The following is a 71643-nucleotide window of genomic DNA, read 5'->3' as shown; positions in this document are numbered from 1 at the left end:
ATATCGTATATATGTTCATATATTTTGTCAATATATGTAATTGTTCATGCATCATGCATATATGCTATGTGAAATTGTGAGTCAAAGAATTAAAATTAATTAGAAGCAATTAGGTATTTTTAACTCTAAAATTCAAAAGAAAAAAAAAACCAAAATCTGAGCTTTTGTGACATTGCCACAGCACCATCGTGGCAGCCTGAAGCCCAGCTACAGACCTTGGGACGGCGTCTCTGACGCCCTGGACCTTGCGCACAGCCTTCTAGGCTTGCTGCTTCTATCGCAACTCAACAAGGCCTTGGCCTGGGTTGGCTACCATAAGGGCCTGCAACCCCAGTCTAAACCCGACCCAACTCGTATGCCAGAAGCATGCTAGGCCTATCCCTGACACGGTCATGAAACCCCGGCCCGTCTGCAGCAGCCTTCTTGGCTTGTTGGACTAGTTCTTAGTCTCGGCCCACGCTAGTAGCTTTGCTGCTGGACTTAGCCTCAGCCACGGCCCGTAATACCATCAGTTAGCCCATGAGGCTGGGCTTGTCCCTGCAACCCACACTTGAAACCCAGCTGCGGCTGAGGTTTCTTTGCATACCTGCACGCCTTTGGGCTTGCCCTGTGCGTCTGACCCAACCCATAAAATGCCAGCCTTTACGGTTGGGCTTACCCAAATCGGTTCATGACCTATAGCCATGATTTAGGCTACTCCTAACAGCCACCTAAGCCCATTAAACCCTATAGGGCCTTGCCCTACTCACGGCACCCATGCCGACCGTGTTTGGGCTATGGTTTTTCGAATCCAATGCTATTTTTTGGCATTTTAAATAATTTTAACTCGCATGTTATAATTATTTTTGCTTTTACGATTGATCCCGAATGGTCTCAATCTATTGAATTAATTAAAATAACCAGCAGTCCACTAATTTGACAATTAATCCAAAATTATTGGCCGGAAGCTCACTTTTTGGCATTAATGATTCAAGAAATTATTTCGTCTCTTTGAACCGTTGACTATCTTTCATAGTCCCAAAGCACTTACACTTGGGTTCCTGAAGCAATCCACAAGTCCACTACACTTCATTGTATATTGTATTTTGTGTTCTTGCATGTACCCTTATATATCAACTACATGTTCATAAATAAATCGAACCTATAGTTTCAAATTTAGTGCCCTTGAAACCTGAAGTTTTCATTCAAAACTTACCACATGAAACCTGTAGCTTTCATGCATAAATTAAACCAATACATGTCTATAAAACCTGAATGTTCTACGATATATGTCTATGGCTTTCCATATAACTAACCACGTTTTGTTGTACCCTTTGTTTAGGGACATGTCGAACTTAAACAAGCTCGATTTCATTGCCCTGGAAGTCTCCAGAAGAAACTACTTGAAGTGGGTTCAAGACATGAAGCTCCACCTTATTGCAAAAAGTCTTAGAGCTATCATCGAGGAACCACCCAATGATGCATCCGTTGACGAAGCTCAGAAAGCTACTACTATGATCTTCATTCAAAGACACATCCATGATGCACTGCATACCGAGTACCTCGCAGAGGAGGATCCCCGTACCCTCTGGCTCGCCCTGGCGGCTCGCTCTAATCACCAGAAAAACATCTTCTTGCCTGAAGCAAGACACGATTGGTAACACTTACGCTTCCAAGACTTTAAGTCTATGAATGAATGCAATTATGAAGTTTGTAGAATCTGGTCACTGCTTATGTTCTATAACGAGGACTTAACCGAACAGGATCTCTTGGAGAATACCTATTCGACTTTCAATGCCACTAATATTGTCCTGCAACTACAATATAGGGCACAGTAGTTCACCAAATTTTTGGATTTGATATCTATTCTACTTCTCGCTAAAAAGCAAAACCAGCTTTTGATGAAGAATCATCGAGCTCAATCTACTGGCTAGAACGCTGCGTCTGAAGCGCACACGACAACTTCTAGCAACCATAATCGACAGAGATCCCGTTGTGGCCATGGGAAAGGGTGGCAAGCCCCACCACAGGCCCAAGGTCCACTGAATAGAGGCTTATCTAAGGGAGGAAACTTGACCCAGAAACGCCAATGTAATATCTTGAAGAAAAAAAATTTAAGTATATGAAATTGATATTCATATTTATGAATATGTGGGCAAAGTAGGGAAATGAATCACTAAATGGTTAAGAATATTTCAGTGGGGAAATGTGAAATCCTATTCATTAGTTACGACATATTTATATTTACAGCGGATATTTGTTTGATAAGTGAAAAGATGAAAATGCCCTAGTTGGCTCAATGTAATTATATGATGACGTATTTGATTATATTCTTGATATATTTGGATAGAGGACGATCATGCGAGCGCGTAGGCAAAAACCGTTCGTCCATTGGAACGAGAAACGAAAAGTTAAGAACGTTAGAAGTTCTTAAAAAAATAAAAATTTAATATTTTTGAGTTCCCATTAAATTGGGAAGGGACCAATTAGAAAAAATAAAAATAAAAAAAATAAAAAGAAAAAGAGATGAACGGGAAGGAAAAAAAGAAAAGGGAAGAAGGAAGAAGAAGAGAGGCTGGCTAATCGAGGAGAAAGAGAAGAAGGAAGGACCAATGACAAGGAGGATAAAGGAGAGAAATGAGAGGGAAGGAACCCTAAGGGGGGGGTAACAACCCAGCCAAACCGGGTCATCCCTTAACCTAAGGCCCAACCCGGCGAAAGCCATGGTTTTCGACGTCTTTTCAGGTGATTTCTCCAGCGATTAGAAGCCACACACCACTTGGAATTGACCTAACACCCCTTCCTCTTCCAATTTCATCAAAAAAACTAAGTTAAATTGGTTTGATTTCGTGATAAACTCACCCGTAGGTTCGTGGGGTATACGGCTAAATTCCTCCATTTTTTAAGGTAGTACAGCCGACCACTGCCATCAAACTACTCCTCATGGGGTTTGGAACAAAGCCCAAACAACTATAGGGGCGGCGGAGCATCGGAGGTGACGAATTGAAGCCACCAATTTCTAGGGTTTTCAATGAGCTTGAGTGAAATTGGGACCTTTCCTTGCCAAATTGGACTTGGTCACATATATGAAACTTGCTTTACTCATTGAGATATACAATTATGTAAAATTTTATAATTTTTGGAGTTAGTTGAATTTTCAGGTGAGTCGAGACGGCCGACTGCCGTGTGCGGCAACGTGTGGGCTGAGGCACCCCTTAACCACCCTAAGCTAAATTTTGATGCCCTGATTCCATATTTGACATCCAATTAATGAAATTCCATTGTTTGAGTATAATTTCATTAAGGTTCGACACTTGAATATTATAGGGCCCATTTGTGAACTTGCATATTTGCGCCTAACCCATGGCACGAATCACCTTTCTTTCAGGTGGCACTACTTCATTTTCATGGCAGTCAATTCAAAAGTATATGATGGGCACAGAAACATGCTATCGAATTATTCATGCAGGTTTCTTATGTTTTTTTTTTAATATTTACCTCACCGTGATGATATGGAAAACACGGCTGGTTGATTAATACAAGAGTGCTTAATGTTTATGGGAAATGGGAAATGGGAAAGGGGGAACATCAGGAGAATTGTTTATGACTGATACAAGAGTGCTTATTGTTGGATCTGGATTCGCTTGGTAAGTCTCCACAAACTCACAGCCTTACAAAATTATATTTCATTTGCAATTTTTTTGAATTGCATTAACAGTGGGTATCATGCAGGCTCTTCATTATGAATGTAGAAGTTGCTCTAAACTCAACCATTCCAGAGTTGGTTTTTTTTTTGTTTTTTATGAGAAACAATAGAGTGGTATTTCATTGATTTTCACAAACATTACAGAGGTGGCCAATCGAGTACAAAAACTCTAATGATCAAGAATTGAGCTGGAGTAAATTTGCACGATGAAACAAACAACAGTAAACCCCATTTACAACTACCACAAGTATTAGCCTACCCTACAAAATGTCATCAATACAAATCTGTCACAAAAACCCAATAGATGCAACATACCTATATTGGCGACCATATAGGTCATCGTACAAATGCAAGGCCACATAAAGTCATCGCAATAGGCGAGACCACAAAAGTCATCGTTGAAAGACGATACCACAAACTCATCGCTTAAATCGAAGACAACATCCAACTACAGCAAACACGCAACCACAACATTGATAGGGCTAGGCAACAAAATTAAACACTACTTTGATAAAGGGACCACTTATCAGCTCATTTTAGTGAGCAGGACACGGACCAAGACCACAATTTCACTGCACTAGTGAGCTCTGCTGCATCTATGAGTAGATCAGGTTGCACAAGGGTGAAGTTAACTCATATGGATCCAGCGACGCCAACATATTGAACACCCAAGATGGCAGGTTCACCGGATCTGAGCATGTAAGAATGTGCAACCACCAAATCAGTTGAGGAAAACATCATTACCATGGAAATAAGCTGATGGAAGTGAAACCAACCACCAACAACCATGAAACCATTCTTGACCACATATCTAGCCCTAAATTATGAAAGGACCTTGAAATGGGCAAGGCTCGGATATGGGAGAGGCACAAAGCCATGGACGAGCTGCTCACAAAATGGTGGGAAAAAACTACAGAGGAAGGAGATGAGGCCCAATAGAACTAAGAGAGGGTAAGAGGGGACGCGGAAGAGAGGGAAGGGAAGGGAATAACAGACATGGATGTGTTGGTTGAGGGTTAAAAAGGGAGAGAGATGCTAGGAAGGAGGTGGGGAGTGGCTGCCGCCAATCATCAGCACGATCTCATTAAAAGGAATTGGGTGACAGCCTGCATCATCCCTATTTGTTGGCTAAAATGGGAATCCCCTCCTTAAAAGCATGTATTACTATATATCTTTTAAGGTCTTAATGGTCATTTTACAAATAAACAAACTTGTAATTAAAGCTTTCATTAAAAAATGGATAGGAAGATAAGGCAGTGTTGTGAAAACAACACTAATTTTTGGGAAGAGATCCCTTCGAATCTCTCCCACCAAGTCATAGGGATTCACAGATCCGGACCCTTAAAATTTGATTCAACGACTACAATTATTATAACTTTTAGAGGAGCATCTTGTTTTAGCCGTTAGATCAAATTTCAAGAGCCCGGATCTACGGATCCTTAGGATTTGGTGGAAGAGATCCGGAGGGGATCTCTTCTCCTAATTTTTTTACTTGAAAAGACACATGGCGAACTGTGAATGGATGAGATACACCACATCAGCATTGTAGAATTTGAAACAGGTCACCGCCTGACCACTAGGAGGGCAGTTTGGTCATTTGAAATCCAAAAACCCAAGAGAGAGAAAGAGATAAGCTCTCAACAGCACTCGGCAGAAAGAGAAAGAGAGAGGAGAGAGAATCAGAATGGTGACAGAACAAGAGATATCGCAAGAGTTACAAGCCCTAATCCACGACTCCACTTCCAACCCAAACACCACCACCCCGACCTTCAACACCCTAAATGACGTCGTCCGGCAGCTCGAGTCCAGGCTCGGCCTCGACCTCTCCCACAAGACCGACTTCATTCGTGCCCAGATCCACTACCTCTTCCGATCCCACCCACCCACTCCCCAACCTCAACCCCAGCCCCAACCCCAACAAATTCCTCAGCCTCAGCACGCCAAAGACCATTTTGCCCTCCACCAACCCCCTAATTACCACCATCCCGCCCCCTCCGCCTTCCAGACCTTCTCCTCCCAGCCCCCGCCTCCACTCCTGAAGCCAGAGCCCGGCACCAACGCTCCTGCGCCCGTTTCAGGCTCTAACACGCCCAAGGACAGGTTCGTTTCCTTTCTTTTATTTTTGAATAATTTCTGTTTGGTTTCTGAGAAAATTGAGGGATGGGAATAATGCAATATGGCTTGTCATGTTGTATTGTGTTTGGTTAATTCTACTATGTCTCAGCTTGCTTACCGCGAAATTGGTATTCCCCTGGCCAATTTGTGTGTTCGGGGAAATTAGGGTTTAAGGAAATTGGTATTCACATTTAGTTTCCCAACTTTCCTTCATATTTTTGAGCCGTTGTTTGGCTTTCAATAAAATTTGAGCAACAGCGAGAAAATGGATAGTATGCTTTGCAGAAGTCAAAATTTTCCGTTATTTGGGGAATGAAATTTGACCAATGGCAAGAAAATGGATAGTATGCTTTGTAGAAGTTAGAGAATTTCCCTAGCTTTATGTTATTTGGGGAATGGGAAATCGAGAAACTAAAATTTGAGAAGTGCGAAGAGAAAAAGAAGTTCAACTGCTCTCTCGCGCGCTATCCCTTAGCATTCGGGGTATATAGGCGTACTGTAGAATGCTGTTTCCAATTGTATCGGTGTTGGCGGGGTATATGTAAGGTGTATTTGTTTGCAGAAGCTATTTGGAATGTCATGCATCAAGTTTTATTTATTTAATTCTTGGTTTGCAAGCAATTAATAGGGAAAACTGCTTACATGATGTAGTTGTTCTAGTAAGTTGAGTGCGTAATGGTAGTTTGATGTTTGGGCTTATATTTATGTGCGTTTATCATTTATAAGCAGTGCTAAACCTAAAGCTAAGAGAAAAGGTGGCCCGGGAGGTCTAAACAAACTTTGTGGTGTTTCGCCTGAGCTTCAGGCCATTGTTGGCCACCCAACTCTCCCAAGGACTGAGGTTTGTGCTCATCCATTTGTGCTATTCGTAAAAGTTGATTTATTATCTGCCGGGATGGTTTTTATTTTATTTTGTTTTATATTTAATGTTGAGTTCAGATTGTTAAACAACTGTGGGCTTACATAAGGAAGAACAATCTCCAAGATCCCGGTAACAAGAGGAAAATTATTTGCAATGATGAGCTGCGAGTGGTTTTTGAGACAGACTGTACTGACATGTTTAAGATGAACAAGTTGCTTGCTAAACATATTATTACACTCGAACCATCAAGTATGTATTTGGTGTAACAGTTCCCTCTATCTGGGTGTATGGGGCCACGATATTCCTGTGTGTTTTGTGGTATGGGTATAAAATATAATACATGCCTAAGGAGATGTTTTGGTGCTCTCAGAACCAGCAGTTCCCAAGAAGCCCAAGGTGCCTAAGAATGCCGTGGAGTCTGCAACGAAAAGTACAGAACCGAGTCCTTCCCTGATAATATCTGAAGCACTTGCAAATTTTTTTGGTGCTGGTGTAAGGGAGATGATCCAATCAGACGTTATAATGCGTATCTGGGAGTACATAAAGGCCCACCATCTGGAGGTAGGTTGAATCCGACTCCACATTCTCAAAATAAATAAAGAAATAAATAGAAAATTATAAATTTATTTTGATTCAGCGACTCTTAAATTGAAGTTTTCTAGCACAAATGTAAATCGAACTTCAGAAACCAATTATACTAACGTTTAAATACATCTCCAGGATCCTCAAAATCAAATGGCTATACATTGTGATGCAAAGCTTCAAGAAATCTTTGGTTGTGAAACCATCAATGCATTGGAAATACCAGATATTTTGGAACGTCATCACATATTCAGGAGATGATAATAGGTTTGTAGGCTTTGTTTTCATAATCCGTTTTTGTTTTCTTGTTTACAAGTAGGTTCGTGGATATTAAATTTATCACTCTGCTGTTTAGTTGTAATGTTCCTTCTTTATCTCTTAATTGTACTAACCGTTGTAGTTCTCGTTAGATTCATTTTGACCGTTCATCTACATCATTGCTTCCATTCTTCTTTTCTTTTAGTTAGGTATTAAATCTCCGTCCATAAGTTTTGATGGAATGTTGGTCATTTATTGCAGTTGCAGAGCACAGGTGCAATAACTTTGTGCGCTAAACCTTCATGAGAAATTGATGTATTTCCTTGTAATTCGAACGGTTATGTAGCATATTTTTACTTGAGGTCATGTTTGTAGGTAGAGTGATGGTATGAAAATGTACAAAGGTTCATGGCAGGTCTTATTTTGCCGATGGCGCTATGGTTTGTCTGACTAGGCCTGTTAGGTTTAGAATGAGCAGCTTCTGGAGTTTCTAACGCCTGTAAAATAGCACACTAGAAAAAACAGAACCAAATGTAAGCACATGTTCTTTAACTCATTTCAGTTAATGAATGTATTTATTTAGTCGATATCGGAGTTTACCTTTACTGTTTTACCCATTTATTTAGTTGAATTTTATCTTCGTATCTAGCTTAGATAAATTTAGTGTAATATCTTATCGTTCGTTTAAAATATTATTTGAAAGTTCCAATTGTTTATTAATGGTTGGGCGTCCCGTGACTTGGTTCCTACCAACTTGTTCACATGACAAGCCCAGAATTTGACACAAAATTATACACAATCCTCATCTCTCCACTATAAATCTACTCCCAAATACAAGAACAAAATGTGCTCCTTTTGAGTGATAGGAAGAGATCCAATGGCAAGGACAAACAGCGTAGCGTCGTGGCTACCTGTGATTTTGTTGATCGCACTTGGTGGAGCCACGGCAGTCTCCGTATGCAACATTTAATCCGCCCAACTGAGGAGTGCCACCCGGCCGTGATCGCCAAATCACCAAAACCACCAACCAAGAAATGTTGCAGTGTTGTCCGCCAAGCCAACTCACCCTGCCTCTGCAACATCACCCTGTGTTATCCCTGTTTGGTTATTACCTCAATATACACATAATAATATGAACACAGTCCATGAATTTATTCCGCAGCCTCGATGATTCATTCCGCCCTGTAACAAAAGTAACATCGAATCCCTCCCCGTAATGAAAGTAAAATCGAACCCCTCGAATTCACATTTTACGGTGTTAGTAATCATCGTAGCATTGACGGGATCCAATGTGACACCAGAATATGTGAACTTCACAAGTGAAAAGCAGTCCAAGTGTCGCACAATGACAGACACTACCATATGCATCAATATCAAGTTTAAATCCTTTCCTAATAGATGAATAAAAAGATTACTAGCATACATGCTAACCTGGTTCTTGAATGAAATTAACGCTGATATCTCATCCTGTCTGTTTGCACCTAAAATGTACCCAATTTTACTCATTTGGGCTATTTGGGCTAAATATGGTATTTGGAGAATCATTGTGCAAGAAGGCTAACTTGGAAAGATATTTGATTGCAAGTGAGATAGTTTAACATTATAATATTGCTTCTCCCTTTTGTTTTGGTGGTGGAGATGTACCAAGAGCTTTCTTTAATCAAAACAATTGTATGCTTTCAAGTGGATTGGAAGGCACACGGACATTTGGATATCTTATGAAAGAAGCCAACTTGCTTCTTTTAATTATTAGTTTATTGCAAGTGGTGGCGACATGTGGTGAAAACAAGTGGTGGAAATACAAGTTGCTCTTTTTAATATCATTTCACATGCAAGTTATCAGAGAAGTTTCTTTCGAGCAAACTCAATGTTCTCAGCAAAAGGCTCTCTTAGATCTCTATATAAAGAAGTAGAGGCACAAGGATTATGGACACTCAACCAATCAAACAAACAAACATACAAACTCTGCTCTCAAGCCAGATTTGCATCCAAAAGTTATAATCAGCCCAGATTCAGTCTTTTTTAGAAATAGATTCCTTAGAAAAGCTATCTTTTGTCTAGTTTATTAGCTATGCTACTCACTCGGTGGTATCGATCTCATTTCTAGTTTATGTACAACTCATTTCTAGTCATTTAGTTCACAATCAATCTACAATATCAGTCATTTACTTTCCTCTGTCATTTACATTTCCAGCTACCTTGTCATTTACATGCTACATTTCTCCACATAAGTAAGGGCATATGCTGCCACAAGTCCAAACTGAAAATAAAAGACGAAACCAATTTGAGATCGCAGATAAGTGAGCTTAGTATTCTGAATAATACTTAAGCGATATTATATCACCATTGTCGGTCCAACGGTAAACTTACTGCAATTCCGAGAGCAGTGCTTGTAAAGAATAAGTATAGGAAATCTCCAATGACACGAAGTCCAGTCGCGCCCTTAAGCTTACTAACGTCAATCTTTTGAACTGCATTGAACAGAACAACTGATGTTGCATCATTCACCGCTCCTTCCCCAAAGACCAGGCTGTACAGCAAAGGAGTAACATCTTGATGAAGAATCTACATAAAGTGGATATAATATCTCAGAACATCCAATTAGAGGAGCGGCTTGCCCAAATTAAATGAAAAAGAAAATCCAAAACATGACAAACCTGCAGTGTACACACTGTATTAGTTGACGAAAAAATTGTTCCCACAGCTATTTCAAAACAAAAGATTGATGTAAACCAAAAGTTATCAACACGATTATACTGTTACATAGCATAAAGGTGGCAGTTCGTTTGATACAAATAGCCAATGGTTTCATCGAAAAGGTTCTCGGTTCTAACCGAGATAGGCTCGTACATTCAGGCCACCAAATCCCAACTTCGGGAACAGCCACCAGGTGCCTAAGCCAAAAAAGTGACATGCAGACATTTTCAGTTCTACAGAAATCTGTAACAGCTAGCACAATGCAAAATCAAACGATGGAAAAGAAATAAGGAATCGAAATAAAACTAGTATAAAATACGTAAAGAACAACAGATTAAAGTGTTACCAACTGTTATGATGAATACTGAAATGAAAACACATCATGATGGTTAAGAAGTTCTTTTCTTCTTGACCTGAAATCTGCGTTGGTCGTAAAATTAACTAGGTAAGTGAATTCGTCTCCTGAGTTTCTACGAATCCGGCAAGCAAATTAATTAAAACAGGATTATTATAATCGATACGGAAGCTGAATTACCCAGCATTGAATATTATAGGTGGGAGGAGATATATAAAGAACAACTCTTCATTAAATCGCAGGATGTGAGAACTCTTTCCTTTGCTCACAAGCAAGATTATTGTTCCAGTTACGCATCCCTGTTTGAAAAAAATAAGGGAAAAAAGAAACACTTTAGACAATGGAAATGATTAGGCAGGCACCGAACTTATCAATCTTCCAAATGCAAATTAAATATCCCCAATATAATTTTGTCCTTTTTTTTTGGGTAGTAAAAGGACAAAATTACCCTTGAGGCACACCGAAATTTATACGTGCGAGCAATGGACAATCATGCCTCAATCAAGTCAAAAGTGCCCAAATAGGTATTTATTTACAACCTATTTCATCCATCCTTATCATATCTTCTCCATAAGGTAACCCCCAAATCCTTCCTCTTTTATTATAATAATTAGCTAATTAACCACAAATTAAGAACCTAACCCATAAAACCATCCAGGTGGCGGTCCATCTCCTCCCAAGGTGGCCGGCCACATCCCTATATAAGCCCTCTCATTCTCTCCAAAACTCAATTCCAACTCTCTTGCTAAACTCTCTAAATTCTCTAAACACTTTTCCTTCAATATTCTAACTTTGGCATTAGAGGTTCTTCAGCCAAAGTCCCCCCCAACCCAATTCATCATGGGTGTGTGAGGCTCTTGGCCTTAACCTAAGGTGTTATTTGTTTTGTAGGTAGCAATTTTGTCCAAAAGTAAGGAAGAAGAAATTTGCATCTGCAAATTGGTGCTTTCATTGAGGGTTGAGTCCCACACTCGTAGAAAACTCTCGCATCCAAGGTTTTCTATTTTCTTGTCCATTTGTAGATTTTTCATACGTTCTTATTTTTAGAATTGTTTTATTTGCAAAAGTAATTTGGTAAAACGTAAAAGAAAAGTACAATGGCAAGAAATTTGGAAACTTTAACGAATGAAAATTCCAATGTTCAAAAGATGGGACAACGGCAATCCACGAGGCTAAACATGACAATAAGTGGAGCGGCACTACCACCACAAGGCTCCACCATGGCAACCACCGCGGTGGCCACCATGGTAGCCATCCACGGTGAGGTCTATGGCGCCACCACCACAGCCCAAGCTGTGTCATCCAAGCTTGTGGTAGCCCACACGGGCCCAAGCCCAAGGCGAGACGGCTCCAGCCACTTAAACACGACGCGAACCTAACGCATTGCCAAGCCAAGCCCTAGCCTCGCACCCACGTGCACCACACGTTGAGCAGCCTACTCTCACGGCCCAGCCTGCTCATGTGGCCTTCTAAGTAGCCCAAATCGGTCTAAGATTAGTTTAACTGTCCTGGCTCCAAATTTCCTAACCGATGATCTACGGATTTGACATTTCCTAACTTAAATCTCGATCTCAGAGTCGACCACACTTCCGCTGCTCAAGGAGATACATTCATTCCAAGCTCTTCCAACCCAAATTGAGAACAACACTTGTCTTGACAAGTCATAGAGTTGACGACCACCTTCACACAGCAGACGACCTTGGTGAACTAGCTCTTGTAACGCATCGAGATGCAACGTGCCCCAGACGAGGTGTCCCAAAGTAAGACAATGGCAGATGAAGAACCTCTCCAGCAGTGTTCCAGAAAATAGCCACTCAACCAGCCACGAATCGAGCGTTCGAGTAATTTACACTCTAGATTGGGCCCTCGAGATAGCGTATACTCCTGTCTTAGCATGCGGAGGAACGTGCACTCTCGACTAGGCCCACGGACGAGCATATATTCACGGTTGGGATCACACTCTGATATTCAACATCAGCAACCTTCCAGGCGAAGCCCGCAAGGGGCATCCTCCACCTAACATCGGAGTAGGCAGCATGACGGATGAAGAGAAGCAGTCACTCAATCCAGCTCAAGTTCAATCGGCAGCTTATGAGAAATTTGCTCGTCTGCGAAGAATGTACCACATGCACAGCAGCCACGGCATAGACAAGCCGAATACATGGAAAAACAGCCTAGACCAGCAGGTCATGACTAGGGCAACGAAGAGCTCCTCTACCCCCAACAAGGACAAATTCAGGAAAAATGTATAGAGACTCTTGACCAAGCGATTGCGTGATTTCCAACGCAACGAGGTCACCAACGAGGCACTACGACTGGACGTGACTAACATAAGAAGGTTACCCTTCACAGACGAGATCGAACAAGCAAAGCAGCATTCCAAAAAGGACTTCTAGCAGACCACCTGCTGTTCAGAAAATTAATCATCTAACTCTGGCAGACTCTTTCACTTTGACAGACAAGCATGCACTTGGGGACAAGGCTCGCCGATCAAGATGCAAGGACTTGAAAAAGAACCTTACATCACCTCCTTACTATCCAAACCAGAAGTAGCGGAAAACCTATTCGTATGTTTGACGGTATCTGAAGCAGCTATAAGCTCTACCATCATACTAGACGACTTGAGGCCTGACTACTTGTATTCCACAGTTTCAAAGCTCAACTTGATGCTACCAGAAATTTAAAAGCTAACTTTGGCGATAGTTGTTGCAACTCGGAAGCTCAAGTTTTACCTTCAGACGCATGTAGTCATCCTCATGATGCATTATTCCGCCCAATCTAAATGAAAGACGATAAAGGTGTAGACACTAGCAGATGCAAAGTTTTCTGGCGAACGTAACAACTCGGCCCAAAAGGCGCGCCAAGGGCAGACGAACACTAGAAGGACACACTCGGAAGCAAGTTTTGTCCTAGTCGGCCCAAAATATTCTACATAGGAGTAACATGTACCAGCAGTTGAACACCACTTCTTGCTACGTGTCACACTGCCCCAGCCGATCCTTGCTCTATAATTCAACTCTAGAGTGGTCCAATACCAGCAGTTGAGCATCTCCTGCTGTGTGTAACGTGGCCCCAACTCCACGACTCTCTACCACGTCTTCACAACGCAACAGGGTGACCCAACGATGGCTTCACGGCTTCCTACTGCACCTTCACGCCTAACCTAGGCGACGCAATAGAGCAGCCTAACGACACCTCAGAGGTAGCCTAGCACGCCCACTACTACAAAATGGACTTATTGTGTCACTAGGTGATGTCGCTTTAATATAATATAGTGGCGGACAAGACATTTGCGACATTTACTGAACATGACGTCGGGTTTACTGTCACTTGTAAGCGTAATAAACTGTCTATGTCACTTTTAACCGGCGTAAACATTTAATGTCGTTTATAACCAACATACATTTTAATAATTTTTAAATAATTGTGTCGCTTTAAAAAAAATAGTGTCGCTTTTAAGCGACATAAAGTACTGGTGTCGCTTCTATCCGACACTAATTATTGTTTTTAAATATCTTAAAGCTTGCATCGGTTCTAAGCGACATAGATTTTATTTTTTTAATATTTTGAAACCTGGTGTCGGTTGTAAGCGACAGATTGATGGTCTTTATATGCTATCCCCCGTGTTTTCTTCTTCCTCTCTTGCATCTTTCTTAAGGATGAGTTTATGAGGTGGCACGCAACTAGGCCTGGCAAACGGGTCGTGTCTATCATTTTCATGTAACACCTGTTATCTTAACGGGTCTTGTCATGTCTCACCCATTATCTTAACGGGTCCTTAACAGATGACCCGTTATGAACTGTTAAGAAAAATATTTTTTTTTCTTAAATTTGCACATACCACACATTGCCACATAAATATTACTTCAAAACATTAAAACACATTTGTCGTTTAAGTACTACATCTACACTCGAAAATAAGAGCTTAATAAACAAACATCTATACACTACTACTCTATTACAAAATGTTAAATGTGCAAGGATATGAAAAATGAAAGAGTTTTTGTTTTCAAGGTTGTGAAGCGTTTCTCAAAAGTTTAAACCTTGCCAATGGAACTTAAAGTTTGCATGTTATTCATTTTACAAAATCCTCAAATTTCATTAATCATCATGACAAAAGATTTTGTGGTATCCACTTCTGTAAATATTTTAAATTGATGACCAAATTAGTTCATTGTATTCGGATCAAGGAGTGTAGCTGTAAAAAATCATCAAAATTGGAGTTAAATTAACCGTTAAATCGTGATTTTTCGTTTATAACCGTCGAAAAGTTTTGTCTTGTTACTTGATCTCTAAATGTTTGTTTTTTGCAATTTTTGGCGTATGCAATCTCGAAGCATATATAAACAAGTTTGACGGTTTGATCGTTGAAATTAGTTCCGTAGGATGCGTATCCTATCAAAACGATAAATTCACTAACACTTAGAGTTTATTTATTCTTTCATTAAGTATAACATAAGATTTTGTGGTATCCACTAGTGTAAATATTTTAAATTGAAGATCGAATTCATTCATTGTATTTCTATAGGGTCAAGGAGTGTAGTTGTAAAAAATCATCAAAATCGGAGTTAAAATAACCGTTAAATTGTAATTTTTCGTTTATAACCATTGAAAAGTTTTGTCCCATTACTTGATCTTTGAATTTTTTTTTTTTGTGATTTTTGGCGTATGCGATCTCGAAGCATATATAAACAAGTTTGACGGTTGGATCATTGAAATTAGTTTCGTAGAATGTGTATCCCATCAAAACGATAGATTCACTAACAGTTATAGTTGATTTATACTTTCATTAAATATAATATAAGATTTTGTGTTATCCACTAGTGTAAATATTTTAAATTGAAGATCGAATTCATATAGGGTCAAGGAGTGTAGTTATAAAAAAATCATCAAAATTGAAGTTAAAATCACCGTTAAATCGTAATTTTTCGTTTATAACCGTTGAAAAGTTTTGTCCCGTTACTTGATCTCTGAATGTTTGTTTTTTGCGATTTTTGACATATGCGATCTCAAAGCATATATAAACAATTTGACGGTTAGATCGTTGAAATTAGTTTTGTAGAATTCGTATCCCATCAAAACGATAGATTCACTATCACTTAGAGTTTATTTATACTTTCATTAAGTATAACATAAGATTTTGTGGTATCCACTAGTGTAAATATTTTAAATTGAAGATCGAATTCATTCATTGTATTCATATAGGGTCAAGGAGTGTAGTTGTAAAAAATCATCAAAATCGGAGTTAATGAAATTTTCACTAACACTTGATAATGAAAATTTTCATACAAGGGTTGGCATGGAAGAGACTCATTTTCTTGAATCATTACCGTTGCCTACCGAGTTCGTTAATCATGCAAATGCCGACGACGAGCTAACAGATGATAACAAGGAATAAATATATTAATTATTTTATGTATTAATCAGACTATGTTTCAATTCGTGTGTGATGATATCTTATCATAAAATTATATTTATGTTTTTTATTAAGTATTATATATAAATTAAAATTTATTTATTAAAATATTATATGAGATAACATAACTGTTTCTTTTTTAATTTTGGGTTAAACTTTTTATTTTTTTTGACGGGAATTTTCCCACTTGTTTCAATGCCACTTAGAATCACAGTTAAGTTTGTCAGGTTTATGTCAGTTTGAACCGATGCAACATTTTTTTATTTCCACGCAACTTGCAATCACTGTCATATCTATCAAGCTCGAGTCGGTTTGAACCGACGCAAAATTTTCTTATTTCGACGCCACTTTCATCAAGTCTGTCAGGCTCACGTTGATTTTAACCGACTCATTTTTTTCCTATTTCAACTCCACTTGCCTTTCAGTAAGTGTGTCAGACTACTTGACTTAATGTCAATTTTAACCGACGCGAAGTCCAAATATTTCGACGCCAAGTGCGTTTCAGTCAGTGTGTCAAAGAAAAGCAATAATAGAGCTCAATATATTGGGGTAACAATGCAATCCTTATTTCTCATCTCTAAACCCTTTTCAAAAACTTGTGTTTACGTAATTTTTTTTACAAAAATGCTTTTTCTTGAAATGGGCAGTGGCCGGAAGGGCAATATTCCCCAAAAGGTTCATTTCCCCCTTCTGTGTATAGAGCGTCATCTTTCAGCAGCTCAAAAACTTCCCGTGCTACCAGTTTTAGTTCGCCATCTTTCACGAAACCTTCCCATACCAGTTATGAGCCAAGTGTTCCCCCTTATTATAGAGATAGCAGTTCCATCGGTATAGCTCCACCTGCTCCCAGTTCTACCTATGATAATCAGGTATGCAAACTTCTCAGCTGCCACCTCTAAATACTGTTTTGATGGGTTTGTAGCGCTCTTATGGGTTAACAGTTTATATGGTGTTGAACAAGTTTGCCCCATTTGCCTAATAAATCCGAAAGACATTGCCTTTGGTTATGGGCATCAGGTACATTTTTGAACTATAGTTTTAAGATGAGTTGAGACGATCATATTTTCAATACCGAGTTCTTAGTGTTATGTTTTTCGGTGCAAACATGTTGTGAATACGGACAAGATCTTCAGTCATGTCCAATATGCCGAAGTGCAATCTAAACCCGGATAAAACTATATTAACGACGACGTGCTTTCATGCCGGAGTTGGCTGACATTGTGTGTATTTGTTTATTTTTTCAATCACATTCTTTGTAATCCATTGCTTCAGGTGGTCAGGAGGTTACTAGGTTTGGTAAATGGTTGGTCGAATCCAGCGTATGGTGATGATGATCCAGATGTGAGTGAATATTCTGGTGATTTTTTTGGTTGTTTAAGAAGAAAATGAAAAGGAAGGGAAGAGCTGGCCTCAAAAGAAGTGAAGTTCTGGTGATTTTATGGACAACAGCACCATAATTATTTTATTTATGGAGATGTTAGGTAATGTCGATTACGACCGACAGTAGATCGACTATTTTATTTATTTAACTTACGTGATGTCGGTTTGGATCAACAGTAAGTGTGATAATTTTATTGTTTATTTGTTACTTAATGTTTGTTTTGGCTGCCATCATATTAGATTCTCATGTCGCTTATAAACGACATGAGAGCCGATGTCGCTTTTAAGCGACATTGTTGTTCATTTTTATTTTATATTACTTTGCTTCTTAGTGGCGGATTAAGGGGCTAAGCGACGTCATTACCCTTTTGGTGACGGTAGTATTGGTGTCGGTTTCTCTATCCGACATTGCATGATTTAATGTCGGATTTTTACCAAAAATCAGACAGTAATTGGTGTTTCTTGTCAGTTTTACACCACCAGTGATATTCCCTTTTGTAGTAATGGTCCTAGTCGTGCCTACTTCACCCGATGGAGACTTCTAGCATTTGCATGTCAATAGCGCATCCAACTATAATGGTTCGGGATGAAGCGTGGTCCTTGTCACCCTAAATGGTTTGATGCCCAAGCAGTCGATCACTCTAGGCTTCAAAGCATCCAACTAGACGATCCTCGACTAGGGATGGGCAATGGTTATGGCGGGCGGGTAACCGCGGTTACTTACCCATAACCGTTTATGCTCATACCCGCATAACTGTTTACCCATTTAACCATAACCATTTACCCGTTTTGAACCCGTTTATCCTTTTTTTTACCCATTTACCCATTTTTTCACCCTTCTACATGTTTTTTTTTTTTTTTAGCAACTTGAAAATGACAAAAAAAATAAATTTTGTTTTCTGACAATTAAACACCATTATAGGTACATTTTAGCATACATTTCCCTATTTTAATCATTTAGGTTCTCATATAATTCTAATAATTGAAATAATAGTTTACGAATGATATTTTGCTGCTACACCCAAGCAAGTCTTTAATTATAATCCATATGATTACAAAGTAATGCTTCTAAAAACAAACATTTTTCTACACTAATACCGGTACTTTCTGTTAATCACAAGATAGATTATAAGCTTCAAGTCAGCTCTTTGATTTTTCTCCTTATTGGCTTCTTGTGCTTCAAACTTTTTGTATACGAAAAGTTTAGCAACAAATACATAAACGCGTTATAACCGTTAAAAATATTATAAATTTTACATATATTAAATTAAATGGTAAATGGATACCCGTTATAACTGCGTGCAATACCCATAACTAATGGTTACCTGTTATAACCGCGGGTAATACCCATAACCGCCCATTTAAATTTCACGGATAAACGGTTATACCCATAACCATTTGTTCATCTAAACGGTTACCCATAACCATAACCGTAAACTTTAAATGGGCGGGTAATCGCGGTTAACCAAACCCATAGGTATTTTTCCCATCCCTATTCTCGACTGCCTTAAGAAATCCCTCATTGACAAGAAGGGACAATGGCCAGACGAACTCCCCGGATGTATATGGGCATATTGCACCACCAAAAGACAAGTAACCGAACAGTAAGGAGATGGCCACAAGCTTAAATCTGGCAAAGAAGAAGCGCAAGTAGACCATCACCCGCATCGCAGCCCACCAGCAGCAGCTCCTCTCCAACTACAACAAAAGGGCCAAGATACGACAATTCCAACCTAGAAATGTAGTCCTAAGAAAAAACCTTCATCACTGCCCGCAGATAAGGCTCTAAAAAGATGGATCTCATCTGGGAAGGTCAGTAAAAGATCAGCAGAGTAGGCGGCAAGAGTAGCTGCACCTATGCCACCAAGAACGACAATGAGATCGAAAAGTAGTGGAGCTCCTACAATTTGAGGAAGTGCCATATACGACCTCCCGCAACACCAAAGCCTGAAAACTCAAGCAGCTCGACGAACACCACCTAACCAGCCGATGATTATCCAGTTGTTATGCAGTTCCTACCTTACAGTTAAAGTTCTCGTTCGTTTCACTCGTTTTTCAATGAGGAATTTAAAAGTAATCTACAACTTGGCTTGCCTGCATGCTTAGAACAACTGATCACTCATGCACTTCAAAATAAGATCGCACCCTTATTAGAGACTCATCGCAGGAATTGCACCCCCCGAGAGACCAACCATGCTCTCTAGTGTGAGAGGGTAAACCAATTCCCTGACATTTGCTCTCCAGTGTGAGAGGGTAAACTAATTGCTTTCCAGTGGATGAGGGTGCGATAGGGTAAATCAATTCCCCGACACCCACATAGGTTTGCTTTCTAGTGCGAGAGGATAAACTAATTGCTCTCCAGTCTAAGAGGGTAAACCAATTCCTTGACACCCACATGGGTTTGCTCTCCAAAGGGGGAGGATAACCTTACACTCGGGATATCCAGACGTGGATGAGCCAGACTGCCCTAGTATAACTAGGTGCACGATGGCTTGCATCGGGATTCCTAGAAGTTGCCACAATAGTCTTTTTCAAGGCTTAGTTAACGGAAGGATTTTGGGTCTTTTGGCCTAATCCGTGAGAAATCGGGCCTCAAAGACGGAGGAGGCACATTACATAGTACGCCCCATGGACAGCTGCCCTGGAACCCTAAAGCTGCTACCGAGTGCACTAAGGTAGTCTACGATTTCCGGAAGACTGCTTACGGCTTGCCCATCGAGCAGTAAAGCTGTGCTAGACTTATACAACCGCACATTCTTGTGAAAGGTTAAACAAGCTCGCGTGAATATACAAAGCTTTATCCACTGCCGACATGTTACGTAGTCAATAAGCTTCACCACTGCCAAGCACGGAACGATCTACACCAAGTCCTAAAATGTTGTGATACTTGCTACGCAACTTACGGAATTGGAGAAAGCCAAGGTTAACAGCCTAGTGGTCACGTGGACTTGTCTGCTTCTGTAAATAAGGTGTCCGGCTATCGACTTTATGGCTAACAACTTTGCAAAGTTCTACACCAACACCTACGGCTACATAGCAAACTCGGCCTGTCTGCTTATAGAAAAGTAGCACGCCTGCCACTGGTCCATAAAGTCTAAAGGTCAGGGCATGAACAAAAGAAGCGAAGATGGAGAAAAGTGAAGGAAACAAGTTTATTAAATTTTCTAGCAAAATTGATAAACGACTAACAAAGACCGAAAAAGTTTAAGCAAAGCAAAAGCAACAAGGAACACAAAGAAAACCCTAAAGACTACCTAAAAGACTATTCTTCAGCAACTTGGACACTCTACGACTACTCGGTTGCCACACCTTCAGCAGCCGCGACATTCTCAGCAGCAGCACCATCTAGCGTTTCACCCCCGGCTGCTCTAGCCTGGGCACCAATCTCTCCGTCTACTTCACCAATAGAAGCCTCAAAAGTAAAGGTAAGCAAGCCTTCTAGAGAAATAGAGAATAAACGTCCATGTCTTCAAGCAGATCTAATTTCAAAAACGCACAAATCTCAGTAGCCTCCCCAGAAACAGGCTTAATAGATTTCTCACAGTTGACCACTCGAGCAGTCTTATGCTTCCCAGCAAGCGAATCAATCTCAACAGCAAAAGAAGTGGGCCTTAACGCCACTTTAGTAGCAGAGTCCATCTGATCCCTCTTCATAATAGCAAACCTCTTTAAAGGTAAACATGACTTAGCTCCTAACGGACATCTTGGTACAAACTTTGACACTGGGGGCATGACAAACCTTTACGCTAAGCAATCCTATCAGCAATTGCACTAGCCATTCTCGACATGACAGGCGTTATAGGCTTAGATCTAGCAGCCTCATTTTTCTTCCCATTAGAAGAAGTCATGTCAATCATAGGCCTCTAGGCAGCAGGCGGACCGTCATGAGCAGCAGATGAAGTCTTCAGTTTTTTCTCAACCGGCATCTCTTAAGCAGGAGAGGAATGTCTATTATTTCCACCTTTATTCATAGTAGGCTCCACGAAAGCGATCAGGAGAGCCAATGCATCTGCCTTAATCCTTTTTACCTATTCTCTCGGAAGCAGCCCACATTTCTTCAGGCGAAGATAACTAAGCAGACAACGCCATTCACGGTACTCAGCAGGGGAACTCAACTTATACTGGCTTTTCCCTTATTTTTTTCTCTCGAACCAACGAGCGGGAGGCCTGTATACCCAGTATTCTAGCAGCTTATGAGGCCCGCGACCTCCTCATTTCTCTCAATCGCTAGCATGGCCCGTGTCAGGTCCAAGAGCCCAAAGAACATGAGCCATACGGCTCACCTAACATACACCCTATCACCTCAATCCATGGCCCCAGTCGCACAAGCTACCCTTGGCTCTAGCCAAGTCATGCAGCCTAAGTAGTGGTCCTTGCCACAACACCTCATCGGCCCATGCCGAGTTGACTCCTAGCCTTTGCCTATCGATGTGCCACAACACCCTAACGGCTGTCTACACTATCCAAGAAAAAGATGAGAAAAATTAAATTTTTCTTACTTCAGTGCGGCGCGGAAAAGACGAAGTAGGCAACGAAAGACGATCATTTGCAGGGACAAGATGTAGAAGATTTCTAGAGGAGAGGGAACAAATATCCTCTAAACTCTTTCTTTCTTGTAGGCTAAAATAAATCGCTCTCCAAATTTGATTTAATAATCCACTTAAGGTGGACTTAAATAGGTTTTGAGATAAATTTATCTCATTTTCCTAGAAGGATCTAATTTCCAATTAAAGAGGGAATCCACATCAAAATAGGAAACAATCTTATGTTTCCTCAAGCAAAAAGATCTCTACACCTGTTGCCCTTTCCTGCAAGCAACCCAACAGGTGTGGGGGCATTTGTGGAGCCAAAAATAATCAAGAGGCGATACATGGATTTTTGGGTATAAAAGGACAATTACCCTCGAGGTGCACCGGAACTTCTACGCGTCAGTAATGGATAATCATTCCTCAATCAAGTCAAAAGTGCCCAAATATGTATTTATTTACAACTCATTTCATCCATCCTTATCATATCTTCTCCATAAGGTAACCCCTAAATCCTTCCTCTTTTATTATAATAATTAGCTAATTAATTAAATAATTATTCCATTAATTAGCTAATTAACCACAAATCAAGAACCTAACCCACAAAACTATCCTAGTGGCCGGTCCATCTCCTCCCAAGATGGCCTGCCACATCCCTATATAAGCCCTCTCATTCTTTCCAAAACTCAATTCCAATTCTCTTGCTAAACTCTCTAAATTATCCAAATATTTTTCCCTCAAAATTCTAAATTTGGCATCGGAGGTTCTTCGGCCAAAGCTTTTCCTCCAACCAGGAGGCCAATCACAACGCGACACATGTCGGTATCAGATGCCAATCACAGTGCAACACATGTCGATATCAGAGGCCAATCACAACATGACACGTGTCAATGTCAGAACAAAGCTAAAAACTCTTTTCTATAAAAGGGGATCATTCTCCCATAATAATCCCTAATGTCATTTGTACTAAACTATTCACTAGAACTCATTGAAAGAGAGCTTGAATATATGTATTTGTGTAAACCCTTCACAACTAATGAGAACTCCTCTAATCTGTAAACGTAGCCAATCTGGGTGAACCACATACATCTTGTGTTGTTTGCTTCCCTGTCTCTATTCATTTACATACTTATCCACACTAATGAGCAGAGCAATCTAGCGAAGGTCACAAACCTAACACTTTCTGTTGTAACAAAGTCCTCGCCGATTTTGTGCATCAACACAATGTACTATTTAGTGTAAACTTAAAAGGACATAACTGATGATATGGCTAAATAACATAAGGAAAAACAATGAAAATGGAGGTTAATTAGAGTACATAGATTAACCTAATTATTAAGAACCATTGGAAACCAACACACACACACACGCAAATGAAATTGAAGAAGATGGGGTTAATAAAGTATGTAATTACGATGATAATGGCGGCGATGGATTTGTTAACCCATCGATTTTCTTCAAACAAATGGCCGATGACCATGCAAAGGCAGAGAACCGCCACATAGACTAAGACTGGTATCACTTGCGCATGCTCCCGCGCCAAGTTTCTTGCAAACTCATACGCTTCCACCTCAATTTCTCAGCCTTCAACCAAATATTAACCAGCTGTAGTGCTGGATTTTTAGATCGCCAGGTTCGCCCCACTCTAACGACACCGATATTGTCCCCAACTTAACCACCTGCCCAATCCGTTAAGTGTGAGATTTTATCACAAAAGACCTCGATATTAGTTAGAGTACGGTAATCATATTTAAACCCCTTTGGTTTTCTTGCACTTAGCTACTGTGCGACATTAACATGTAGTACATCTGCATTCCATCAGACGACGTCGTGCATATATATAAAAACTGCAGAATAATTACACACAAAGATGCGTGCCTGTGAGATAATTTGATCACTACTGTCTGTAAGAGAGAGAAAGAGAAGGATGAGCCTACGTGGTTGATGAGTGTTCGTAGTCAGGGTTAACACGTGGCTGAAATGCATGCGAGTGATACATGGCAGCAGCTTATTTTGTTGAGAGGTTTTCAAGGTGTCCGGAACACATGTCAGTGTATCATATGCATTATAAATTGAAGAAACACTTAAAACAGACATTTTCTCTATTTGTATAATAATAAATGATATACCGTATCTCGTATTCTGAACTAAAAAAATCTTTCATTCTATTAGTCCAGGGACTAGCATGTATTGGTGAAATTTTACTACCCTGTATGGAGTAGTCATTTTGTGAGTCGAGAGAATCACATGTACCATCATGTCCCTACTGATTAGTGATCATTGTCACTGTAAACTGCAAAGTTGTAGGCTTTTATTTAAGTTCGGAATAATTTTTTGTCTACCTTTCTCAAGATCGAGATGTTGGATCTTCTTGTCTTATCTTTTTGGTTTTTTTCATCTTGCATCGTTGTTTACTTGCTTGATGATCCGAATTGTGGAATCTCTAAGTCATTCTTTTAAGATAAACTTTAGAAAGGAAATCAAATTAAAAATTATTAACCGTTCGTTTTGACATTGTCAAAACTTTAATGTTTATCTAAGAAATATAATTTGTTTATTTATTGAATAATAGTTAGATGACTAAATGATTTCAATTTTAGTTAGGCTTTTACAAGGACTATAATGGTGACGCATAAAATAGTTCGCTCAACTATCTTGCAATATTTTACTGAATGAGATGGAGAGCCAAAGTATAATATAAAAATGATCAACTAAGAAGATTGCTAACATTCTCTATGTTGTAGTATGAAGTAATTGACTATCCAATAATACAAAACCTCACTATATTTATAGCAAACAACATTGGTAAAATCTAGGATTAGTTAGACTATCTTTCAACTTACATGAATATGCATTGGATCATTGATTGAATCAAGGTTTTTAGTTTACCTTGTCCTTGATTCAGTCATATTGGGCTACAACGTGGTTGTTCAATATTGTCTTGTCCTTTTCATGCATCAAGATTCAAGCATGTTGCCTGAGTGTGGCTTCCTAGTTTTGCATTCTTAGGGCACATTTATGCAAAGGTAATTGGAATCAAAATGGACAATTGAATTCTGATTATTGAAGACTTCAGTCTTTACTGAATATTAGAGAATTAAAAAGTTGGCGGGATCCATACGAAGTTTGGAATCCAACTCCAAACTTTAGAGAATTAAACTCCTACATTTGGATGGTATTTCAATTCCAAATTGTTCAAAGAATTAGATGAATTTTTTTCTCCATTATACCCTCACTTATTTATGAAATTCTAACATTGCCCTTCACAAGATTTTAATCCCTTTGGTCTTCCAAGAAAGTGAATTCGATTTGAGGGTCACCAACTAGTCTTTGGTCCAATGCTATTTGTCCCTATTTAATTAGAAAATGTTTGTATTTGACTTACATGAATGATAAAATTTAAAATTTATGATGAGCTTGATACATGATTGTGATGGTGTCACAACTTAAAAGACTAAGTGTCGTTTCGAAGTGTTTTTAAAATACTAAAAGCACTTTTGGTGAAAGTATTTTAGGGTCATGATCTAGATGCACAAATTGAGCTGTTGTTGAATTTAGTCCAGTTTTTTTTTTTTTTTTTTTCAACTTTAATTAATTATTTTTTATATTTTTATATCTTTACTCAAATTTTTAGTTGGAATATTTAAGTATTAAAATCTAAGAAAGTATTTTAGGGTCCTTTGATCTACGAAAATAAATAAACTTTAATAGGGCTGAAGTAAGGCGAATCAAAATACTGATACCTCAGAAGTCTGGTCATGGACTCAATAGCTTCTACTCATAAGCTTAATAAAGGGATCAGTGATGCCACCATTATCCTGTTCCTGAATCAGTGGGCAAAGTTCGGCGGCTTCGCTAAGATTGACTATATTTGCTCTGCAAGATACAGAAACCTAATACAGTGAGGAATCAACAAGTTTCCCATAATCTTGGAGGCTTATAATCTAAGGATTGATGTTCGTTGGAAGTGATCAACTCCTAAGAGGATGTAATATCTACTCTAAATATCTTCTGACATTTTCTCAGTGTAATTCGGACTCTAACATCCTAAAAGTCTCATTCTCAAATAAACATTATAGGATTCATTTATGGTAACGCAATAATAGCATACTTATTCTCTAGCTCATTGTTTCAATCGCATATTACTTACTAAATTGACTATCGAAGAGCCTTTGAGCAGCATCGCCCCTAGTCTTTGGCTAGCTCATGGTTTTTTGTTCTTTTACAAGTTACTCAAATTTGTGCATCTCCACTTCCTATGGAGGTGCGCGAATTTGGTTCGATCACCTATCATTCATGAAAATAGTTCAAATAAATTTCGTTTCCTATACATTTATAAATCCATACTAGTATATATATTGATAGATATAGTAAACGTAGTTAATCTGTGATGGAGGTGGAAGAAAAAATTGAGAGATGAATTAGAAGTAGGAAAAAGGAGAAACAATATTTAAATTTTATATTTAATCCTAAAATTCCGTAAAAGATAAACCTATAAATAAGAATGGCGGATCCATGACACCACTTTTTTTAGACAACTTTTGATAAGCGTTTTGTTGGGGCCCACTCTATAATGTATTTTAACGATCCAAAAGTCTATCTTTTAGACCATTATTCATAGATTATCGTTGCAAAAAATTTGACAAATCCAAAATCATTACGACATTTGTTTTGTAGTGAAGAAAAAATGTACAAATACGGTTTTACAAAGAACGCTGAACTCTTACTCCAACGATCATATAGTTTCAAATTTGAGTGATTTTTGTTAAACATGATTTTTGAGGGAAGTCCTAAAATGTAAAGTGTTTTGGTTCATTGAAGTATATTATGAAATCGGCCCTTAAAAAAAGTGTGTTAAAAGTTGTGTAAAAACAGTGGTGTCATGGATCCAATTCCCATAAATAAGAGATATGAAATTAATGAGTATATATCCAAAGAAAGAGCCTATCTGCCCATTTCTTCTTAGAATTAAATATTTTGAGATTTTTATTATTTTATAAATGCCCAATTTCCCCTTCATGTATGGTTACCTGATGCCATGGAAGGGCTTACCCCCATTTTGGCTCTTATACATGTCGCTACTATGGTAGCAGCATGAGTTTTTCTTGTAGCTTGGCTTCTTCCTCTTTTCTTAGTTATACCTTACATTCTACATCTAGGCCGACTACTTACTTTAGTATAGCTACACCTAAAAAAGTTTATTCCTACCCCCTTTTCTTCCCCTTTCTGTCAATGTTGCCAATTCTCAGAATACTTATAATGTACCCTCGCGCATACAATTGCCCAACAACTTTCTTCCTCCGACTTCTTTAGCCACTTCCGCATCTGTCGTCTTCGGGATCGGGAGAGCTTGCTTCGTGGCGGAGCATTTAGCAATTCCAGCAGCCTGGTGAGGGCTGGCTGTCTGAGGACAGGTTAAGGCTGGGCCTGCTGGGCTTGCTTCTCATGAGATTGGGTGAGGGAATCGGAAAGGGGCTCATAAACCGGGTGGGCGGGCTTTTGGGCACATGAAAAAGAGGAAGTGGATGGAGTGCTTTTTCAATCCAAATTGAAACGATATGATATAGAATGAATCAATAGTTTTATATTTAACTAGAATCAAAACAAAAGATAAATAAGCAGAGAATAGAAACCAAAGTATAAATGAGAGGAACAAAAGATTTTAGGGGAGGTTGTTCGTCTCCGAGTCCTTGACACAAGAAACAAGATCTGAAACCTCCTAGCCGCACCCTTTACTTCGACTTGGGGTTAGCGGCAGCCCGACTCCCACCTTTTTTATAGCCCTCACTCCCTCATTCCCTTCCTTCTCCACCCATTGCATGTTCCCTCTTTCCCCATCTTCCCCTCATCCTTCTCCATCTCTCTCAACATTTTATAGCCCCTCCTTCCCTTTTTCCCTTATCTTCTGCATTTTCCCTCTTCCCCCATCTTTCCCTCCTCCTTCCACTCAAAAGGTTTTTAATTTTATGCATTTTTTTTTTCTCTTTTGGCCTTTGTTTTGGCTTCTTTTAAGCTTTGTTCCTTGAACTTTGTCTCAATTCCCCTGAGCTTATCTCATAATTGGACTTTCATGGCCTTATCTTGCTTTAGTGTATTTTTCGTCGCACATCCGCAACCACCGACCTCTGCTACTCGACCCGTGTGCTTCTCCTCAGGTGTTGGGTGACTGTTAAAGTGCTTTTAGCACTACTTGGTAGGATTATGAAAGCGCTCACTGCGCAGGTGGCTCACTCACTCCCATTTTCCATTGATCCAGTTGTTTCATTGGTTCGTTCTCTTGGTGGTGGTGGTGGCCTTACCATGGAGGCGCAACTAGTGGTTGTTGGTTTTCATTCTAGTCTTAGGGTTTTTTGTTGTTGTTCAGCTGACCACTTTTGAGTCTTTTTATTGTATTTTCTTATTTGATGTTGGGCTTATATTTAGGTTGTGGGCTGTCTTTTGAGCTCTCTTTTTCTTGTATTAGTCTTTTTATTAATGAAAGTAATTTAGTTTGACAAAACCCAAAAAAAAAAAAAAAAAAAAAAAAAAAAAAAAGATGACATTTATCGCTATTTAATAATAAAAAAAAAAGATAATAAGAAAAAACTTAAATAGATAATCAATGAATGGACCTAACCCAAAGAGTGACTAAACCCAATAGTGACTCAAAGAATTTGACTTATATCAAGTTTACTCAAGTACTTTTGGATTCCAAAAACACTTGAAGTGTATTTCTGAATAAGCACTAGTTATGTGGTTCTACAAAATACTTTAAACAAGATTAAGTTTAATTCTCACTAAGAATTAGTTCTAAAAGCACTTTTTATTAAAAACGTTTTCAATGTAAAATCACTTTTAAACACTATGAAATAACTTAAGACAAAAACAAAATTCATTGATTAAGAAAATCTAACAATGAGCAGATCTCAGTATAGGCCGTGTGGACCAGGCACCCAAAAATTGAGAGCCGGCACCCAAAAGAAAGGTCTCAAAGTTAGTGCCATTCTGAAGTGAATGAATGGACAGTTGCTTGTTTGGGCTCGTCTTGGCCTGTTTTGTGTAGTGGATCTCCCTCTCACTTGAAAATTGCCTTTGTTTTTTTATATCTTGACTTTACTGTATATTTTCTTTGACATGTTGCCAAGCATTTCCCATATTTTGTTGTTGCCACAAGTAAGAAACGCTATGCCATCCACCAAAATATGTGAATTTTTTTCTTTTCAGTACAACGATATATTTTATACTAACGAATGAGGGAGTTTGGACTAAACTGCACAATGGGCAACCTAATCTGATATCGAATTCATCATCCACGAGTTTTGAACCTAAAATCTCTTACTTACAAGTGAAGATGCATACCACCAGACCCTAATATTAGGTATCGCAACATATGTGAATTCTAATCATGAGAAAATACAACTTTGATTTTCTTTTTTTTTTAATTTTTTAATTTTTTTTTGGTATTAAAAAAATTAAACAAGTGGAGTTTTGGGATGGCCAGATTGTTATTTATGAGAGCAATGATACTTACCATTTACCATACTCATTTGCATTTATCTGGTTGGCAGCATGCTTAAACATAATAATAGTACTGACTTGTAATAAATCATTCTGCCAAATACTGCATACATTCATTAACTTTGGGGCACAATATTTTCCCATCTGGCTCTACACACAACTGGTAGAAATTATTGAGAGTTTGGTCCACTCATGGCCAAAGGTCACTCACTTGAATTCCTATTTTTGGTTTCAAACAATTTTTCTTCAACAGTCGGGAGTCCTGGAAATAACAATGACGATTGTTTAAAGGGGTTTTTTGAAATGAGTCCGAAGTAACTAAAAATTGGACCTATTTCAAAATGTAGTCTATAAAATTGAACCTATTTCAAATTTTTCCTTGTTTAAAAAATTTGATTAGTTGATAAGCTGAACTACTGAAGACAAATTCGAATAAAAAACTGAGCACTTGAGTGTTAGAATTTGGGTTTTTTCATTGATGAAAAACAACAAAGATGCTGAGACAATTTTGGACCACCATATTGCCAATAATATCAATGTGTGGCTCACTCACTCCCATTTTCCATTGATCCAGTTGTTTCGTTGGTTCGTTCTCTTGGTGGTGGTGGTGGTGGCCTTACCATGGAGGCGCAACTAGTGGTTGTTGGTTTTCATTCCAGTCTTAGGGTTTTTTGTTGTTATTCAGCCGACCACTTTGGAGCCTTTCTATTGTATTTTCTTATTTGATGTTGGGCTTGTATTTAGGTTGTGGGCTGTCTTTTGAGCTCTCTTTTTCTTGTACTAGTCTTTTTATTAATGAAAGTAATTTAGTTTGACAAAAAAAAAAAATGACATTTATCGCTATTTAATAATAGAAAAAAAGATAATAAGAAAAAGCTTAAATGGATAATCAATGAATGGACCTAACCCAAAGAGTGACCCAATAGTGACTCACAGAATTGGACTTATATCAAGTTTACTCAAGTATTTTTGGGTTCCAAAAACACTTGAAGTGTACTTCTGAAGAAGCACTAGTTATGTGGTTCTACAAAATACTTTAAATGCTTTTTCAAGATTAAGTTTAATTCTCACTAAGAATTAGTTCTAAAAGCACTTTTTATTAAATACGTTTTCAATGTAAAATCACTTTCAAACAGTATGAAATAACTGTAAGACGAAAGCAAAATTCATTGATCAAGAAAATCTAACAATGAGCAAATCTCAGTACAGGCCGAGTGGACCAGGCATCCGAAAATTGAGAGCCAGGCCCAAAAGAAAGTCTCAAAGTTAGTGCCATTCTGAAGTGAATGAATTGACAGTTACTTGTTTGGGCTCGTCTTGGCCTGATTTGTGTAGTACATCTCCCTCTCACTTGAAAATTGCCTTTGTTTTTTTTCATCTTGACTTTACTGTATATTTTCTTTGACTTGTTGCCAAGCATTTCCCATATTTTGTTGTTGCCACAAGTGAGAAACGCTATGCCATCCACCAAAATATGTGAATTTTTTTCTTTTCAGTACAACGATATGTTTTATACTAACGAATGAAAGAGTTTAGCCAAACTACACAATGGGCAAACTAATATGATATCGAATTCATCATCCACGAGTTTCGAACCTAAAATCTCTTACTTACAAGTGAAGATGCATACCACCAGACCGTAATATTAGGTATCCCAAAATATGTGAATTCTAATCATGAGAAAATTACAACTTTGATTATTTTATTTTTTTTAATTTTGGTATTAAAAAAATTAAACAAGTGGAGTTTTGGGATGACCAAATTGTTATTTATGAGAGCAATGATGCTTACCATTTACCATACTCATTTGCATTTTATCTGGTTGGCAGCATGCTTAAACATAATAATAGTACTGACTTGTAATAAATCATTCTGTCAAATACTGCATACATTCATTAATTTTGGGGCACAATATTTTCCCATCTGGCTCTACACACAACTGGTAGAAATTATAGAGAGTTTGGTCCACTCATGGCCAAAGTTCACTCACTTGAATTCCTATTTTTGGTTTCAAACAACTTTTTCTTCAACAGTCCGGGACTCCTGGAAATAACAATGACGATTGTTTAAAAAATTTGATTAGTTGATAAGCTGAACTACCGAAGACAAATTTGAATAAAAAACTGAGCACTTGAGTTTTAGAATTTGGGTTTTTTCATTGATGAAAAACAACAAAGATGCTGAGACAATTTTGGACCACCATATTGCCAATAATATCAATGTGTGGGGCAAATCCTGTATAACAACTTATTCATAGAGGAATCTCTGGTCGAAGGAGCACCTCAGCCTTAGCCGGAAATTAGAGAGAAAAACAAAGTTGCTATAACTTTTCTTTATCTCCCAACATGTGTGAATGTGTTATCTAAATGTGACAGTTGATGATATTTTATTTTCATCTAAAAATAATGTGAAAACGAAATACAAATTAATCTACACCGCGAAAAAATGACTAGTACTTTTTCTATGTGAACTTGCAATCCACCACATGCTATGTTCTCCACGCATGGTTCATAAAATTGAATAAAAGATAAAAATACGCCAATTGCACATGAATTGTAAACTTCGTTGGAATTGTCAAATGAAAAAAATTTGAATACAATTTTTTTTTTCTTTGTTTCCAGAATGAAGGACAAAATTTGTTTAATTTGAATTACGAAGATGAAGATTCAAAATTCAATGGATGGGGAGAGCTAACACTCAGGTTTGTGAATTGCTTTTTCACTTCAATTAAAATTTGTTTCCAATGACCAACTTACGACTAGGTTAAGTTATTTTATGGTTAGAAAAATTATGTAACTGATTATAATACTTGCATGTAATTATACAATCATCTTCTTATTATATTAAATATATATATTCATATAAATTATATCATCGTCAAATAAAAAATTGGAAGAACTTTTGGGAACAAAAAATAGCAACGGTCGAGTCAATGTCCATTTGGAATAAATCAACACGCATACATTCACATCACATCCATTGAGTCAATGTTCCTTTCCCTTTATTAGACTCATTCCAACCCAAATTTCTTCCTATGTGCTACAAATTTCTAGTGACCTTCCTAAACAAAAAATAACCAAAAATAAATAAAGATGAAAAATAGGTTTTGGTCCACAACTCTTCTTGTCTTACTATTTGACTTCTGCTTCTAGTAAGGTTTATTATCACATGTTAATCTAAGATGGGTTAGTCAATCTAAGATGGGTTAGTCACTTAGTATTATGGTTTAATGATATTTCTTTTTATTTGTAAGTGAGAGATCTTAGGTTTGATTCTTGCGTAAAGATGAATTTGAACCATATTATTGCTAGCCCATTATGAGACTCAGCCTACTCCCCTACTCCCTTAGTATAGATAATATCGTTTGTTTAAAAAATTTAAGATGGATTAAGTGAGGTTTTGGACAAATAAAATCTTAAATTGTGCAATACTGCAATGCAATAGGAGGATCATAGATGATCATATGAAGAGGACATAGCTAGCTAGAGTTGAAAATCAGAGACCGACAATGTAAAACTAAGAAGAATGTTTTATTAATCGAAAACAGATAAACACTGCTGAGACGAATAATGGACTACATCTTGACACACTTGCTTCTCAAACTAAATTACAAGCTATATTTATAGCGATATAAACCTAAGAAGAATGTTTTATTAATCGGAAACAGATAAACACTGTTGAGACGGCTAATGGACTACATCTTGACACACTTACTTCTCAAACTAAATTACAAGCTATATTTATAGCGATATAAACCTAAGAAGAATGTTTTATTAATCGAAAACAGATAAACACTGTTGAGACGGCTAATGGACTACATCTTGACACACTTACTTCTCAAACTAAATTACAAGCTATATTTATAGCGATATAAATCTAAGAAACCCTAATACGTAAATGGCAAAAATACCCTAATACAAAATCAAGTCAATCAAATCTCTAATTAAATTCCTAAATAAACCTAATAAATTCCAACAGCTAGTTGTCACCTTAGTAATATATAATATTTTGTTTTAGAAGAAAGTTTGAATATGCATGAATTGTCATTGTTTGGAGATTTGGATCATCGATTATCATTGAGAGTTTTGGTTAGTTATGATCATATATAGGGAGGTATTTGGGATTACACCAAAGTGGTGACGGTAGCTGGATGTTTGAACTAGGATAAATTAGGTCAAGACTATGATTTTTAACTGTAACAAAGATATACTAATAGAAAGGTAAATTTTTAGTACGGCAATATAATAGAGATACTTCTATTTTAGTGGACATCAAATCTTATGAAAAATGACATTAAAAGTCCGTTTATATTCTACAATTCATATACTAAATATACTGCACATAGACGAGCTAGAATGCCTCTCTTTCATAATTTAAATTCTTATTGTTTTAAGAAAGCTCTAATTTAATCTGTCGCAGTCAGATGCTTGCTAATATGCAACTGAGAGTAATTACTAATTAAGTAAGTATTCACCTAAACAAAGATTGTTGGAAAGAAGGTATCTCTTTCCACTTTTCATTCAATTTTTTTTTTCTTTTCGGAAACACTTTTCATTCAATTTACAACAAAGGCACATGATCTTTGTAAGGCCTTTTTTTCATTCCTCTCACCAGTCACCACCACTCGAATGGCGAAAGTTCACAAAAATTAAAATTGAAATAAATTATAATTATATCTATACTTGTGAAAGTAACTTATACGAACTTGGTCACGGTTACATAGCGTCTAATTCAATAATTAAAATAAAAAACACTGTATAAGCATGAACCCGTTTCAACAAGGGATTTTGGTGATGCGTCCCACTTTGAAGATGAACCGCGTTGCGCGTTCCGTTCCGCTGACCTCATAGTTTGGCACCAAATGATTGTGCGCCACGTAGGTATTTGCCAGTTTGGTGATTGCCATGTTATGGACCCCAGATCTAGCTGTCTCCAATCAGCTAATCATCAAATTGGCGCACCCAATTCACAGGCTTCGGGTTGCCGGCTCGAGCCAGCCGTCATCCTAACCCTGTTGATTTGTTCATTGACCCGCCGGGGTTGATCTGCTGTGGCCTATTAATGCATATGGACCATGAACTTGTTTTATTGTGAAGTTACTTTAAATGCGATTGAATATCGATTTATACGACATAGGTACATCGTTACTGTAGTTTCTTGTGTTAATAAATAAACAACTTATTTTTTAGCTATATCTATTGAAATTCAATTTTGATCTTACTCTACTTTTGTAACTCAAAAGTCATCACTTTACTTCATGAAACTCAAAATTTATTCCATTTTGACTTGTGAACTCTCTCTTCTCCATGAAACTCAAAAGTAGCCCATGTGGAATATTGTGGGATCCATCATCCAATAAGACTATGACATATGTGCCAATGTATTTGATTATAAATCTCTACCAATGCGTTACATTCAACAATAACAAAAGATTAAGTTTAAAATAAAGAATTTTTTTGAAGGGAAAATACAATATTCATTGATAATAGTAAAAAACATACAAACTAAAGAATGGTGCATAACATGAGCCTCAATAACAACCTTGTCAATATTAAACCGGTCTAAAGAAAAAAGAACATCCCGCACCAATATAAAATTAAATTAAATTTTATCTTCTATAAGAATATTTAAAATAATATCTGAAGGGTTTTCAAGCCAAGCCACCTCAAGAACGGAGATGAGGCTAAACCTTGCAAGATGGTGTGCACTTTATTAGCCTCCCGTTTGCAGAAGCTAACGTTACCCTGAGAAGCATTCTCACAGTAATGAGTATATAACCGACTTATGTGAAAGTATTTGTCACGTTGCCCCGAATAAAGACAAAAATGGCTTGGACACACACAATAGGTTAGCAATTGGAATCAATGAGTCTTGAACAAAGTTAACTTCGACATCTAAGTTTATATAATAATCAGTGTCGGTAAAACATTTTCGATCGTTTAAACACCTTTATAAATCATGTTTTGTGATTAATCTATAGCTGTCATACATATCCATATCAGTTTCTAATTAACAAGTTAATTATTCGTTAAACAACACATAAAACCAATTGGAGATCAACAAGCCATCAGATGTGGATCCTCCCCTATGGAAATACCATTATTCTTAACAAGATAATATTATGAACTTAAGAACATTAGTGGAGTATGCTGCCGTTTGACTCTCAAAACTATGACCCCAATTAAATTTAGCTCTTGATTGAACTTTTTTTGGTAAATTAATTTCCTGAATTATTTGAAATTAATTAATTAACTTCTTATCGACAAATTGGATGAAATTTAATCGACATTATCGGCAAATACTGACACGTGATTAGCACTTGATTACTCTTGAGAGTAAAGTCATGCTAGTATCTGATGACAAAGTAAATGAAATTTTATTGAATATGTGAGGAGTTAATTGGCTTATTTTAAATTGATTTACAAAAAAATAGTTCATGAAGTCAAAATAGTTCATGAACAAATTTTTACCACTGAATCCACAAGCAGCGTGACGAACACCGACAATCCTCTCCGACAACACTGCTGCGAGAAGAAATTAATGAGAAAAAAATACACTTTTTCTTGCACGAGGGAGATCTCATCGATCGCTGCCATTGTTGCGCCATTCGAAAACTCCAAACTGGAGAACCCAAGGCCGCATCTCTTGGCCCCTCTTTCTCCGGATCGGTCATGGCCTCCAACCTACCGCTTTGAATCGACAGGAGCGTCAACGTCGCAAGTCCCACCCCAGACAAAGTCTCTATCGCCAGCAGCGTTGATTTGTCGACTGAAGATAGCAACGACGCCATTTCGAGGCATCATCTTCCTCGATTACTCTGCCTCCCTTAGTCTCGCTTGAAGCACTCATTGTTTTCTGGTTAGATCGATGACTTGCAGTCATCCTACACACACCGTTGCCCTTATCGTCGATGTCGGAGCAAACCCCAACAAGCTAAAATCCACGTGTTGTGGTTTAGTTCGCCATCAATAATGTAGAAATTTGAAGAGTTAGGGATTTTAGCTTGTTGGGTTTTTGATTTTTTGGTACGGCTGAGAAATTGGTGTTGCTTTTGCTTTGTTTGATGGATTAAGAGAAGGAAAGTAAGGATTTTTGTTTTTCTTGCTTCATTATGCATGTCTAAGCTAATAGTTTATAATTGGTGGGTGCTTTTTGGGTTGTTTGGGGGGGGGGGGGGGGGGGGAGGGCGGGGGGTTGGGGGGGAGGTGGAGGTGGGGGGGTAGGTCTTTGGATGGGAGGTGAAGAGAGATGATGAGAGGGAGGTGGTCGGGAGGGAACTGGATTTTTATTTATTTATTATTATTATTTTTAATAGGGTAAATTATTATAATATTTTTAATTTTTACCACGTGGCTCAAATTTGACAGTCACGTGGCACAAATGTGGCTGCCACGTCAACTCTTAACAGATCATTGGATGAAAAATATAACAGATGTATTATGTTGAAATAAAAGAGTACTTAAGGTATGAAAGTGAAATGTTTTGAAGATGTTGTATGAAATTATAATAGACCTCAAACCTGATGTGATAAAATGTAATTTACCAAAACAAAAAAAAGAGCATCCCGCACCAACATAAACTTAAATTAAATTTTATCTTCTACAAGAACATTTAAAATAATATGTGAAGGGTCTTCAAACCAAGCCACCTCAAGAACGGAGGTGAGGCTAAACCTTACAAGACGGTGTGCCACCTTATTAGCCTCCCGTTTGTAGAAGCTAACGTTACCCTGAGAAGCATTGCACAGTAAGCGTCGGACATCATCAAATGATGTGGGCAAATTAAGTGAAATTGGCGCTAGCCTCCTTTTGAGTACTTGCCACCACCATTAAGGCATCTCCTAGTTGCGGCTGGGCATCCCCAAGCTTCTCCGCAAACTTCCCCCTTGTGTCCCTCACCACCACTCCGCAGCCACCCATTTGACGACGCTCATCCCATGCCCCGTCAAAATTAATTTTCAGCCACGCTTGATCTGGTTTACACCACCTCTGAGGCTCTTTCATCTTGTAGCCAAGTTCACTACCATGCCACTTTTTATATTCTGTCTGCCACGACTGCACTCTGAAACGGATATCTCCTTGACTCGAGGCTACACCCCACCATAATAAAGAGTTTCGGTCAGTCCAAATGCCGCACACCGTGTACAACAGCAACTCAAAGCTATCTTTTGACAACGAAAGGGCCATCCTTGCGATCCAGTCCACGAACCCCTCACGCAAATCCCTAACCAATCCACAAGCTCAGTGCACTAGATAACCAAATTGCACTCGTCCTCGTAAAATAAAGAAATTAAGAATGAAATTTTTTTTTTTTGGGTTATTGTGCTTGAGTTGCAGAGAGGGAAAAATATAAAAATAAATTGACTATTTTGGTTTGGTGTATCCAAATCAAACTCACAAAACAAAATTAACAGAATAAAGGTAGCAACGTGAAACAAATTTTGAGTTTTATAGATTAAAATGACAAACTTTTGAGTTTTAAGAGGGCAATGGGATCAAAGTCGAGTGAATGTTAAGTTTCAAAGAGTAAAGTGACACTTTTAAGTACTGGGGGTAAAAGATTAAAAGTGAGTTTCAAAGAAGCGTATTTAAAAATAAGCCTAAATCAAGATATGCAATTAAGTTTTGTTCATATGTTCTTATTTCATTGACACGGAACACCAAGTAACGACCTAATCGTAATATGTAACTTATTCTCAATGTGGTGACTCTCTCGCTTTATTAACACATGATCACCTACGCCCCATCCTCATGTTCTATATCTCGAGAAAAAGTGTGGAGATTTCTGTTTTTGAGGCCAAAATGCTGTTGCTAATGATTTACAAATGAGTTTTGAGTGAGGATATTGACTATTATTCCAATAGAAGAGGCCAAATCAGATTCATTTTGTGTATAGTTTTCCTTTTATCCACCAGTAAAATTAAAGGAAACGCTAGTTAATGATCTGAGAGTATGGACATGGACATGGACGACGATCTGAAGGAAGTTAAAAAAAATTGACAAGAAATATGGCGATGGAGGGAGAAGGGAGGGAGGAAGAGGCAACGTGAGTGAATCCAACTTAAAATTAGGGTATAATTTATTTTCTCACTTTTTAATAAAATATTAATAAAACTTTTTTTAAAATCATTACGGGCACATATTAAGGACACTTTTGTTATTGTTAAAGACATTTTTGTAACCTAAAACTCTCATTAAGTGCGACTAACTTTTTGTTTTTTGTCCTTGTAATATAAAAATGTCATTAAGAATAAAGACGTTATCTGAGTACTCTTCGATGAAAAATGTTTTGGGGGGGACTTTTTATTACTTCTCCCAAATAAAATTTCAATTCCACCAACAAAGGTTAAGTGGAGGGATAGTTAATTACTAGGGTTGTAAATTAGCTCGAAATAGTTCGAACTCGCGCTGGGTTCGGCTCATGAAAGAATCAAGTCAAGCCTAGTTTGGCTCGAATAAGAAACAAACCTGAACATTGGTATGTTCAGCTCGTAAAACACGTGAGCAACTCGAGATTTTTGATGAAACAACTCGAGTTAAAATTGAGCTCGGCTCGATGTTCAAGCTTGACAAATAAGAATAAAATAAATGTCCTAAACTCTAGATTAAAAGTATTTTGTAAGAATGATATTATTATTATTTTTAATTTTTCATTTTGTACATTTTTGGTGGCTCAAGTTAAACTAATTCAATTACTTAAAAAAAAAAAAAAACTTAAAACGATAGTGTAATAGTGTTTCTTTTTTCTTGCAGAATTTGGTAGAAAGAGTAGTAATAGGTAAATCAAAATTTTAAATCAAATAATATGTCACAAATAAGAAATAAGTATGTTAATTCATATTTAATTAATAATCTAATTATTAACAACGTCATCAATTGGTTTATAAAACTTAATTTGTACGTTAATTAATATTATTTTTATTGTATCGCTTGTTTTTCTTATCAGCTAACCAAATTTCAGTTTACAGTGACAACCGTGTAATCGTACTAGCAAGAGCTCACGGCAAAACACGTAGGACCTTCCTCTTCAAATCCTTCTCTCTCCTCCAAACACATCTCCACTAAAAGCAAGGCCAAGTCACGACAAACACCAGTGGTGTGCACTATGCGCCCGGCTCACAAAAGCAGTCTCCGGAGCCCGCTTGCTCAATCTGTCAATCAACACCACGTGGAAGCGCGTATTAATTACTTCACACTTGGACCTTGGTTCTTCATTGATGTTAACATTTTCGTTTAATTAATTAAACCCACTAGACACAAACCAAATATTAATTAATTAATTAATTAATTTTGTTTAACAAATGATGTTATCTTTAGTAATTAATAAAACACTTATTATCAATCAAAATTTTATGAAATTACCATTTTAACCCTTTAATTAAAGCAAAACATAAATAAGAAATGTGATGCAAAAATGTAATTTCACACAACTAAATTTTTTTCAAAATCTCACCTACATATGATGTTAAAATACCTTAAATATTATAAAAAAAAAAAAATAAATAAGAATCAAAAACAAAAACCTTTCACTCCTCCCACGTTCTCTCTCTCCCTCTTCTCATTTTCTAAAAAAATGTGTTCATACACACAAAGTATGTAGGTAAATGCTAGTTTATATTAAGATGAGAGGTTGTGCTTAGTTTAACAATGAACTTGTAATAACATGGTTCAAATTTAGTTTTTACGAGAATTGAAACTACGATACCTTAGAAATACTAATAAACTATTGCACTAAGTGACAATTAATTAATTTAAATTAAAAAGTAAAAAATTAATTAATATATAAATAGAAACACTGAAAAGGTCCAGAGCCCATAGCTCTTTCTCTCTCTGGACTCACTACTCGCTCTCTTAGCTGAGAAAATCTCACACTTCCCGATAAGACCTGAACGGCACCGTCTGGAGACCGCCGGAAGTTGTCGAGCTCAGTAATTTTCCGGCTCGGCCTCTCCGGCAATGTGTAACTCACGCGCTCTGGTTGCACTTGTTCTGCTTCTTCACTCAGTAGTAGCTCTGGTCTCTGCGCAGGGATCTAGTAAATGGAAAACACTTAGCGGTAATCCTCTACAGCTCCGGCCTCTGTTTTGCTCCATGTATTATAAATCTTACTTGAATTTTTTGTTAATTTGTGTTTGGTTGCTGAGAAAATGGAGGAACGGGGATTTATTATGAGACTGAGGAAGTTAAAAATAGAAAGTCGTCGCTTAATTGCGTAGTATCTAGTGACTGTGCATGTTTAGTGGAATTAAGTGTATTGCTTGTTGAGTAGGAGGAGAAAGTTTGCAAATTCATAGACAAAGGAGAAGGAAAGTTTGTGATCTTCCTTTTTTGTACTGCTTTTTTCCCTGATTTCGATATTCCAAGCCGAAAAGCCGCTTAATTTATACAGACTGAAAGTGACACTGAGATTGAATTCGAATTCCGGCCAGGTCTTGGAGAATTGGTTTTTCCAGAGTATATTAATTTCCAGGGATTGTGAAACATGGGTTTCAAAATTCGAACGCTTTTAATCGCGTACGTCCTGAAGCGACGATCTTTTGGAAAGTTTTCATAAATTTCCAGTGATTTCAAATGGAAACATTTGCAAGAGTTTGCTTCTGCTGCCAATTGGGGCTCTAATATTTTTGTAGTACAACTTTTCCCCACTATATGTTCGGTGAGCTAACTGGATTGGTTCGGTTTGCAGGAGATCCGCCTAAGGTTGTAGCACGCGGAGGATTTTCAGGGCTCTTTCCGGGTTATAGTTCTGCGGCCTTCAGTTTGGCGTTGCTCACAAGTTTACAGGATGCAGTCTTATGGTGTGATGTTCAGTTGACGAAGGATGGAGCTGGAATTTGCTTTCCAGATCTCTTGCTGAATAATAATTCCAATATTGACATGGTCTTGCCAAAAAGGGATAAAAGTTACCTAGTTAATGGAGTTCCTACCAAAGGATGGTTTACTGTGGATTTTACTTTGGACGACCTAGCATCTGTTTCTGGTGAGTGCAAATTGTCTGAAACTTTTTCTGCTATATTGTTAATGGTCATGATTTTAACAAGGCTGTGCATATCCAAGTTATTTGAATATAGAGGTAGCAAAAAGGAATTTGCTTTTTTTACCCTCTTTTTATTTATGATTTATATGTTTTTATGTACGGTTGACTGTTGAATTTGAAGATTATGCCTTTTCATGTTCCGTTTTCAAGGGAATTTTTTCTTCTTATTTGCTTACGTGGGTGAATTAATTATGTTGCTGCCTCTACATGGTGAAACATAAAATTGAGTTGGAACAGCACAAAATAATAATGAAAATTTACAGCTAAACCCAACCCCATTTCAAACACCTCAAACTCACAATAAGAGTCCAAAATCACATCAAAAGATCGAAATTCAAATTTTAAAACTTTGCAATCCAAACATGTCATGTTTGATACATCGTACACCTATAACAATATATATTTTACTATGTTGTGTACGCTACATATGTACAATTTCATAAGTAATATTTACAATGTTACAAGTATATCTGAGATAACATGCTAGCTTGACCACCTCATATACTACTTCATGTATTTATGTGCATAGAATGTATATATCGCGATGAAAACAAAAGACAATGTGTATGTTAACTACTATTTTGTATTGTTGACAGAAACATTCATGTTGACTCCTATTATTTCTTACCGATTTCTTGTTACCCATACAGTTACTCAGGGGATATATTCTCGAACTAATAGGTTTGACGGCAATCAGTACCCAATTCTCCTTATCGAAGATGTTGCTACGCAATTCAAACCTCCAGGCTTATGGTTGAATATTCAGGTATAAGATAAACTATACCTTTCTCTTGTCTTTAGAACTGTGCACTCATGTTTTAACCTTTTTCCTTTAGATTTCTATATTTGTTTGAAGCAATGTCTTTTCTCTAATGCTTTTGCAGCATGATATCTTCTTCTCACAACACAACTTGAGTATGAGAAAGTATGTGCTTTCTGTATCTAAACAAGTGGTTATCAATTATATCTCATCACCGGAGGTGGCTTTCCTGAACAGTATCAAAGCACGGGTTAGTCCGAGTGCAACAAAGCTGGTCTTTCGGTTTTTGGGACAAGATGAGACGGAGCCTTCAACCAACCAAACTTATGGTTCTTTATTAAAGAATCTCACATTTATCAAGACATTTGCCTCCGGAATTCTAATTCCTAAAATTTACATATGGCCTTTCACCAAGGATAATTATTTAGAGCCTCACACTCCAGTTGTAACGGATGCTCATAAAGAAGGGCTAACAGTATTTGCGTCAGATTTTGTGAATGACTATCCATTAGCTTACAATTACAGTTATGATCCAGTGTCTGAGTACCTGCAATTTATTGACAATGTTGACTTCAGTGTTGATGGTGTGCTGTCTGACTTTCCAATGACAGCATCTGAGGCCATAGGTAATTTTCTTTTTCCTGTTCATAAGATTTAGTTCTTTTTAGTACGTAGCGCTATATCATTTGAAGGAAAGTTTTAATGCATCGTGGGATGCATATAAATGACCAAACAATCTAGGTACTGAAATCAATATAGCTCCTAATATGAACAAATTTTTTTTTTCTACTATGATCCCTTATAACTGATCTAAGTTGGTTATAAATGTTTCACAAGAGATCACAAGGAAAAACTCGTGGAAAGTTAATTTAAACGTTAATTATTTGTTGCTTATTTCAACTTAAAGAATTAAAGTTGTGCTTGATGATGTTGATTTCTCTTAACTACTGCAGATTGTTTTGCCCATCTTGGAAGTAATGCTTCAAGACAAGGTACATCATTGTTTGTCATGATAAGATTTAAAAAATTGACCCTTTCTTTCTGCTGAGTTGATATACATAAATTCTGACTTTTTATAGTGACATGCGCAAATACCTGAGCATTATTGCTAATCTATTCTTTCATCTATCTCATGATCCAGCCAAGCCATTGGTTATCTCGAAATACGGAGCAAGTGGAGACTTACCAAGTTGTACTGACTTGGCATATGAAAGAGCAATTGCAAATGGGGTAGATGTACTAGATTGTCCTGTACAAATATCCAAGGATGGAATACCATTCTGCGCAAGTTCTATAAATCTTATAGATAGCACGACAGTTGCTCAATCACCTTTTAACAGCCTCACAGCGTTTGTTCCAGAAATTAAGGCTGGCAGTGGAATATATACCTTTAGCCTAGCATGGAAAGACATTGAAGGCCTGACCCGTAAGTAGAGAAATAGAGTAGAGTCTCATTTGCTTGCTGATCACTGTGGCATTGAAATTTACTGTTTTATGTATTTATATGATCTCTTCACAAACCATAGAACCTTTAAGGCTATATGAGATTTCATTTTTAAGACATCCGTTTCATAGATTATGATATAACTCAGACTGGTGATGAACATTCCTTTTTTTTTTTCTTCCTTTTCTAAACAAGTCATTGGTAAAAGTTTCCAACTTTCTAATACACCTGTATTTCTTGAGTGCCACTGAGTTTTAATTTTACACATGACCACTTACCTTGATATCTTAAATTCTTATATGCCATGTAGTGAGACCCTTTTCAAGAATGTTTGTTACCTCATAAGAATTCATAAACAAGAAAACTTTTCGTGAACAATAATTTGACTCTCTGTATTATCTTTTTTTCTTATTTTAACTGTAGCAACAATATCAAATCCCTGGTCAAAGTTCACGTTGTTCCGGAATCCAATGTCCAAAACTGGTGGCAAGTACTTGACATTATCTGATTTCTTGGCCTTGGCAAAGAGGTCAAGTTCTCTTTCTGGTGTCTTGATCGACATAGAGGTGGGTATTTGCTTCATCTTTCACTGCTTGGCCTATGATATGATTTCATGCTTTGGTTGTTGGGAAGTTTCAGTAGTTATATTTCCTATTTGGGACTCCAAATACAGTTTCACCGTGTCATTATCATTCTCACTTCTTCCCCATCCTGCGCTTCTTTCCTTACAACTTTAAACCTGGCGTTGGGGATCTCGTTGATGGGTGGATATGAGAGAGCTAACTAATGGTTGCAAATATGGCTGGATAATATATCCTAGTGGAGTTAAATTGTAAATGACTCATCTACAGTCATTTGTTTTGGACATTGGGCTGGTTCAATGCCCAAGGTTCTGTTTCTCAATGGTCTGAAGTGACTTTTTTGTTCATTGTCACCCCAATTCGAACCTTTGTTATGGCGGTAACATTTTGTTCATTGTCACCCCAATGGTCTGAAGTGACTTTTTTGTTCATTGTCACCCCAATTCGAACCTTTGTTATGGCGGTAACATTTTGTACTGCTTTCTTTCAGTATGCAGCGTATCTTGCAGAGAAGCAGAAATTAAGTATAACTGATGCAGTCATGAATACCTTGAGCAAAGCAGGTTTTGATAGTCAGACAGCTTTAGATGTCAAGATTCAGTCCGCTAATAGTTCTGTTCTGATGAAATTCAAGGAGAAAACCAGTTATGAACTTGTTTACAAAATTGAAGAGGAAATTGGTGATGCCCCTAGTTCAACTATTGAGGACATCAAGAAGTTTGCCGATTCTGTGGTCATCAAGAAGGCCTCTATCTTTCCTGAAGTCGAGGCATTTACCACTGGTGTAACAGATGTTGTATCAAAACTACAAGCCGCTAAGCTTCCAGTTTATGTCGAACTCTTCAGCAACGAGTTTGTGAGTCAAGCATGGGACTTCTTCTCAGATCCAACTGTGGAGATCAATTCATTTGTCTCGGGGGCCAATATTGATGGTGTTATCACAGACTTCCCCAAAACGGCGGCGAGATACAAAAGTAAGTGTGTACTTGTATACAATCCTTTCAGGTCCGACTGATATTAGATACATCAGTGCTTTGGAGATTATTACCGGGAGGCAAGTCCATTTTAGCCGCTAAGATTACCAAATATACGTCAGCGATTAATATTTTGGTGCTTGATTGTTGCAGAGAACCGGTGTTTAGGTAAAAAAGAAATACCTAACTACATGAGTCCTATTCAGCCAGCCAGTCTGATACAAGTTGTTACCTCTGCGTATTTGCCTCCTGCTGAGGCTCCAAATCCACCCCTGAGGGAGAGTGATGTGATTGAGCCACCTTTGCCTTCCGTTAACGCCCAGGCTCCTGCGCCAACTGGTGGATCTTCAGTGGCAGCTTCACCTAAACCTTCCGGGCAGCCTAGGATTGCCGCATGCTTCTTCCTCTCGTATCTGGCTATGGCGATTGCCGCTCTTTTTGTGTTCTGAAACTGTGAGGCAGTTGCTCATATATTGTAAGTTACCCATCTTATTGCTCTTGCTTTGGAGCATTTTGCTGAATGAATATACCGGGGCTAGCTAATCATTATTTTATTTTTAACTTGACTACGGAATAGCCGTGCATTCAGGCTTTTGATGTTGTAGGTAATTAAATTCCTCATTCTTCTCCTCGTAAATTTCTGGATATCTTCATGCTTATTTATGCCGTATTTTTTTTATTTGGTGGGTGTATTTGTACTCATGAATCATCATGTATTCTTTGGGTGTGAAAGAGTTTTTATCGTTCGTTTATAGCAAACCATTAGCCCCTAAATTCATCAAGTGGTTGGGGATAAATTTCAAGCTTGTATTCCACACGACACGTATTGGGTTCGGATAACTTGAGTGCCCTTGAAATGAAAAACCAGAAATTTGGCTTCTCCTAACTTCTTGAACTATTAACCACCAAATTTAAAGTAAAATAAAAACTCATATCCCATCAGTGTTCAAAATAAATCTATCTCCAATCTCCATACACCAAGAAAGGCCGTGGAAAGAAAGATGTATTTTCAGTTTTTTTTTTTTCCCGAAGTTTAGTAATGATGATCTAGCTCGGTTTAGTCTATAACTAGAGTTGTTGCTCGTGCGTTGCTGCGGGAATGTCAGATAGATTGTAAAAACACTGCATTAATGGATGCCCACTGAAGCCACAGAATTTCAAAACCGTCGCAACTGATGGAGCGCATAGACCATGCTAAGCCATTTAAAATCCAACCACGAAACATGATCAATACTAGTGGACAAGATGACCAGCCTCTGTGTCATGATTTAAAATGTAATTTGAGTAACAACTTGATATCCGGTATACATTTCATCTGATAATTGACTAGCACACGATAATGTGACTTAACGAATCCAACCAAAGATTAAACTGCATACAAGGAATCTAAACCATATATACTTTATAGGTCATCTGCAAATGTAAGGCATTACTTACATGAAACTCAAGCTCCACTGATCTGCAACATCGTTATTTAATTTGCAAATCAATGTATAAATTGTAATATGCACTTGAGAACAACCTTACTTAGTCAATGAATGCATATTACCACAAATTGTCTTTCTTTAACCTTTCCTTAACACATCAATAGCGATCTCAATGAAAGGTAGAACTAAGCATTGAAGCATTCAACAACTTGCTTAGCTTGTATGTATTAATAATCAATCAAGGCATCCAAATGATTGCAAGTCATAGGAAAATGTACACATACGCCAAATATTCATTCATGCAACTTAACATATTATTGTCTTCTGAGTCATGGTTTATTTCCAATTTCATCAATTTCATCAACCAAACCACGTATACACGAAAGACAGAAACGCTTGAATAGATTCATACAAGTTAACTTAATGCTCAAAATTTTCTAATCATGAACAATATGATTATAAAAGAATTTATACAGCTATCACAAATAAGTTAATGAGTGTGAAGCCCAATTTTCTTTCACTAATTCTCTCACTTGGGCAAACACCCATTAATATATTCTTCTAGAGAATGTACCAAATAAAATTGCTTCATATTTTAGACATAGTAGAGTAGATACCAAAACCAACATAAAGTTGTCAAACAGAATTTCAATAATAAGTTCAATTACTTTGGAATTTACCATAATTAGTTCATAACTTTAATTTTTACTAAAATTATACAGATCAAACTAGATATACTTATCTTCATATAATACTAGTATATGCCCACACAAAAAATGTGAAAATTTTCACTTTGGTTGTTAAAATTGAAGGAGAGAGGAAGAGATTTTTTTTTTTTAAATTTTAAATTAGAGATGATAAACTTACATGTGAGTGAGGTTTAAAAAAAAAGAGCAAAATTTTGTTTTGTAAAATTACGTTATTGTCCTTAACTTTTTTGTTGTGATAGAAAACAAAAATGTCTTTTCACCCTCTTTTAGTTAACAAAGAGAGTTTCATTAATGTAGTTTTAGATAAAAATATGGAGACGTTTTAGGTCCAAATCGGAAGACGCCGTAACAAGCGGCACAATAAGTCTTAAAGCACTTTTTAACGCAGAAGAAGCCCAAGCTTTTAGTTAGTTAAAAGAGGTGTACGGGGCGATACAACCAGCAGTAATAACAATCAAAGCCGTAGGTGGGTATTCAAATAAAGGGGAGCACCTTGCTATCATGAAAACGCCAGCTGTTACCATAGTCTTCTTAGAATTGATTTATCCGAATCTATAACCACATTCTCTCGTTCTCGACTTTTATACAAAGTGAAATCGGTTATTAAAATTAATGAATTACGCATATCGATGTACTGTGGGTTGCTGGCCCAGCTCAACGCTATGGTCAAATCCAGGTTGCAACCTTGAATCGGAGTTTTCATGCTCATACCAACCAAAATTCACTACGGGTAGGGTGAGAATAAGAAGGGTGGATAGCCTTGTAGATTTGTTCCCATGGTTCAATCCTTCCCAGTAAAACGCGGCGTGTTCGAATTCTGATCGCTTTTACGCGAGAAAGGGGGACACCCTCTAACCAGGGGCTGTTTTTCCGACAGGAGCGCTAAAGCCCTTGACTCCTCCGCAGGTAAGCTTGTTCTTCTTCGATATTTTCTTCTTCGTTTGTGTGGATGACTGATTGATGCTATGTGGATGTAGGTGAAATGAGTTTTTTTTTTTCAGTGATGTCTTTAGCCTTTGAGAAAGGAAGGCAAGGAAGCTAGCCTATGTGGAATGGAAGAAAGAAGTCAAGCCCGTAAAGCAGAAAAGTGGGCGCCGGCCGGTATTTCGACCAGATATCCCCCTAAAAACCGTAAAATCGGGGTGATAGCTCGACTTGGGAAATGGGAGAGAGATCAAACGGATATAGCACGTCCCATTTTTTTTATATGAAATCCACACTTTGACACTGTTGGGAACAGGTTTCGCCTTTCTCATCGGGCCTTGGCTTTAGGAGGTTTTTTGGAATGTTCTTGGTAGGTGGTTCCACTTGTTCAGCGCGGGGGGGGGGGGGGGGAGACCTGTTTGCTCAGAGTTCGGGGCGGAGATTGTTCGTTGACGGCTCGTCGAATGAAAGCGGAGCTAGAGGTCTTTTTACTTTCGTTTGGGCCATGGCGGCCAGTGCTCCTAAGATCATAGAAGCAATGCTGCAGAAAAAGAAGATTTGTTGCAATGTAGCCATAATTACAATTCATGGCAAACAATTAAGAAAATTTGTAGAACATTAGTAGACATAATATGTTGAACATATCAAAACTTGATTTCATTTGATGACCATTAGACGAGTTATTCGTCTGACTTAAATAAAGACACACAATCTACTAGAAAAATTTTGTGCATCTATCATGAATCTATATATTTATACCAAATTTAATTTCATATCACTTCAATTTCGAGGTCCACATGAAGCTCAAGAAGTCCAATTTCATCCTCTAAATAGATATCATAGCTCAAATTGAAAAAACTTACAAGCATAATACTCAAACAATGTGTACCTGAGCAATCCTTGAATAATCTTCATGGGTCCAATATTTTACATCAACAAGTCTCATGAAGAGACACAAAAATACAGCATGATGCAACCGATTTCCATGCCTCAAAACCACAAAGTATTATAGGGCTCTTAATGGAAATACTTGTAACTGAAGACATGGTACCTAATCCCCAATAAACTTCATGAAACTAGATTAATTTACACATGTGCTAAGAAAACTAATAAGTCAATAGTACTAGATTATATGTGACAAGAGTACCTTTATGGAAAATGTCAACACATGTAGGCAGATGAAGCTTACATAATTCTTGTGAGCTAGAACTCATATTATGCCATCGTAATTAAGCTAAAAGAAACAATTTGCACATGTGAGCAAGAAGATTACCCCTTCTATCCTAATTAAGATGCAATGTTGCTTGAAGTAACTTAAAACACATTTCCTGCATCAATTAAGCGGTTGTCGCTTGCTTAGTTGATACAAGACATTGATCAACTCCAGCCTAATTAAAACAATACAAAAGTCACATGGATTAATTAGTTGTAAGTGACTAAATTATGATAACCTGATTCAAGCTTTGAGTCAACAAATGACATTAATTTAATAGTCTTCTTCATGACTCCCTTTGATATTCAATTAATCACCTGAAACCTGACCGCATAAAGAGATTAATTACATATAGAACAAGTTGTATAAGAACTATAATATCACACTTTCACCATCAAGATGTCAATACTTATGAGAGAACATTATGGAGCTAATTGCTTAAAAATTGAAATACTTTCTGTTGCGAAAGAATAATACAATTGCTTTAATTCAAAAGTCAATTTGTGATATCACCTAAATGCTTTCTTAAGTCAAACGGGTTCCTTTTGTACCTTTCCTTCCATAGTACAAGACTAGTAAACATTAGCATTAAAAATCATACATTAGTTTTGTAAATAAAAGAACAAGCAAAATTCTTTTCTTCCAAAGGAAACATTTCCAATACATGCCATATATTAGCCTTGAATGATTACTCCTTCCCTTATGGCACATAGGAGTTGACTGATTAAAGCATTTTAAATTCTTTAGGCATAGAAAAAAACTAAAAAACCACAATACAAGTTTGAAAACTCATTCTTATCAATTAAGTCACATGCTTTGAATGAATTCCATACCTCATGTGCTTCATATGTTCACCACTTCTTTATAAACATATATATAATCAAATGACCAACCATAATTCTCAAATAAAAATAAATAAAATACAAATAAGAATTGTCACATAATTACTGCAAACTTGCCACTAGATGCTTTCTTACACATTCTTGAAATGAAATACCCATACCTGTAATGCTATACACGCTAACAAATGTAGTCGAAATTTATATTGACTTACTTTCATATATAGATACATATAAAACTTAGTATATACATTCCTGCAATGGAACTTTAATATATCTTACCCCAATCATATATATATATATATATATATATAGGCACAATATACCAACAATAGTATTGGGACAGTCTAAAAAGAACCAATTTCGTCTACTGTAGTGAGAAATACGTCAAGCAATATTTGAATTGTTATGCCTCTTTCTTAATTCCAATATTTAGGTTACAGTCAAATTGAGTTTGAATATTCAGTTGCTTATACCAGTTCGAAAACTTTCAATGCCATTGAAACAAGGAAAAAAACAAACTATTCCAGATAATAAGGAGATGTCACGGCATAGGTGAGTTCTGCAAGAAGCAATTAATTGCCTTACGAAGTCATCGCAAAATATTGTCAATAATCAACACCAAAAGGAAAAAAATTCTACCATAAACTGATAATCCAAATCGAAGTGATGAAACACAACGATCTGTTTTGGCAAATGATGGCTTGCTAAGTGGGAAGGCCGCATCAGTTTTCTAGTTGTAAATGGTAAAACATTCCAACCAAAAACATTAATTAGCATGAAAATTGAAATAGAAAATCTGAAATATGCCACGGTTTTCATTCGTAATTATCCAATGAAGTGAGTAATCAAATTTTCTTTATCATCCCTTTATCAGAACTGTTGCTGGCAATCAAATTTGACTAATCAAATTGGCTTTTGAAAAAAATTACATGTACTTGCTTGATCAAAATACCAGCGACCTCCAGACTTCGGTGGTTCAACCAAACCATATTATATGCAATAAAAATGCCTGCATGAAAATGCTATCAACAGAACCATATATATGCAGTTATAATAGGTATGGTTTGGAAAACTGTTGGAATTAGAAGCTTACTCCACGTTTGGATCCCACAGTAAAATATTTATATGATGCCACGATTTGTATATATGCTTCTCCGCATTATTATAGGATTTCATCATATAACTTGGCTTTGATACAAATTGTTAGCCTTATATGGCCGTATAATTAAAACACAAAGGAGTTGGCATTAAAACACAAAGAAGGAGTTGGCTGGCCTGATTCCAACGACAACCATGGAAGTCAAACATGAAAGGATGAAAGGTGCGGTAACACCAAATTAAGTCTTCTACAAACACCTAGCCGGATACAACCACTTTATGGGAAGCATTCTGTTGTGTGTGTCTAGGGCTTGCAGAGTATTTATAGGCAATAGGGTTCCGTCCATAAAGGAATCTCAAATCTCAAATTTTAAGTCGATCCGTTAGGTATCATAATTACATATAATTATGGACTCCATCAATCTTAATTGTATTCTAAGACTCCTAATATAAGATTGACACATAAGATATCAAATCACAACATCTACATTAATCTCCAATACTACATTTCTATTATATGTTGTAGATCATTTAAAGGTTGATTTGTATTTGAAAAAATCCAACATGTCAATGATATTGATTTAAGTTAGCGTTGTTGGAGGAGTGAAATAAACTTATCAGAGGCTGCACCGGAAAAGATCCTAAGTGTCATATATATGAGAAGAAAAGAGAAGAAAAGGGAAAATTTTCTTTGTTCCCTCACTTTCTTTGACTCAGTTTATTCTATCTTTCTCCTAATTATTCAGATGTTGCCATCGCGTAATGCTTTTGTATGAATGATGTCAGTAAACGGAGGTTTTCTAGTTATTTTTCTCATTAGTGACTTGAAAGTTGGTCTTAATCAAGATTTGTGGTACTGATTTATTCACATGACAAATGCAGTCCACCATATATGATTAGGTAATTGAACAGTAAATAGAAAGATCTCAGGATTAGGTATTTTTTTAATGCAAAATAAAATAAGAAATTAATTGTTAGTACCTAAATTATAAGCAAGAGCAATTTTGGTCACATTAGTTAAGCTTGAGTGTGATTTCTGTACATTTTTATTTATCTGTGTATTATGAAGTGAAGATAGAAAAGGAAATATTTTCCATGATATGGTTGTCACATTTCACCTAACCATTTTTCCATAAAATAGTTTTCAAATTTCGAACTATTTTCGCACCTTGGCAAACAATTCACTTTTTGGATGTTTCCATTTGCCAAAGAACGTTACTTTTTTTTTTCTGTGAAATTGGTTGGAAAGAAGTACATGTAAACTTCCTTTTGGCAAGACATATGACGTTCTTTTCAAAGTCATGTTCTTGTCTAATATGGCAACTAAAATTAGAAAAGTTAAGGGAAAAAACATGGGTGATGAACTCAATCGTCGTGAAAAAAACTAACACATGTATTTATTTTATTGGCACGAAACGTTATTATAGCGGTATATCCATACCATGTAAATCTTTATCCTATGTATGGGCTGGTTTAAACGAGTACACATCTTGATAATTAGTATTAAGCATTGCATTAAGCTAGACCCACTGGAGACTATTTTGTAGACTATTTTGTAGAAAACATTTTTACTAAGAGCACATTGTTGTAAACTAACCTAGAAAAGTAAGTGTGTGTGTGTGTGTGTGTGTGTGAGAGAGAGAGAGAGAGAGAGAGAGAGAAGGCTCATGTGTATGAGACTTGTATGTTCACCCATGGCCTTGTATCTTTATTTATACTAATTATAATAAGCTTTCTTGCCTACCAATTAATACAAAACTAATTGGGATTTTACTTTAAGTTTACATATTCACATTCTTAATTGATAATACCGTGTTTACAGGACACTTACAAATTTGATTGATAAGTCAAGTACTTTTTAGAAAAGAACTAGAAGTGCTTTATAAAGAAGTACCTAACTGGTTTTTCTTCATAGTGCTTTTTAAGATTTTTTCTAAACGCTGTCAAAAACAATTTTTGCAGTGAGATGCGTTTTAACCCTTCAGAAACAACTCCAAGGTTTATGGACCACGGCCCTACTGGCTTGTTCAATTTTCTTGTCTCATATCATAATTCAGTTTATTTCATCAGATGTTTTCGTATAACATTGAGTATGAAATATGAGTTATACACACACATATAAGGTCAGAATCAAGAGACATTTTTAGGGTCCACTCCATATGTGTTTGAACGATCTACTTGTTTATCTTTTAGATCATTCCACAATGATCATCCTTATCAAAGTTAATCCGAATTTAAAATCATATGACCGATGTAAGTCATTTTTGTGTTACTTTGTAAAACCATATTCATTCGTTTCTTCATTACAAATGAAATGTCTTAATTGTTTTAGATTTTTTTAATTTTTGACAAGAATGGTAATGATGAATTGAAATATAAACAATTTGGATCCTTGAAAAAAAGTTACGCAAGGAACCAGCGTAAAACATGTGTCCTTGGTCTATACCTATATATATAAGGTTAGGATCCAAAGACATATGTTTTTTATACACATTTTAACAAATGTTTTTGTTGGGCCCAAAATCGTAATGTAATTCAAAGATTCAGTCATCGACCTTTTATCTCTGACCTCAAAGATCATGTCTACCAAAAATTTCAATGTTTCTTTGTAGAACTGTATTCGTCCATTTCCTTCTCTTAATATGGGGTTTGCATCTAGAGATACATATTTTTGACACACATTTTTGTGGGCCTACTCCGTAATGTATTTCAACAATTCGAACATCATCTATCTTTTATGTCATCCCTCAAATATCATGTCTTCTAAAAATCACCCAAATCCAAAATCATGTGACTGTTGGCTTAATTTTAGTGTTTCCTTGTAGAATTGTATCTGTCAATTTTCTTCTACAAATGGATGTCTTCACGGTTTTGAATTTGTGTCTTTTTTTTTTTTTTTTTTTTGTAAAGATAATCTATTAATGATAAATGAAGACTATTAAAAAAAAATTTAAATGATAGTAGCCATAAAAGCATATGTCAAAATGTGTGTTTCCAAATCCTAATCATATCCATGCAATTATATGATCATAATTCATAAAGCAAATAATGCAGCCTCAAGTTCAATGAAAGAAACAGAATCATCTCGTAGGAAGGTTCTTTAATGGAAAGACAAAATATCTGGCCATGGTTTATTTGGGAAGCAACATCAAAGATTGTTCCCAGAAATTGCGTGTCCCCCACAACATATCCAACTATCCAACGCATGCATAAGCATGACCCAGGGACCCCATAAGCCATTAGCCTTTTCGTTCTTTTTCCATCAAACGCTAAAATAGTGGCATTGACGTTTGACCATATCATGAGGCGTGGCACTCGTGTAAAACAGCTATTAAGGTTCCCAAAACCTCAACACTACCCCCACAACGTCACCACAACGTCCTGCAGACGTCATATATATAGAGAGGTGTATCATGTAGTCCCTGGAGCTCAAGCAAAGTTGTGGCCTTAGTGGCAGCCAATCAAAATTCACTTTGACCTTCAAAAATTACACCAACTCTTCTCTCTCTCTCTCTCTCTCTCTCTCTCTCAGATTACTATATATACATCTGCAAATATCTTCATTTTTCTCACATTATTTGGCAGAGAAGCTTTCAAATTTCAAGCCAACCTTTTAAAGACTGATAAAATATGCCTGAGAAAGATATTTCAAGTGTCCTGAAAAAACCTCGTCTTGTGGTGAGGAACTTCTTGGCCAGGCCTCAGCATGAAGGAGTTGGAGCCATTGTTAGAAGGAGCATAGGGAGGTACGTAATATATTGATCACTGAGTTGTAAAGCCAGATCGAACCTTTCTGCCTGTTTTTTAACTAACATAAATGGAATGCTGAGATATTTGAGATGGCTGAGTCAATGGGTGGTTGTGTTTTTTGCAGGTTCGAGCTGAAATACTTTGATCCTTTCCTTGTTTTGGATGAGTTCTCAGGTGGGTTCTCTTTCCTTTATTATGTTTCTTTATTGAATACAGGAATTCATTTCCACTAGTAAGTAGGATGTTTCAGATTCGATTATCATGAATCACGAGTTTGATACTTAATAGGCTTTGCCTAGCCATCCCCAATATCGTTCTGCAAAAGAAAGTTGTTATTATTTTCTAATATTGCTGTTGCAATTGCAGTTACTGCTCCTGCTGGTTTTCCGGATCATCCACACAGAGGATTTGAGACAGTGACCTACATGTTGCAGGTATAGAAACCATTTATAATCATTTTTTATTTGCTGGAGAGCGGTATCATTTACATTTCTAGCTAACCCATTTCTTATAATTTATCCCAGAATTAACTTTATTAAAAAAGTCCCTCTCATCTGAATAAATTTAATCAGTGAAATAACTAGCTATTGTTTTGATAATTAACGGGTGAACTTAATTAATTACCTTATTTAACCGCAATTTCATGTGTTTTGGGGTGATTAGGGAGCTGTGACACATGAAGATTTTGAAGGGCACAAAGGGACAATAGGAGCTGGTGACTTGCAATGGATGACCGCAGGAAGAGGTATCCTTCACTCAGAAATGCCTGCCGCCCAGGGAACCCAAAAGGGTTTACAATTATGGATAAACCTCTCCTCCTCGCAAAAAATGTATGTATCCCTACCTTAATTATCAATTCATTTAGACACATTGACCATGCATTCAAAACTTGTAAATGGGTTGGCTGCGTGACATATACTTGATGTCATCTAAGCGTCATGCATTTTAGGCATCATACTAATTTCATAGCATATAGTCTCGCAACATAAGATGAAGATTATGTTACACACTGAACTTATAAATAATTTTTTAAGTGAATTTACGTAAAAATGAGTTCAAATGCAACATAAACATAGTTTGATAATATAAGTATCGTAAGAGAACATTATACACATAGATATAGGATATTCTCAAGGAGATTGGTCATCATAGGATTATCCTTTTTTAAAAGTGCTTTATAGATACTGTGAAACTATGGGCCTTTTTACTCGTATTCCACGGTACTTAGGAATATTGAATAAGCTTTGACAGATAATAAGAGTTGAGACTTTTATTATGGTTGGTTTTATGTTTGGTCAATAAATGAAGTCTGAATAACATTATTTATTGTTTAATCGAGAAATAATTTGGGTAAATTAACACAGGATTGAGCCAAAGTACCAAGAAATACTGAGCAAAGACATTGCAGAGGCTTCAAAAGATGGGATCACAGTTAGGGTAATAGCTGGAGAAGCCTTGGAAACAAAGTCACCAATTTACACAAGGACCCCAACCATGTACTTGGACTTCACCCTGAAACCAGGAGCGCACTTGCAACAGCCAATACCAACATCCTGGAATGCATTTGTCTACGTGTTGGAGGGGGAGGGTACTTTTGGAAGTCCACAATCTTTGCCTGTGACAGCCCACCACCTTCTTCTTCTTGGAATTTCTGGGGATGGCCTGGAGACATGGAACAAGTCATCCAAAACCCTAAGATTTATCTTAGTTGGTGGTGAGCCTCTGGGGGAGCCTATTACGCAATTTGGACCCTTTGTGATGAACAGTCAAGAAGAGATTGATCAGACCATTGAGGATTTTGAAAATTGTGTCAATGGATTTGAGAAGGCTAGACATTGGAGTTCTGGAGATCCACTTAATTAACCCTGAGTTTTAGTTCCTGTATTATTTGAGAATTTATTTGTTGCTTTAATTAAATCAAATTCTGGGCCACAAAATTGTTCAAGACTGAGGAAATATGAACTTAAGTGCTTCTAGCATTCATCTGGGAAGCTTAACTGATTCACTAGTATTATTGCCCCTTGTATTTGTTAATAAAGGAGGCCTAAAAGCTGTTGTTTACACTTTACATGCAATTGTATTATACAAAATGCTAGACTCATGTTCAGGATTCCATTGTGAATCTAGTGAAATATTTCTTTTTGCATGGTTGTAGCTTCAAACTTATTAATCATACCAATATTGCTTTGATATCCAAGGTGGATTGTACTCTGAAATTGTTGATCAATTAGACCTATTAACTTATGTAATGTTAGTTATAAAATAATTAAAAAAATCATTGTTAGCAGATTGAATCCAATTTTAAATGATTGATCAATGAGCATTGCCCTTGGGAAGTCTGTATACACGAAAATATTCTTTATTGCTCATGAGTTGTTCACTCAGTCCAAATCAAAGAAAGGAAGGATCAGATCAATGGCGGTGAAATTTGATTTGGAAAAAGCTTATGATCCATTAGATTGGAACTATATTAAATCAATTCTTTCTAAATTTGATTTAGTGCTAGATGGATTGATTTGATTATGGAGTGTATTATTTCTGCTTCTTTCTCTTGATTTAACTAATGGTGAGGAAAAATGTTTTTCTACCCTTCAAAGGGTATTAAACAGGGTGATTTCCTCTCACCGTTTATCCTTCATTTTATGCGTGGAGCCTTTTATTAAGCAGCTTAATAACTTGGCTTCAAAAGAACAGGGTGATTTTCCCTCACCTTTTATTAAGCAGCTTAATAATAGCTAAAAATCATGTTGGTATCTTATCTTCTCCCCATGGTTTTTAGAATTTCTAATTTGTTTTTGCCGATGATTGCTTGATTTTCAGTAAAGCCTCTACTAAAGCTGCTAGAAGAATTTTGGGTATTCTAAATCAATTTTTCGCTGCCTCCGGTCAGAAGATGATTAACTTCCACAAATCTCCCCTTTATTTTTAGAGTAATACACTAACAACTTGAGAAATGATATTGTGGCTACTTTATAAATTCAACACAGAACTACTACGAAAATGTTAGGGAAACCAAAATTATTTATTTATTTTTTTTTTTGGAAAGATTCCGTTAACTCCAAGGAACTTTCATTAAGAATTCAGAAAAAGTATGCAAATTGGAAAGTCAATACCCTTTCTTGTGCATGGAAGTTAATTCTTATTAAATTTGATTTGGCTATATGTTGAACCATGTTATGGCGTGTTTTAAATGCCCAAGCAAAGTTGTAATTACAACTAACAAAGAAAATAAAAAGTTTTTGTGGGGTAAAGCGTCCCCTAGTACTTGGAGAGACGTTTGCTTACCTAAATCTATTGGGGGAGGGATGGGGATTAGAAATGTTGGGCATTTTTTAACAATGTTTATTTGGCCAAGCTTGCTTCGAAGACTAATGAAAATAGTTGGTGGGTGTAAGTTGTGAGACACAAATTTGAGAGATGAGCATTTCCTTACAACGAAATTCCGGCAAAACCTTTCTTTGGCCTACAAAGGAATCTTTTTTTTCTTCTCTAGAAATGTACTCTACAAAGGGATGATGTGGGTTGTGGAAAGGGAACTTTAACGAAAACTTCCGGTACTGTTTACTTTAACAAAAAATCACATTTTTACACTAAAAAGTCAATCCTGATACTATTCACTTTACCTTTTATTTTGTCCTTATCGTTAAAACTCAAAGTTTTCAAGTTCTTTTTTTATCAGTTTTCCTAAAAGAGAACTTTAACCGGGTTTTACACTAATGGTCAAAACATTATGTTTTGGACCCATTTTTCCTTCATATCCTAGAAGCACAGATGTTATAAATATCAACTGGAACTTTAAAGTTAATGATGTCTAATGAATAGAAGATGGGACAAACAATTGATTTGTCTCTTGTTTCCACTGATGTTGTAAGTAAAATATGTATTATTACTCTTCCTTTGCAGGATAAGCCTGATGAGTTTGTGTAGGGACCTTCTGCTAAAGGTGTTTTCTAAGTCAAAACTGCTACTTGATTCCAAGTTGAGGAAAGTAGAAATGCTCCCTATTGTATATAAGTAGGCATTGTTTTGTAACTTTTGTTCCTATTCATATTACTTTGTATTGTTTTGCCATAGAATATTGTATCCATATGCATTTTTGGTACATACTATATAGGTTATTTACAATTTTTTTTACACTACGGATTCATTCATTTGACTTTTATTGTTTCAAAGTTCTATGGTTACATTGTCTTTTTCTACCCATTTATTCAATGAAAATTTTCTTTTTCTAGTGTAGCCATTTCTAATTTATATACCATGCAATATGAGATTTTAAATCCCTTAACATGTCAAGTAATAAATGTCAAATATATGATATGCATATTAATAGTAATAATGAGGTGTACAAAGTGAAGGACTTTGATTAAAAATTGAGAACATTAAGGTTTCAATCAAAGCATGTGCATGAATAGGAACCAGATCCCTAGTCTCCCTTTTATTTTTAGTGATTGTGAATTTGTGGTATGGGATTGAATGAAAAATTTAACTGAGTACTATTTTTGTTTTGGATGATCACATGTGTTGTTGAATTTGCACAAGAGATAGAAGTATAAAGAAATAGCATAGCCGCAAGTTTGATGAATGCATCAAGCTAGACTATTTTTACACTGAACAACTTTACATATTTAATCTTTTTGAAGTTTGTATTATATAGTTGAGGGTATTTCAATTAACTCAAAAATATTATAACGTTATTATATATTTGATGGTTAGCTACTTTATTTCAATGAAGTAATTTTGTCGTAATAATTATTTAGTATTGTGGCTAGATAAAGTAAGGCAGGGATTATAAGAAAATATATATGTAACAAATTCACCAATATTTTATGTTTTTAACTACCTAATTAAATTACTAATACATCAGTAACATAACATGTCTTTTTTTGTTTTTTTTAATTATTATTAGTAAGAGTAGGATTACAAACCTTGGTTGCATGGGTAGAAGTTTAATACACAGCAGTTTTATATAAAAGTTTACCAAATACTTTGATAATGTTTTTTGTTTTTCAAAAAATGATAATGTTCTTTTTTGCTAAAAATATTTTTAACAATATAGTTAGCCAAACACAACTATTTTTGCCACTTAATACTAAGGTCTATGATATTTCTCTTCACTTGTAAGTGAGAGATCTTAGCCTCAATTGACATTATACTAGACCATTGTGAGGATAAGTCTGAAGGGAAAATATGAGATTTATGTGGGATTTCTAGTGACTAGCATGCATATACAATTCAAAATTTATATACGAAAGCAACGGAAGCATGTCATACATTTTATCAAAGCTATAGTCATGCAAATCCCCTTCAAGATGCATAGGTTTATATAAGATGCATCAAAAACAATTTATTGAAGAACAAAGTTTAGGAGTAGTTTTGTACCTCTTGATCTAGATCTAAGACCGAGGATTGACCACCTCCAAGCTCTTTGCTCCTTGAACTCCTTGAGCCTAGCCTCCCTCCTTGCCTCCTCCACTTTGTTGAGAATGAGTGCTCCTAGGTCCTCTTCAAGTTTCCAAAGATATGAAAACCTCTAAAGATCCTCACCCACTTTGTAATGAGAAAGATGAAGGAATTAACCAAAGGGTGATAAGATGATTAGCTAGAATTCCCTTTGGTGGCCGGCCCTTTGAAGTTTTTAGAGAGAATAATTCTCATTTCTTTTGTGTATCATGAACCACCTAACACACTCACACACACTTTCATTATATTATGTTCCTTTTATTTCTTAAAGAAACAAATCAACAATTGACTTACTTTCTCTCCCTTCTCATATGGCCGGCCTATTGTGTTTAATTTGGGCTTTGGGCTTTTAATTATTTCAAGTCATCCAATGCTTGAATAAAAGCCCAATGGGTTTTGGCCCAATGGGCCCGATTAAACCCGAACGTTTCTTTAAGCCCAAAACGATCTTTATCGCTTTTATGATTTCTTTAGACTTTCTAAATTAATCAAAACACTTAATTAATCCAATTAATTATTTCCTTCATCCATTAGTTACTCACTACAAGAGTGTATCGGTGAACAATCTTTTAGGTTCTAATTAGCAAGGCAGTGAGGTGATTGGCACCAATCCAATTGATTATCCAATCACTTAGTGATTTAAAACTTACTTTTAATTCACCTTCCTTTTAATGACTACATTTAATCATCTAGAAGAACTCACAAGCCATGAGTGACATCTAATCATATATCATGGCTACCCAAGCTAATGTAGAAGTTATTCGGAGAACCTATTCAGTTGGAATTACAATGTAATTCGATCCTTCTCTAAAACAATACTCTCAATCACATTACTAGGGTATGGATTTATAATGTCAAACCCCTAATGTGATTATTCCTTCTTATACGATTCATTTGAGACGTATAGGAACGCTTTCCTTTATTACGCTCGATACTTCGGCCGAAGATTCTCGAATCATATCTTAGAGTATTCATCCTCTCTTATCGAAGATTAGAGATTCCTTGTTGCGCATTCACTTGCCTTCATGGCTAAGTGGCTTAACCCCAACGATGCCTTGGACACTCTCGAATGGAATGACTTTAACATAATCAAAGATTAAGTACTTAACCACAAGACAACGAGATGCCTCAGGTCAAAGGATTACTTACATTATTCCAACCATTAGAGTTACTTGCTTGACATGTGAGTAGACCTCCATGCAAGTACTCTCGTTCGATTGTGTTCAGTGAACTCATTCCCTTAATGAGCACCTACATGCTTGTCTTAGTGTCGCTACACGAATGGGATGAGACTTTCCATCCTTCCAATTGAAGCGGACATAGTATGTACCAGTCTATGGATTGTCAGTATCCCTCCGACAATCCTTATGACCAGGAACCTTTTTGGACATGATGGTTATGAGAAGAAGGTCTCTGTAACCTAACATCATTAGGTTACTTCTTCCATCGATCCATTGTCCATGGATTCACTATTTAGGACATATTTCGTTCATTGAGATAGTCCCAATTAGTATCTTTGCCTTCCGATGTATAAGAGTCATATATATACATCAATTCATTGTCCTGAAAGGTTTCTTCCAAAGATTGACTTTCAGGGCATATTTCCAACAATCTCCCACTTGCACTAAAGTCAATCACTAGTGTATCTTATACATCCAACAATCTCCTTCTCTTATGCTCGTAGGTTAACTTGGTTATGTATTTAATCGCCTTTTATTTTAAAAGGGATTTACTTATCAAATGTTTCTAAAACATTTTGATGATGTCTCTTTCTTGTGTTCGAATACTTTGATGAGACCTTGATTCCATGGCTTGAGCTATCGCCCCATTACGTCGTAGTATCCTACTAACGACCTTATGGTTTGGATTCAATCATTGGTTCTAAAAGAACCCCTTCCATTCAAAACACCTTTTGAAGCAGTTTCTAAAACAATATATCGATATATATATTTCGTTTGTATACTTTATACAAACTTTGCTCCAACCTTGAGACCATTGTAGTACGATACTAACAATACATTCATATGATTAGTACTTCATCCATTATGAAGTTCCATTTGTTAAAATGGGTTATTTTCACTTTGGTTCGTAACTTAAGTGAATGCACGCTTCCAAAGTCCCACTTTGATGTTCCTTTCTTAAAGGCAATAATACTCTATCAGTTGCTTTGGTTCTGATCCTGGGATATAGTAATATCTTAAAGTGATAACCCATGGTCTTTCACTTTTGGATATCTACTCACAAGTCCATACATGTGTCCCTTTTGTGATTTTATGACACATATGAAAAAGATTTTCTATCATATAAGAAAATTTTATGATTTGAACCATGAGGTGACGAATTTGAATTGTCTTGTTGTTAAACTATATGTTGTGACTCATTTTGAAACTATTCCCTTTTGTTTCATCAACTTGTCCATATGCTTTGTTATTAGCTTGTTCTCGTAAAAGAGAATGATGGACAACTTCCAACATATAACCATTTTATGCTAGGTTGACGAAACCAACATTCAAAGACTATTCTTTAGAATGTTACACAACATAGATTTTTAACGTTTTGAAGAGCTTGAGTCTTTTAACAATTAAAATTTCAAACTCTTAATAATAGTCAAATACTATTATTATTCAGACAACTATAAACCAATCATATTCAAGTTTATATCCATTTTAACACCTCCCACTATTTCTTATGACTTTAATGAGAAATTATTTCATACATTCAAAAATGTATAAACGTGGAATGTACGAGTAGAGGACATTGTGTAGTAGTTTTAAAACCTTTCAAGCTCATCTGTTTCAACCTTCATTAAGTTGATGCCTTGTTATTAAGTGATTAAAATCTTTAAACCTTTTATAGATTTAGACACTTCTTTCTTGGTTTTAATCACTAACACACTTAACATTTTAAAACAATTTTAAGAATGCCCAATTAGTTGTTCAAAACTACTAATTGAATCAAGAGTGACCTTGATTATTGTGTTTTAAGTGATAACCCTAGAAAACGTTTTTCTTATTACTTATATCATTATAATGTGATATAAATCTTGTATCTCAACTAGGATACAACAAGACAATATTCAATTCATAACACTACTTTAAGGAAATAATATATTAGAAGGCATTCATCACATTACATTAATATGATAACACAAACATTCACAATGTTTTAACTTAAAAGGAATTAGCTCTAAACATTTAGAGACTTATTTAAGTACCTTCAAACATTTAGGCATTAATAGTGGTCTTCCATCATATGAAGCCACATAATAAGTTCTTAACATAATAAGAAAGTTTAAAGACAATCTTTAAATGCCTAAACAAACTTCCCAAGTAGTAAGCAAAATCATGGTGACCGAACCCTTCTTCACTCTTTTATTTGCTTGTTCCTCTTCTACTTAGCTCCTCCACCTATATACATTTATACAAGTGATTAGCACTTTATATCAAATATAAATATTTAGAAGATCTAACAATTAGAATTGAAGATGAGAACATAAACCATACCTTGTGGCTTGTCCTTAAGAGTTGCAAGGTAAAACTTGCAATTCCTCCTCCAATGCCCCTCCTTTCCACAGTGGTGGCAAGTCCCCTTGGGCTCCATTTCCTTTTTCTTTTTCTTCACTCCTCCTTTTGGCTTAGGAGTGGGAGACTTTATCTCCTTCCCCTTTCCTTTGCCATACGGCTTAGGATTGGAAGAGGATGGCTTGTTATAGGCTACTGCAACAGTCCCTACAACGTTCTCTTTCATAGTCTTCTCAGCAGTTACTAACATGTTTAGTAACTCAGAGAGAGTACTATCTATTTTATTCATATTGTAGTTCATTACGAACTGTGAGAATGAATCAGAAAGAGAAGCCAATATAAAGTCCTGGGCCAATTCCCCGTCAAGTGGAGTACCTAGGTTCTCCAGTTGTTCAATGAATCCTATCATCTTCAGTGCATGTTGATGCACTGGAGCCCCTTTGACCATCTTGGTCTTCACAAGTTCACAAACAGTGTTAAAGCGACGGTTGCGCGTCCCTTCACCATATAACTCCGTAAGATGGAGTATTATGGAAAATGCACTGTCCATGCCCTCGTGCTGTCTCTGTAGCTCCTCATTCATGGAGGCCAACAGATAGCACTTGGCTTGTGTATCATCCTCAACGTGCTTGTCATACTTAGCACGTTCATCCTCTGTGGCCTCAGGGCCAAGAGGTATGTCAGGAAGAGGCTTATCAAGTACGTAAATAATCTTCTCCAACGTTAGGAGAATCTTGACATTACGATACCATGATGGGAAATTGTGCCCCTCTAGGCAATGTTTGTCGAGTATTTTCGCGAATGTGCTTCCAACCATATCTAAATACATAAACAATAAAATAAATTAGTTTGATTGTTGTTTAAGTCACACGATTCGGGTCTTTAAACCGAATGACACCACCCACCATTTTTGGCAAATTCCATATCCCTCAAGATGGAATCCGGGAGATTTCAAAGAAAGCTCCTAGCAGGTTATAGGAGGCTCACTATTACCAAGCCCACCTCACGATGATACGATGTTGGCTAGCAAAAATAATAATGAGAGGGTACACTTACCCATTTACAACTCTTGTAATTACCCATCTAGTTTGGCCTCTAGAGAATGTTGCCTCACGATGATACGATGTTGGCATTATTGCACTTAGTTAAGTTATTCCCACCATGCTTAGTTCATGTAGGGGTTCAAGAATAACCTCACGATGATACGATGTTGGCTATCCTCGTTGCCTACACTTACCTCATCATATGTTCATGGACTCCTCCTGAGTGTAAGCATGCACTTTGTACTCCCCCATGATAGGGTGAAGCCGGTGTACAAGTCACAAACGATTGGAGCCCACCACGGTGGAAGGCCTACGAAGAAATGTTCAAAAAACATCTCTCGTTTATCAACTTAATATTCGTTTGTTGAGGGATTTTAAGGTCTCATCAATTTTATTTATTTAAACATATTCAAATAAATTGTCCTATTACAACTACTAGTCCAAAGTTAATGAAATTAGTAGCATATGATATCCCCACTATTCGTTTTCATAAAACAAATCAATATCAAAACATTTTTCAAAATATTGGAGATATATATAACTACTAATTGAAATCATTATAGTTTAGTAGCGTATGATACTCCCACTATTTGTTTTGAGAAAAACAAATCAATATCAAAAACGAATTTTTCAAATATTGGAAGTAACTACTACTACTACGGGTTTTGCAATCCTTTGAAATTGGACTTTATAGTTATCTTAGGCTCTTGGATGACCATGGACTTATTGGGTTATTGCAACAACGAGCCAACATTGTTGAATAAGATCTCGGGGAGGTTGTGTCAATTTAATTACGTGCTTTTCAATCCAATTAAAACATTTTCATTGAGCCATTAGAAATGAAAGACAATCATTCATTGCTTATTAGGGCGTTGGACCCATTTAATCTTGAATCTCATGTCAAAACCCTCTTTTAGTTATGTCTCCTTACCAATAGTTAAAGAAACTCTAGTCTAGCACTAGAGGGAATCAACTAACTAAAAGAGATTAAGAAGTAATAAGAATTACAAACCGATTTGTACAAATTCCTACAAATTACATATACTAAGAGGGAGAGATAGATTAATGTCGAAACGTGACAAGGTCCAATTGAAACAGTAATTAAAACACATTCCCAAGGTTCAAACAATTTGATTTTAGCGCCTTATCTCATAGCTCAATTATCGTTTAAGGCATAAGTCCATAGTCACCCATTTACTAATTACTCAATCATATTAAATAATCAAATGGAATGCAACATATAAACAATTAGATTTAGTGCATATGGGCATAATTCAATGATGAGTTTAAACATTAAATAAAATTAAAATCAAACATTTCAATTTTTAAATAGTAGGGGTCTAAATGCAAATATGAAAAAGTTAGGGGTCAAACCATAAATACTAAAAGTAATACCAAACTTTTCATGATTACAAAAGGACCCTCAAGTGGGTAAACCATTGAGGATGGCCGGCCATATTAAGGGGAAGGTGGGTAGGTCTCACCCACCTTGCATTATTTCAACTTAAAGAAGAAAAAATCTTGTTTGCCACTTAGTTTTGTTTTAAGGACTTTAAGAAAAAGAATGATTGAAATATATATCTAGACAATTCTAGGTATTAATTTAAATTTTGGTGTAGGCTATGGATGGTATGTACATCATCCATAACCACAAAACAATGCATGTAAAACCATTTTCACCAAAAACCAAACCATGAACACCAAGAACAAAACCATGAACATATTTTCAAGATTTGTATGTTCTTGGTGATTTTTCAAACCCAAAAAACAAAAGTGACAAGATCACTACTTTCTAGCTTCAAAGTGTGTGTGTGAGGTTCAAAACAAAACACAAACACTAACAAAAAATCCCCATTTAGCCGAACCCCCTTTGAAGAACAAAACCCCAAAATTTTTGTTTCTAAACCCTCTTTTCATTCATGCATCCAAAACATTTTTGCATACATATCTTTCTCAACTATTGATACACCTTTTCAACATTTGAAAAAGACAAAAGATAAACATATTTTGAATGAAAAACAATTTAAACTCAAACTTCATTCATGCATCAAAAACACTTTTCTTGCATATCCTTTTTCAACTTTTGATTTACAATTTTTCAACAATTTGAAAAAAACAAAAGATAAACATATTTTGAATGAAGCAATAATATGACATACATAAAATTAAAACCCATATGCATAAAATCTAAAAGGACACATCATACATAAACCTTTGGCTCTGATACCACTTGAAGGGAAAATATGAGATTTATGTGGGATTTCTAGTGACTAGCATGCATATACAATTCAAAATTTATATACGAAAGCAACGGAAGCATGTCATACATTTTATCAAAGCTATAGTCATGCAAATCCCCTTCAAGATGCATAGGTTTATATAAGATGCATCAAAAACAATTTATTGAAGAACAAAGTTTAGGAGTAGTTTTGTACCTCTTGATCTAGATCTAAGACCGAGGATTGACCACCTCCAAGCTCTTTGCTCCTTGAACTCCTTGAGCCTAGCCTCCCTCCTTGCCTCCTCCACTTTGTTGAGAATGAGTGCTCCTAGGTCCTCTTCAAGTTTCCAAAGATATGAAAACCTCTAAAGATCCTCACCCACTTTGTAATGAGAAAGATGAAGGAATTAACCAAAGGGTGATAAGATGATTAGCTAGAATTCCCTTTGGTGGCCGGCCCTTTGAAGTTTTTAGAGAGAATAATTCTCATTTCTTTTGTGTATCATGAACCACCTAACACACTCACACACACTTTCATTATATTATGTTCCTTTTATTTCTTAAAGAAACAAATCAACAATTGACTTACTTTCTCTCCCTTCTCATATGGCCGGCCTATTGTGTTTAATTTGGGCTTTGGGCTTTTAATTATTTCAAGTCATCCAATGCTTGAATAAAAGCCCAATGGGTTTTGGCCCAATGGGCCCGATTAAACCCGAACGTTTCTTTAAGCCCAAAACGATCTTTATCGCTTTTATGATTTCTTTAGACTTTCTAAATTAATCAAAACACTTAATTAATCCAATTAATTATTTCCTTCATCCATTAGTTACTCACTACAAGAGTGTATCGGTGAACAATCTTTTAGGTTCTAATTAGCAAGGCAGTGAGGTGATTGGCACCAATCCAATTGATTATCCAATCACTTAGTGATTTAAAACTTACTTTTAATTCACCTTCCTTTTAATGACTACATTTAATCATCTAGAAGAACTCACAAGCCATGAGTGACATCTAATCATATATCATGGCTACCCAAGCTAATGTAGAAGTTATTCGGAGAACCTATTCAGTTGGAATTACAATGTAATTCGATCCTTCTCTAAAACAATACTCTCAATCACATTACTAGGGTATGGATTTATAATGTCAAACCCCTAATGTGATTATTCCTTCTTATACGATTCATTTGAGACGTATAGGAACGCTTTCCTTTATTACGCTCGATACTTCGGCCGAAGATTCTCGAATCATATCTTAGAGTATTCATCCTCTCTTATCGAAGATTAGAGATTCCTTGTTGCGCATTCACTTGCCTTCATGGCTAAGTGGCTTAACCCCAACGATGCCTTGGACACTCTCGAATGGAATGACTTTAACATAATCAAAGATTAAGTACTTAACCACAAGACAACGAGATGCCTCAGGTCAAAGGATTACTTACATTATTCCAACCATTAGAGTTACTTGCTTGACATGTGAGTAGACCTCCATGCAAGTACTCTCGTTCGATTGTGTTCAGTGAACTCATTCCCTTAATGAGCACCTACATGCTTGTCTTAGTGTCGCTACACGAATGGGATGAGACTTTCCATCCTTCCAATTGAAGCGGACATAGTATGTACCAGTCTATGGATTGTCAGTATCCCTCCGACAATCCTTATGACCAGGAACCTTTTTGGACATGATGGTTATGAGAAGAAGGTCTCTGTAACCTAACATCATTAGGTTACTTCTTCCATCGATCCATTGTCCATGGATTCACTATTTAGGACATATTTCGTTCATTGAGATAGTCCCAATTAGTATCTTTGCCTTCCGATGTATAAGAGTCATATATATACATCAATTCATTGTCCTGAAAGGTTTCTTCCAAAGATTGACTTTCAGGGCATATTTCCAACAAAGTCAACTTTCTCCTTCGTACTATAAATAATATCATTTGGGGTAAATTACATAAAACTACCTCAACTATTAGGTCAATCACAGTTTCATACCTCATCTTTAAAAAATGTCAATGTCATACCTCATCTTACGAATTTGTTACAATTTCATAACTTCCGTTAGTTTGTCCGTCAATTCTTTCGTTAAATAGTGACGTGGCTTAAAAAAATTAATTAAATATTAAAAACTAAAAATAAATAAAACCTTTTTTTATGCATGGGGGACCCATCCCTTATCCCCCTCACCTTTCTTCCCCGCTTCTATCTTCCCCTACCCCAAACCCAGATCCAACCTGCTCCTGTCTTCCCCCAACCCACCCGGCCCTCCACCCGAGCAAAACGCTCATCGATGCCTAGCTCGCCACTGGGAAGCTCGATCCGGAGGAATCGAATCTCGTTGAAATTCTTCAAGACTTGGGTCGGGGAGTGGTGGGTGATGCCGGATTGACATTCCTTCCTTCCATATAAAGTGAAGAAGTTACCTTGTATTAAGCTCAACAATTGGCGCCATTTTGTCTTCTACTGTCCTGAGCAATGAAAAAAATGGAACCTTCAAAATATCAAAAAAATCATTTCCTTTCTCCCACATTTTCCGAGCAACCAAACAAAGCAAAACCATTCAATTTTTCCCAAAAAAAAAAAAAAAAAAAAAAAAAAAAAACAAAACAAAACCCCAAGTTGTATTCACAAGAGAGTGCCGACCTACCTCAAAGTCTCATTAACTTCGGTCCTAAAACCTCTTATTCTCAACGTGCATCTGACATTTACAGCAGGCTGAAATTCCCAAATCCCCCACAAATCAAAATTTACAAACCCTTAAAATCCCAACAAATTTACGAGTTCGTGGAGAGGGATTCAAACCCCACGAAACTTTCATAGCCGTTGGACCAAAACACTAAACTATTTCTCGGCCTGAGAAAATCAAGATCTAATTTTTAATTTAAACCCGTGATGTTTTGGGGGAAAAGATTTGTGGGTATTGGAGAAGGGGACAAAAAAGGTTGAAACTTGCAATTAGAAATGATAAAAGGGGGTTCCGAAATAGAGACAGCGGTGGAGGAAGAGAAGAGAGGCACCTGGTGGGAATGGGAGTGGCCGGTTACTGCTAGAGCTGCTGTTGCTGCTTTTGTTTCTTCTCTGTGTAGGCTTTCGGGAGGGGGCAGGCGTGGTCTCCTGAATTGAGGTGGAGCCTTGGTGGTGGTCCAAAACCAATAACTTCTTTTAGTTTTAAAATTTTGATGCTCATGGAATAACTTGAATACCTGGGTTTGGGGTGGGATCTGGGTTTGGGTTGGGGGAAGAAAGGTGAGGGGGATAAGGGGTGGGTCCCCTACGCAAAAAAAAGAAAAAAAGATTTTATTTTTTTTAGTTTTTAATATTTAATTAATATTTTTATTTTTTATTTTTTTAAGCTACGTCACAATTTAACAGAAGAATTGACAGACAAATTGATGAAATGTATGAAATTGTAACAAATTCGTAAGATGAGATATGACATTGACATTTTTTAAAGATGAGATATGACATTGACATTTTTTAAAGATGAGATATGAAAATGCGACTGACTCAATAGTTGAGGTAGTTTTATGTAATTTACCTATCATTTGTTAAAAAAAAAAATAAAGGTAAATATTAGTTTACTACCCTCAAGTTTCATGGTTTTCAACATTTGGTACATAAAGTTTTTTTCATCCCAAAGTCATACCTAAAGTGTTAATTTTGGAATAGTCTCATACATCCATTAGTCTGGCTGTTAAATAGCCATTAACTGATGACGTGGTGCCCATGTGGAGAATAAATGGGCACCACGTGTTAATATGGGTCCATGTGAATATTAAAAATAAAAAATTAGAATTTTAAAAATATAAAAAATTGAAAAAAAAAATTATGGGCGTTCATTCACCCCTCCCGACCCCTTCCCTCCTTCTCTCTCCCTTCTCTTCCCTGCACCCAACCTCCTCACACACCAACCCATTCCCCTCCTACATCCACCCATTCCCCTCATTCTCCCTCCCTTCTCTCCTTTGCACTCCACTTCCACTTTCCTAAACAGCGAGTTCCCGGTCACAACCACCACTGACACCGTCGTCGCGAAAACCTACCATCGCCAGCCGACTCGACAGGATCTCGAAATCCTAGCTCTTCTTCAAGCTCTCAATGTACTCCGACAGTGTCACGAAGAACGACGACGTCGTTTCGTCCTTCGTCTTTATCACCCTAGCAGTGGGTGCCCTGCCCTCCTCGTCCATCTCGAGGCGCATCTTTTTCAGCGCTACCAATTGGCTGGTGGCTTTGTCCTTTGCCTTGTAGACCTTGCCTTACG

General features: G+C 36.8%; 4 protein-coding genes and 1 long non-coding RNA gene across 7 annotated transcripts; 3 read left to right on the top strand and 2 right to left on the bottom strand.

Moving 5' to 3' along the window:
• Nucleotides 1-5303: 5303 nt before the first annotated feature.
• LOC103940113 lies at nt 5304-8089 on the top strand. Its single transcript, XM_048573318.1, has 6 exons — nt 5304-5785; nt 6530-6641; nt 6740-6911; nt 7033-7223; nt 7383-7511; nt 7764-8089. The coding sequence occupies exons 1-5, from the start codon at nt 5370-5372 to the stop codon at nt 7503-7505; spliced, it is 1014 nt and encodes a 337-aa protein (XP_048429275.1). The 5' UTR covers nt 5304-5369; the 3' UTR covers nt 7506-7511; nt 7764-8089.
• On the bottom strand, nt 7856-36163 carry LOC103940111 (sodium/hydrogen exchanger 5-like). Its single transcript, XM_048573306.1, has 11 exons — nt 35996-36163; nt 23291-23446; nt 10740-10853; nt 10613-10640; nt 10337-10396; nt 10160-10206; nt 9847-10067; nt 8857-8893; nt 8737-8813; nt 8414-8588; nt 7856-7999 (listed from the first exon to the last, which is right to left on the bottom strand). Exons 1-11 carry the CDS (start codon nt 36161-36163, stop codon nt 7856-7858), a joined length of 1227 nt encoding a protein of 408 aa, XP_048429263.1.
• A 4012-nt stretch (nt 36164-40175) lies between these two features.
• On the top strand, nt 40176-45847 carry LOC103951440 (glycerophosphodiester phosphodiesterase GDPDL3). Its single transcript, XM_009362803.3, has 9 exons — nt 40176-40428; nt 41059-41352; nt 42060-42175; nt 42294-42795; nt 43123-43161; nt 43311-43595; nt 44037-44179; nt 44685-45168; nt 45322-45847. Exons 1-9 carry the CDS (start codon nt 40329-40331, stop codon nt 45615-45617), a joined length of 2259 nt encoding a protein of 752 aa, XP_009361078.2. The 5' UTR covers nt 40176-40328; the 3' UTR covers nt 45618-45847.
• Nucleotides 45848-54930: 9083 nt separating this feature from the next.
• LOC103940106 (pirin-like protein) lies at nt 54931-57329 on the top strand. The gene is made up of 5 exons (XM_009350187.3): nt 54931-55128; nt 55257-55306; nt 55499-55566; nt 55796-55962; nt 56497-57329. Exons 1-5 carry the CDS (start codon nt 55013-55015, stop codon nt 56993-56995), a joined length of 900 nt encoding a protein of 299 aa, XP_009348462.2. The 5' UTR covers nt 54931-55012; the 3' UTR covers nt 56996-57329.
• A 12023-nt stretch (nt 57330-69352) lies between these two features.
• Nucleotides 69353-70838, bottom strand: LOC125472194. Of its 3 annotated transcripts, XR_007254119.1 has the most exons (3): nt 70397-70838; nt 70027-70094; nt 69353-69847 (listed from the first exon to the last, which is right to left on the bottom strand). It is a non-coding gene; the product is annotated as an uncharacterized LOC125472194 (long non-coding RNA). The 3 variants fall into 3 exon arrangements; XR_007254120.1 differs by lacking the exon at nt 70027-70094 and having other exon boundaries at nt 69353-69870; XR_007254118.1 differs by lacking the exon at nt 70027-70094.
• Nucleotides 70839-71643: the final 805 nt, after the last annotated feature.

Source organism: the organism of the source record quoted next, unplaced genomic scaffold (assembly GCF_019419815.1).
Source record: "Pyrus x bretschneideri cultivar Hongxiangsu unplaced genomic scaffold, Pyrus_bretschneideri_v1 Contig66, whole genome shotgun sequence".
In the NCBI taxonomy this organism is placed as follows: domain Eukaryota; kingdom Viridiplantae; phylum Streptophyta; class Magnoliopsida; order Rosales; family Rosaceae; genus Pyrus; species Pyrus x bretschneideri.
This window is presented reverse-complemented; position numbering and strand designations above follow the sequence as displayed.

What these genes read in the sequence shown, in the direction of transcription:
- LOC103940113 (XM_048573318.1), top strand. Translation starts at nt 5,370, where the DNA reads ATGGTGACAGAACAAGAGATATCGCAAGAGTTACAAGCCCTAATCCAC. An exon ending in TCTAACACGCCCAAGGACAG is followed by an intron (nt 5,786 to 6,529) that starts GTTCGTTTCCTT and finishes ATTTATAAGCAG; the next exon opens with TGCTAAACCTAAAGCTAAGA. An exon ending in CAACTCTCCCAAGGACTGAG is followed by an intron (nt 6,642 to 6,739) that starts GTTTGTGCTCAT and finishes TGTTGAGTTCAG; the next exon opens with ATTGTTAAACAACTGTGGGC.
- LOC103940111 (XM_048573306.1), bottom strand. Translation starts at nt 36,163, where the DNA reads ATGGCGTCGTTGCTATCTTCAGTCGACAAATCAACGCTGCTGGCGATA. An exon ending in CCATCGCCGCCATTATCATC is followed by an intron (nt 10,854 to 23,290) that starts GTAATTACATAC and finishes TTTTTCAAACAG; the next exon opens with GGATGCGTAACTGGAACAAT. An exon ending in TGCGATCAACAAAATCACAG is followed by an intron (nt 8,000 to 8,413) that starts GTAGCCACGACG and finishes GCTATTTTACAG; the next exon opens with GCGTTAGAAACTCCAGAAGC.
- LOC103951440 (XM_009362803.3), top strand. Translation starts at nt 40,329, where the DNA reads ATGTGTAACTCACGCGCTCTGGTTGCACTTGTTCTGCTTCTTCACTCA. An exon ending in CGACCTAGCATCTGTTTCTG is followed by an intron (nt 41,353 to 42,059) that starts GTGAGTGCAAAT and finishes TTACCCATACAG; the next exon opens with TTACTCAGGGGATATATTCT. An exon ending in AACGGCGGCGAGATACAAAA is followed by an intron (nt 45,169 to 45,321) that starts GTAAGTGTGTAC and finishes TGATTGTTGCAG; the next exon opens with AGAACCGGTGTTTAGGTAAA.
- LOC103940106 (XM_009350187.3), top strand. Translation starts at nt 55,013, where the DNA reads ATGCCTGAGAAAGATATTTCAAGTGTCCTGAAAAAACCTCGTCTTGTG. An exon ending in GTTAGAAGGAGCATAGGGAG is followed by an intron (nt 55,129 to 55,256) that starts GTACGTAATATA and finishes TGTTTTTTGCAG; the next exon opens with GTTCGAGCTGAAATACTTTG. An exon ending in CTCTCCTCCTCGCAAAAAAT is followed by an intron (nt 55,963 to 56,496) that starts GTATGTATCCCT and finishes AAATTAACACAG; the next exon opens with GATTGAGCCAAAGTACCAAG.